This window comes from Dermochelys coriacea, chromosome 5 (assembly GCF_009764565.3).
Source record: "Dermochelys coriacea isolate rDerCor1 chromosome 5, rDerCor1.pri.v4, whole genome shotgun sequence".
NCBI classification, from domain to species: domain Eukaryota; kingdom Metazoa; phylum Chordata; order Testudines; family Dermochelyidae; genus Dermochelys; species Dermochelys coriacea.
Genome location: NC_050072.1, coordinates 1169204 through 1238221, shown reverse-complemented (window position 1 = coordinate 1238221; position 69018 = coordinate 1169204). Strand labels below are relative to the sequence as shown.

At 57.7% G+C, this 69018-nt stretch overlaps 2 protein-coding genes across 5 annotated transcripts; one reads left to right on the top strand and one right to left on the bottom strand.

Moving 5' to 3' along the window:
- The first annotated feature begins 29551 nt into the window (after positions 1–29551).
- Positions 29552–37807, top strand: GGT6 (gamma-glutamyltransferase 6). The gene is made up of 4 exons (XM_043515199.1): positions 29552–29834; positions 32159–32415; positions 33911–34024; positions 35594–37807. The coding sequence occupies exons 1-4, from the start codon at positions 29734–29736 to the stop codon at positions 36790–36792; spliced, it is 1671 nt and encodes a 556-aa protein (XP_043371134.1). The 5' UTR covers positions 29552–29733; the 3' UTR covers positions 36793–37807.
- A 1664-nt stretch (positions 37808–39471) lies between these two features.
- Positions 39472–65538, bottom strand: TMEM8B (transmembrane protein 8B). 4 transcript variants are annotated; one of them, XM_038402726.2, is made up of 13 exons: positions 65435–65538; positions 60718–60907; positions 59994–60201; positions 54585–54718; positions 53832–54103; positions 52931–53277; positions 52464–52560; positions 51878–52001; positions 42265–42407; positions 41568–41746; positions 41160–41306; positions 40472–40588; positions 39472–40181 (listed from the first exon to the last, which is right to left on the bottom strand). In XM_038402726.2, the coding sequence occupies exons 1-13, from the start codon at positions 65517–65519 to the stop codon at positions 39846–39848; spliced, it is 2379 nt and encodes a 792-aa protein (XP_038258654.2). In that variant the 5' UTR covers positions 65520–65538; the 3' UTR covers positions 39472–39845. The 4 variants fall into 4 exon arrangements, with proteins under 4 accessions (XP_038258654.2, XP_043371132.1, XP_038258659.1 ...); XM_043515197.1 differs by having other exon boundaries at positions 41568–41690; positions 65435–65518; XM_038402731.1 differs by having other exon boundaries at positions 41568–41661; positions 65435–65518.
- Positions 65539–69018: the final 3480 nt, after the last annotated feature.

Below are 69018 nucleotides of genomic sequence, written 5' to 3'. Positions count from 1 at the left end.
TGATATCCTTGTCATCCATATCTTTTGAAAGTTCTCCTTCAATAGTTAGAAGGGAGAGTGTGTTTAATCGTTCTTGCACCATGGGTCTCGTCAAAGAGTTTTTAACTCTTCTTTGAGTGGAAAAGGATCACTCCCCGGAACAGGTCGTCGCTAGAGTTGGGAGAAAAATGTGAAGAGCAATGTAAACATTCGGATAAGTATCCTGCAAGTCCTTCTCATGCAACATACTGCACAACTGTGTCAATGGGATGGTTGTCTCCTTCAGTTGCCTGTTGAGGTGAATACATTTGTCTGTAAACGAATCCTCCAAGTCTTCATTGAACTCCGCTAACAAATTAGCAGCACCTGTCGAGATTTCCTATATAGTCAATGTCTTTAACTTTTCTAGAAAACTGAAGCATTCAAACAACATGTTGTAAGCCTCACTTTGTCACCAAAACTCTTCACATAGTCTATCCATCACTACATTCAACGTATTAATACAATAGTTGTCTCGGCCTGTTTTCTGTAATTCGTCTTCTTTGTTATCATCAAACCTGGGTTATGTTTCTTCTGCTGCTTATGGTCATACTCATATTCATTAAGTCTGGATACTGATTTAGCGAGGTGTTCATAATGATCAAAATTGTCTCTCATGCTTGTCACAAATTTGGAAAGAGAACTGTACAGCTGAACAATTGTTCCCAAATCAATGTAGACACTCTGCAACTTTACATTGACTGCTTTGAATGGCTGAAGTAGGGTTCCCCAGACGTTCGTCATTATTGCAGCCTCCAGGCCTTTGAGTTTATCGAGAATATTCCTTGATTCATTTTGTGTCATTGCCTTTTCAGTGGCATTGTCTGAGATATGTATAAGAACATAAGAACGGCCAGACTGAATCAGACCAAAGGTCCATCTAGCCCAGTATCCTGTCTGCCAACAGTGGCCCATGCCAGGTGCCCCAGAGGGAATGAACAGAACAGGGAATCATCAAGTGATCCATCCCCTGTCACCCATTCCCAGCTTCTGGCAAACAGAGGCTAGGGACACGATTCCTGCCCATCCTGGCTAATAGCCATTGATGGACCTATCCTCTATGAACTTATCTAGTTCTTTGTTGAACCCTGTTATGGTTTTGGCCTTCACAACATCCTCTGGCAAGGAGTTCCACAGGTTGACTGTGCGTTGTGTGAAGAAATATTCTCAAGGGCATTAATATCAGTCCAGCCACCTCAAAGAGTCTGGCATGCATCTTGTTTCACTGACCAATATGTTTGAGAGAAACTTTTAATTACATGTATATCGGGTTTGATACAAGACATTAATATGCCCCAACGATGGGTGGAAGCAGTGAAAAAGTCATGCAGTTGCTGCAAAGTACAGAAATAAGATATTGTTTCGTTGCAGCACTCGGTGGCATATGATCCCATGAGGTTAAGTGAGTGAACTGCACATGGGACATACTGAGCTAAACCATTGACTTCCCTTATTCTAGCTTCTACTCCTGAGTACACACCAGACATATTGCTTGCATTATCGTAAGACTGACAACAGCAATCCCTAATGTCTAGCCCATAGTTGTCCAAAGTATTCAGTACAGTCTCTGCAAGCTGTTGAGATTTATGCCCTGCATTGGATATAAACCCCACAAATCATTCTATGGCTATGCCATCTTCTTTTACATATCTTATTCTGAACGTTAACTGGTCTGGAATTCCACATGTGAAATGTCTGGAATCTAATCAATGCTTATTCCACAATATTTTGAACACTCAACTTCATTCAGAATTTGTGTGGTTAGTTTATCACTCATTAGTTGAATAAATTCATAGCACACACTTTTAGAGAAGTACAAAGTATGCCCGCTATCCACTTCTCCATACAGTTGCAGCGTTCTGATAGAAACGGATCAAATTGTGTAGTGTCAAATTCACTGCTGCCAGAAGTGGCAAAACCCAATTCAGGAAACTGAGATGCAGAATGAATTTAGGAGACTGTAGCATGTCATAGATATTCTGGCAACTTGTTCTATAATTTAACTGCCCATTCCCAAATGACTCTCTCTCAAAGTATTGCACTAGAGAATCCTGCAGTAGCTCAAACTTCTCAACACAGGTAGCCAAACTTAACCAGAAAATTGTTTTGTAGCTAATCAGGTTTGAATATTCCTCTTCATTCAGCTCACAGATCTGTCTAAACTCCTTTTTTTCTCGCAACCCCACTGAAATGTCTAAGTGTCGCTTTGATCATATCGTCCACAAAGTCAGATATGACTGATTCAACATCTCTAGCCATTAAGGCTTGATGATGGTCATACAGTGCTGGATGAATAAATCACCATAGCGATCTTTCAGTCACTTTGAAATGCTTTCACGTTGGGCTAGCATTACAGATGCCACGTCAGAAGTAAATCCCACAATTTTCTCCACGGGGTAGTTGTTTTGGTCATTTTCCAAACAACCAACGATCGCTGCATTCAGATTTTCAGCATTATAGCGTTCAGCTATTTCAATTAAGCTCAAAAACTCAGAGCAAATTTCACTTGTGTCAACATTCACAAAGTGATGGTAAATAATAAGATGACTTGTCACTGTGGTCCGTACTCCTGTCACACATTAAGTTAACAAACGGAGCATTTACTGCTGCTTTACAGTTTCACTGTAAAGGTAGTCACCTGAATCCTTGGTGTTTCTTGCCACAGTTCTGGAACTGCAGTGCAGTCTTTGAAAAGGAGCAGATTTTGGGTCAATTTTTTCAGTGATTTATTTGAAGAAGACACCTGCTGTAAATAGTAATTTGCCTTTTGCTAAATTGTAGGCAAGGCAAAGATCATTCTGTGCATCTTTGACATCCCGGTTAAGAAAGTCGGTCATTGACTTTACCTGGCTTCCTCTTTTTGCTTTGGCCTCCTCGATGAATTTGTCCTTCTCTACACTCGACATGTTAGAAGTCTTGGACATTTTTTTGCACCACTTCTCAGCATGGTAATGAGCTACGGACGATTTGAGCTGTTTCATTACTTGGCCACATCTTGCATACTCCATAAAACAATCTGTGGGTTTTTTGAACATATTCTCTTTCCCAAGCTGGATTGGACAAGTTGGACATATGACCAGGGAAGAGTATAAAAATATTGCTCGGGCATGTAGGAAAGATATCAGGAGGGCCAAATCGCACCTGGAGCTGCAGCTAGCAAGAGATGTCAAGAGTAACAAGAAGGGTTTCTTCAGGTATGTTGGCAACAAGAAGAAAGCCAAGGAAAGTGTGGGCCCCTTACTGAATGAGGGAGGCAAGCTAGTGACAGAGGATGTGGAAAAAGCTAATGTACTCAATGCTTTTTTTGCCTCTGTTTTCACTAACAAGGTCAGCTCCCAGACTGCTGTGCTGGGCATCACAAAATGGGGAAGAGATGGCCAGCCCTCTGTAGAGATAGAGGTGGTTAGGGACTATTTAGAAAAGCTGGACGTGCACAAGTCCATGGGGCCGGACGAATTGCATCCGAGAGTGCTGAGGGAATTGGCGGCTGTGATTGCAGAGCCCTTGGCCATTATCTTTGAAAACTCGTGGCGAACGGGGGAAGTCCCGGATGACTGGAAAAAGGCTAATGTAGTGCCCATCTTTAAAAAAGGGAAGAAGGAGGATCCTGGGAACTACAGGCCGGTCAGCCTCACCTCAGTCCCTGGAAAAATCATGGAGCAGGTCCTCAAAGAATCAATCCTGAAGCACTTAGAGGAGAGGAAAGTGATCAGGAACAGTCAGCATGGATTCACCAAGGGAAGGTCATGCCTGACTAATCTAATCGCCTTTTATGATGAGATTACTGGTTCTGTGGATGAAGGGAAAGCAGTGGATGTATTGTTTCTTGACTTTAGCAAAGCTTTTGACACGGTCTCCCACAGCATTCTTGTCAGCAAGTTAAGGAAGTATGGGCTGGATGAATGCACTATAAGGTGGGTAGAAAGCTGGCTAGATTGTCGGGCTCAACGGGTAGTGATCAATGGCTCCATGTCTAGTTGGCAGCCGGTGTCAAGTGGAGTGCCCCAGGGGTCGGTCCTGGGGCCCGTTTTGTTCAATATCTTCATAAATGATCTGGAGGATGGTGTGGATTGCACTCTCAGCAAATTTGCGGATGATACTAAACTGGGAGGAGTGGTAGATACGCTGGAGGGGAGGGATAGGATACAGAAGGACCTAGACAAATTGGAAGATTGGGCCAAAAGAAATCTAATGAGGTTCAATAAGGATAAGTGCAGGGTCCTGCACTTAGGATGGAAGAATCCAATGCACCGCTACAGACTAGGGACCGAATGGCTCGGCAGCAGTTCTGCGGAAAAGGACCTAGGGGTGACAGTGGACGAGAAGCTGGATATGAGTCAGCAGTGTGCCCTTGTTGCCAAGAAGGCCAATGGCATTTTGGGATGTATAAGTAGGGGCATAGCGAGCAGATCGAGGGACGTGATCGTTCCCCTCTATTCGACACTGGTGAGGCCTCATCTGGAGTACTGTGTCCAGTTTTGGGCCCCACACTACAAGAAGGATGTGGATAAATTGGAAAGAGTACAGCGAAGGGCAACAAAAATGATTAGGGGTCTAGAGCACATGACTTACGAGGAGAGGCTGAGGGAGCTGGGATTGTTTAGTCTGCAGAAGAGAAGAATGAGGGGGGATTTGATAGCTGCTTTCAACTACCTGAAAGGGGGTTTCAAAGAGGATGGCTCTAGACTGTTCTCAATGGTAGCAGATGACAGAACGAGGAGTAATGGTCTCAAGTTGCAATGGGGGAGGTTTAGATTGGATATTAGGAAAAACTTTTTCACTAAGAGGGTGGTGAAACACTGGAATGCGTTACCTAGGGAGGTGGTAGAATCTCCTTCCTTAGAGGTTTTTAAGGTCAGGCTTGACAAAGCCCTGGCTAGGATGATTTAACTGGGACTTGGTCCTGCTTTGAGCAGGGGGTTGGACTAGATGACCTTCTGGGGTCCCTTCCAACCCTGATATTCTATGATTCTATGATTCTATGATTGAACAATCTTTCTTTTCAAATTCAGCACCTTGTGCACATTTCCCCCCCATCCCCCTGAATGAGGGGGGAAATGCACACAACATTGAATGTAGCTAACGCTTTGTCTGATTGGATAACAAAGCCTCTTTTGTTAAGTGTTATTAAGATTCTACAGTAACCATAGTGACTGTAGAATCTTGGCTTCACTGTCACTTTATGGAGAGCAGTAGATGCCAGTTCTGGCCCATTCGCATCGTAATTGTAAGATGTACATAGATAAATCATGTACTTTTTTTCAACAGAGCTTGTAATATGAATGTTTCTTGAAAATTACCATGGACCTCAAAATTTTTACCACCAGTTTTGGTTCCCGCTGTGTAGAAAGGATGTAGAGAAACTGGAAAGGATCCAGAGGCGAGTGACGAAGATGATCAAAGGGATGAAATGCCAGCTATACGAGCAAAGGCTGAAGGAACTGGGTATGTTTAGAAAAGAGGAGATTAAGGGGGGACATGATATCGGTCTTCAGATACTTGAAAGGCTGCCATAAGAAAGATGGAGAAAAGTTGTTCTCTCTTTCCATAGGGGGCAGGACAAGAGGCAATGGGTTCAAACTACAGCACAGCAGATTTAGATTAAATCTCAGGATACATTTCCTACCTGTAAGAATGGTAGGACAATGGAACAAACGCCTAGGGAGGCCTTGGAAGCTCCATTGCTGGAGGTTTTCAAGAGGAGCCTGGAGCCATCTGTCTGGGATGGTTTAGACACAACAAATCCTGCACCGGGGCAGGGGGTTAGACGAGATGATCCTTGTGGTCCCTTCTAGCCCCATGGCTCTGTGATTCTAGAAAAGCCCAGGAACACAGGCCCCAACAAAAAAGACCTGTGCAGCCCTGAACCTGAGGAGAGAGATTGCAGACCAGGGAGACCTTATTTTCAGTCTGGGCAGAGGAGACTTTAGTTATTACATTGTCCAGTGCTCAAAACATGCACATGCAGATCCCTGCTGCACACATGATGAGCACAGTCTGAGTGTGTTAATTGGTGCTTCTGTCCAGTGGTTAAAAGGGAAAACATCAGCATCTTGTCCTGAAATGACACACGGAGAAGATTCAGCTGCTTGAATGTGTTAGCCAGATGTGCCAACAAGGCAAGCCAGTGAGTGTTGCTGAAATGCTGTGCAAGTGGAAAGTTACAAGCAGCTATTAAAACACAGGCTTCCCTGTGCAGCTCACAGCCTTATTAGTACCTTTCCCCGCACAGGCAACAAGACTCAGCATAGAATAGCTGTGTGAAGTGTTCCCCCAAGACTTCGCATAACATGGCAAAACCTCTTGAAGGAGCCAGCTGCATCTTTATAAAACTCACAGTTTTCACTGCATCAGTGAGGACATTGCTGAGCCACTCTGGCGTTTTCTGTGGATCACGCAATGATTTCAGATTGGCCCCGTAGCTGCAAATTCCAAAACAAGGTCCCCAATCCAGGCCTGTGTCTTGGACAAAATGATGTAATAGTTTAAAAAGCTCTTGGGGAGTGGATGGCAAAACAGAAGTTCTTCCTTCAAGTGTAAACAAGGAGTACTTGTGGCACCTTAGAGACTAACAAATTTATTTGAGCATGAGCTTTTGTGGGCTAAAGCCCACTTCATCAAATGCATGTAATGGAATATACAGTAGGAAGATATTGGCATACTGTGGGGCCATACGGGTACCCATAGCAGTGCCGCTGATTTGAAGGTATACATTGTTCCCAAAAGTGAAATAGTTGTGCGTGCGGACAAAGTCATGAAGTTCAGCCACCAGGTTTGCTGTGACATTATTGGGGATACTGTTCCTGACATTATCTCGTCCCCTAACACCCCTACTCTACTCCCCCCATCAACCTCAGCCTGGACCATTCATAGAATCATAGAATATCAGGGTTGGAAGGGACCTCAGGAGGTCATTTAGTCCAAGCTCCTGCTCAAAGCAGGACCAATTCCCAACTAAATCATCCCAGCCAGGGCTTTGTCAAACCTGACCTTAAAAACTTCAAAGGAAGGAGATACCACCACCTCCCAAGGTAACGCATTCCAGTGCTTCATCACCCTCCTAGTGAAAAAGTTTTTCCTAATATCCAACCTAAACCTCCCCCATTGCAACTTGAGACCCTTACTCCTTGTTCTGTCATCTGCCACCACTGAGAACAGTCTAGATCCATCCTCTTTGGAACCCTCTTTCAGGTAGTTGAAAGCAGCTATCAAATCCCCTCTCATTCTTCTCTTCCACAGACAAAATAATCCCAGTTCCCTCAGCCTCTCCTCATAAGTCATGTGCTCCAGCCCCCTAATCATTTTTGTTGCCCTCCGCTGGACGTTTTCCAATTTTTCCACATCCTTCTTGTAGTGTGGGGCCCAAAACTGGAAACAGTACTCCAGATGAGGCCTCACCAATGTCAAATAGAAGGGAACAATCACGTCCCTCGATCTGCTGGCAATGTCCCTACTTATACATCCCAAAATGCCATTGGCCTTCTTGGCAACAAGGCCACACTGTTGACTCATATCCAGCTTCTCGTCCACTGTAACCCCGAGGTCCTTTTCTGCAGAACTGCTGCCCAACCACTCGGTCCCTAGTCTGTAGCAGTGCATGGGATTCTTCTGTCCTAAGTGCAGGACTCTGCACTTGTCCTCGCTGAACCTCATCAGATTTCTTTTGGCCCAATCCTCCAATTTGTCTAGGTCCTTCTGTATCCTATCCCTCCCCTCCAGCGTATCTACCACTCCTCACAGTTTAGTGTCATCTGCAAACTTGCTGAGGATGCAGTCCATGCCATCCTCCAGATAATTAATGAAGATATTGAACAAAACCAGCCCCAGGACTGACCCTTGGGGAACTCCGCTTGATACCGGCTGCCAGCTAGATATGGAGCCATTGATCACTACCTGTTGAGCCTGACAATCTAGCCAGCTTTCTGTCCACCTTATAGTCCATTCATCCAGCCCATACTTCTTTAAGTTACTGGCAAGAATACCATGGGAGACTGTGTCAAAAGCTTTGCTAAAGTCAAGGAATAACACGTCCACTGCTTTCCCCTCATCCACAGAGCCAGTTATCTCGTCATAGAAGGCAATTAGATTAGTCAGGCATGACTTGCCCTTGCTGAATCCATGCTGACTGTTCCTCATCACTTTCCTCTCCTCTAAGTGCTTCACAATTGATTCCTTGAGGACCTGCTCTATGATTTTTCCAGGGACTGAGGTGAGGCTGACTGGCCTGTAGTTCCCCTGATCCTCCTCCTTCCCTTCTTTAAAGATGGGCACTACATTAGCCTTTTTCCAGTCATCCGGGACCCCCTCCAATCGCCATGAGTTTTCAAAGATAATGGCCAATGGCTCTGCAATCACATCCACCAACTCCTTGAGCACCCTCGGATGCAGCGCATCCGGCCCTATGGACTTGTGCTTGTCCAGCTTTTCTAAATAGTCCCGAATCACTTCTTTCTCCACAGAGGGCTGGTCATCTCCTCCCCATACTGTGCTGCCCAGTGCAGTAGCCTGGGAGCTGACCTTGTTCATGAAGACAGAGGCAAAAAAAGCAGTGAGTACATTAGCTTTTTCCACATCCTCTGTCACTAGGTTGGCTCCCTCATTCAGTAAGGGGCCCACACTTTTCTTGACTTTCTTCTTGTTGCTAACATACTTGAGGAAACCCTTCTTGTTACTCTTAACATCTCTTGCTAGCCGCAACTCCAGGTGTTATTTGGCCTTCCTGATTTCACTCCTGCATGCCCGAGCAATATTTTTATACTTCTCCCTGGTCATTTGTCCAATCATCCACTTCTTGTGAGCTTCTTTTTTGTGTTTAAGTTCTGCAAGGATTTCACTGTTAAGCCAAGCTGGTCGCCTGGCATATTTACTATTCTTTCTACACATCGGGATGGTTTGTCCCTGTAACCTCAATAAGGATTCTTTAAAATACAGCCAGCTTTCCTGGACTCCTTTCCCCCTCATGTTATTCTCCCAGGGGATCCTGCCCATCAGTTCCCTGAGGGAGTCAGTCTGCTTTTCTGAAGTCCAGGGTCCATATTCTGCTGCTCTCCTTTCTTCCTTGTATCAGGATCCTGAACTCGACCATCTCATGGTCACTTCCTCCCAGGTTCCCATCCACTTTTGCTTCCCCTACTAATTTTTCCCGGTTTGTGAGCAGCAGGACCTACTTCATTTAAATCCCGAGTTTAAATACATTTCATGTTGTAGGCTTTTGTGTTTCACTGGAATCGTCCCTGCTGGCATCAGTTCATCTGGTGGGGTATGGTTCTCTCCCTTTGTTACAGAGCGGTCCCGTTCTGAAATAATCTGTTTCTCACTGTACGCACTGCTGATAATTTTCTCTTGAAGTTTATAATTTGTATGATTGTTCAGGGGAAAGTGTAAATCTGATGTGTAGCAGTTGCTAAGGAACACCACAACGCAAGATAAACAGAAGTTATTTGCAGTCAGAACCTGCTTTCCCCAAGAGAGATATTGCCAATTATATTGTTCTCTGGAAGCTGAAAAAATTGCGCTAGTGGCATAGTCCTTGAACTGGGCAATGTTGTTCTGACAACCTTTTTTTTTTTTGTATCATCAAATCTTTCTTTAAACCCCCCCCAAAAAACAGATAGCCAACAGAGGCAACTGGCACCTCCCCTGGCCCATACCTGTACCTCTCCACAGAGGCGCACCCCGGAACTTCTGGATTAGAGCAACGGATTTTTAAATGACTGTTTTCTGGAGCCCAGGTGTTTGCACCCATGTCAGCAGGCCGGGGGAGGAGGCTAATTGGGGAAACAATAGGGTGGGTGCAGACACTGCCTTGGACCCAGCTCCCAGGAGGAGATGGGGCTTGTGCTGATGGGCAGCCTTCTTTCTGTGTCAGGTAATAACATAGCCACTTGACTTGGCATGGTTTACACTGACTATGAAGTCCCCGGAATCGTGAGATTACTGATGCAGGAGACTTGACGAATATCTCTAAGTATGTTTGTGCCAAGTTCATCGCTGGAGCAATAAAAGCAGCATTCGGTATGGGCAGCACTGGTGCAGAACCCAGCCAAATGAAGGCAAATTGCAGAGTCCATAGAACAGCTGCTCCATCGGCGGCTGCTGTCGCACAAGGCATTGTAATGGTGGCTGAGGGGGTTGTGCCATGCCCCTGCTGTGATCACTTCTTGCCTTTCTGGTGGTGAACTGAATGTCAGGCCGTAGTTTTAACTCCTGTCCTGAAGGATTGATACATAGGCAAGGCCCTTCGTTCTCAGTCTGTAGTTTGTTTAAAATTTCCTGGGAATTCATCGGTGTTTATTACAAAAAAATTTAAATGGGGAAAATCGGTGCAAAAAGAGAACGTCACAGATTGCAGGGTAAATATTGGGTTTACTATTGGGGGATGGGAGGACAGGGGGAAAAAGCAACAAATGGAGAAAAGTAAGAGTAAGAGAAAGTAAAAACAGCGGGTTGCTGTGATTTATTTCATGAACCATATTTAGCTGCGTAATAGGTAGAGCCCCTCGATGGTACCCAAGTCTAGTGGAGCCCCAGATCCTGTGACAAACAGAATTTTATGTAGAACATAAATTGAACTCAGAACACTGTATGCCACCTCTGGGTTTGTAAAACCATTGTCTCTAATCCCCATTAAAAATAATCCTGTTCTTTTAAATAGATAGTTGACCATGGGTGACTTATGCTCCCTCAAAGGGGTTCGGTGTACATGCTGAAAGTCCAGTGTAACAGAGACCTACAGCAGTTTTCGAAGGCTCGTTCTCTGGCAGTCTTGGCCAAAGCTGAATTTAGGAAATATTCTCTCCACACCGGTTGGGATGCTGAGGATGTGACAAGCAGCACAGTTCAGTGCGGTGGATTTTCCACAATTCAGAGGGAGTGATGTCGCTGTTGTCTGGAAAAGGTATTGCCAAGTACGCATGGAATTCTCTTGCCAGTTTAGCCTTTTCTTCCTCAGAAGCCACAAAGGGGGAATTACACAAAAATAAATCTTTATCTTTCTCAGTAGAGGCCACACCTTTGTGATTGGGGTCAAACAGCACAGTGACTTCCAGAATGATGGCTTGCTCTTAAATGCTTATGGGAACATATTATGAGCGTCATTAGCGTCCCACTTCTTTGACAGCTCTTCGTGACAATGTGGAAAGCATTTCTGAGTGGATCCTGCCTGCTGACTGGGAAAATGGACATGAAAAGAGGTTGTTTTCCTGCAGTGTCTGCAGAAGTGCTTTTGTCCAAAGTTCTACACAGACAAGGTGGGTGAGGGACTATCTTTTAAGAGATCAACTTCTGCTGGTGAGAGAGACAAGCTTTCCAGCCACACGGAGCTCTTTCTCAGGTCTGGGAAATGTGCTCCCAGCATCACAGCGAAAGGCAAGGTGGCGTAAAACACATTGTTTAGCAGTATTCAGAGTAGCAGCCATGTTAGTCTGTATCCACAAAAAGAAAAGGAGTACTTGTGGCACCTTAGAGACTAGCAAATTTATTTGAGCATAATCTTTCGTGAGCTACAGCTCACTTCATCGAATGCATCCGATGGCCACAAGTCCTCCTTTTCTTTTTTTGTTTAGCAGTAGTTAGCACATATTGTAAGGGGCCATTCAGGATAGAGTGGCCTGTTAACACCTCTGCATTCATAGGACAAAACGGGGGTTAGTGGGTTACAGATTGTTGTAATAAGCCATAAAGCCAGGGTCTCTGTTCAGTCTGTGATTTTTAGGCTATGTCTACATTACAGCCTATGTTGGGAAAATTTGTGTCCCTCAGCGCTATATGTATAGACATGGGCAGAATGATGAATTTAAGCTCCCAGGCTCATCTTTTGAACGTGTTGTGCAGGTTTCCTTTGAGGATGAGGACTGAGAGGTCAGATATAGAGTGATCGCTGTGTGAAGACAGGTGACATGGTGTTTTTGTCTTTTAAGTGTGAGTTTCTTTGAGAGCGCAGTGATTGTCTCGTGTCACTCCCATAGTTATTGCTGGGGCACTTAGCGCACGGCATGAGGTACGTCACATGTTGTGATAGGCATGTGTAGGACCCATGGATCTTGAAAGGTGTGTTCTAAGTTCTGCAGAGACATTGTTGGTTAGAACACCACACACCTCTGGCCACAGAGTGCTGTGGCTGTTGACAAGCAGGATTCTACTTTTCGTCAGCGCTTTCTCCAATGGCTGAAGGGTTTCAATCAAAAAATCAAGTTTTGTGGGCAGGATTTGCCTAATTTTTTGAGTAGATGCTGAGTGTTCAGCTTTTGCACTGCTGAACTCTGTTGCCCTTCTCTGTACTTTTTCCAAATCTAATATATCTTTTCTGGGATGGGGTGAACAGAAATGAACACAGTATTCAAGAGGTGGGTGTAACATGGATTTATGTAGTGGCATGATGATATTTGCTGTCTTATTAAGAAAATCAAATTATTTTAAAAATAAGTGCAATTAATCACAAGATTTAAAAAAGTTGCAATTAATCTTGATTTTTAATCACACTGTTAAACAATAATAGAATACCAATTTACATTTATTGTAAACAGTTTTGGATGTTTTTCTATATTTTCAAATATATTGATTTCAATTACAACACAGAATACAAAGTATACATTGCTCACTTTATATTATTATTTTTAATTACAAATATTTGCACTGTAAAAAGACAAAAGAAATAGTATTTTTCAATTCATCTCATACAAGTACTGTAGTGCAATCTCTTTATCATGAAAAGTTTCAGAGTAGCAGCCGTGTTAGTCTGTATTCGCAAAAAGAAAAGGAGTACTTGTGGCATCTTAGAGACTAACAAATTTATTAGAGCATAAGCTTGAAGTGAGCTGCAGCTCACTTCATCTGAGCTGTAGCTCACGAAAGCTTATGCTCTAGTAAATTTGTTAGTCTCTAAGGTGCCACAAGTACTCCTTTTCTTTTATCATGAAAGTGCAACTTATAAATGTAGAATTTTTTTTACATAACTGTATTCAAATACAAAACAATGTAAAACTTTAGAGCCAGCAAATCCCCTCAGTCCTATTTCTTGTTCAGCCAATCACTAAGACATACAAATTTGTTTACATTTACATGAGGTAATGCTGCCCTCTTCTTATTTATAATGTCACCTGAAAGTGAGAACAGGCATTCACATGGCACTTTTGGAGATGGCATTGCATGGCATGCCAGATATGCTAAACCCTTCACGCTTCAACCACCATTCCAGAGGACATGTGTCCATGCTGATGACAGGTTCTGCTTGATAACGATCCAAAGCAGTGCAGACCGATGCATGTTCATTTTCATCGTCTGAGTCAGCTGCTACCAACAGAAGGTTGATTTTCTTTTTTGGTAGTTTGGATTCTGCAGTTTCTGCATCAGAGTGTTGCTCTTTTAAGACTTCTGACAGCATGTTCCATAGCTTGTCCCTCTCAGATTTTGGAAGGCACTTCAGATTCTTAAACCTTTGGTCAAGTGCTGTAGTTATCTTTAGAAATCTGATATTGGAACCTTCTTTGTGTTTTGTCAAATCTACAGTGAAAGTGTTCCTAAAATGAACAACATATGCTGGGTTGTCATCCAAGACTGCCATAACACAAAATATATATCAGTCCTCAGCCCAGGGACCCTATAGGTAGCGGCCGTCCGCCATGTCCCTTTAAATAAACCTCGTTGCTGCTAAAATTCCCTGGGCCACTTCCCTGTGGCTCCAACACATTCTTCACCCTTATCTCAGGGCCTTATCCTGGTGGAGTCCCAGCAGCCAGCCCAGAGCTCTTTCTTGCTCTCCCTGGCCTCTGGCAGCACTGCCCTGTCAGAGATCCTGCAGCTCCCTCAGCCAGCCAGCCAGCCAGCCAGCCAGCCAGCCCCCATCCATGCTCCTCCAGCTCCAGCAAGGAACTGATCTCACTCTGGTCCTGCAACCCTTCTTATACTAGCCTGCTGGGCCCTGATTAGCTGCTTGCCACACTGCTGCTCTAGGCAGTTTGGAGGTCCTCTCTACTGCCCTGTTCTGGGGTGAGGTGCGGCAGGGCCACCAGGCCTCCAGCAGGGGCCTCTGGACCTAGTCCACCCCATCACAGTGCACTGTCAGTACTAACTGTTGTTACCTTTACTTGAACAGTCCATTCTTTTGCAACATCCAAGAAAACACTCTGCACATGTTTCAGCATAACGTCTCTCTGCAGTACGTGTTACTGTTAAAGCAAATGACTGCAGTGTCCAAGCAGCATCAGTCAGGTGTGCCATGACTCCAGGAGGCCTGAGATCGCTCGAGGATGTCCAGTGATCACCAGTCAATGCAACAGCTAGTGCATTTTTCAGAAGCTCCAACTCTGTAGGCTTCTCATTGTGATATAGCTCATGTACCAATTGGAAGATGCAATCTGAATAACATCTGCTAGCCCTCTGTCGTTTACAATGTCGAGTGGTCTGCAGTCCATAGCTATCCACTTTGCAATAGCATTGGTTACACTGTTGTACTGTGTTTGATCCAGGGGCTTGTAGTGATCCTGAAGCTGTAAGCATTTCCTGGTGGTGGGGTGTCTGTAGCACAGTTTCTGGAAGTGAAAGCACAGAAGTGGTACTGCAGCCTTGAAGTACTTTAATGTTATTGGAGCTCAGCCTTGCAACAGTTACAGATAACAGTCTTTTTAGCCAGAGAACCATCCGGAAGTTTTTTAAAAATAAACTTCCCATTCAAAAGACCTGAACTTTTGCTGCTTTGATCCATTAACTTTTTCTGATATTTAATCACTCCAGATCATGAGAACACAGTAGAACTGTGCCAATGTCCACCAAGCAGTGAAGTACAGTAAGTGAAAAGGGTCAAAACAGAGGTATGTGATTAACGCTTGTTTAAAAAAATGTAATTTGTTTTGTGTTAATCACTTGCGTTAACTGCGATTAATTGACAGCCTTATTTATTATCCATCCCTTTCTATTCTCTTCGCTGTTTTGACTATCGCTGCACATTGAGTGGATGTTTTCAGAGAACTCTCCACAAGAACTCCAAGATCTCTTTGGTGAGTAGTAACAGCTCATATAGGGCCCATCACTGTGTGTGGATAATTGGGATGATGTGCCCTGGGTTTGGATGGAATGTAGGGTACTGAATACAATGTCCCCAAGGAGGGAGGGGAATTGGTGTCTCGTCTGCATTTGGTCTCAGTGCCGTGATGTCTGTGTCATTTGACCTCAGTAATACTTTATATACTGACAGTGCCAATGTGTAACAAAGAGACAGAACCCACTGGAGCCACAATCTGCCCTGGACAAGCCTTCACACTCAGTTTGATTTCCTTTCTCCATTCGTCTTTAGTCTGTTCTTGGTCCCATGGCATGGCAGCTTGCTACATCGCTGGACGCCACCTCTCCCCTGGAGGTAGGTCTGGTATCTATGGCACAGACATACTTGTCTATCTTCTGTGCTCCGGTTCTCCCCCTCCATGGTGCCCACATGTCCCAGCCTGTTCCCCCATGCTATGCCAGACTTCTTCCTCCCACCATGCACAAAGATGGAGCCGTTACCCCTGCTAACCACACATATCCCCTCTCTGTACTCTGGGCCTATCATGCACACCCCTGCCTGCCTGTGAGGTGTGTGCAGCCCAGAAAGGAACACACAGCTATCAGGTGCAAGCACTATATTTCCCACCACCACAAAGCCCCTTCAAAATGTAGTACATGGTGGGAAAATTGAAGAACATAAAGGAAACAAAAAAAGGGGGATGATTTGCTATCTGGCTGCTGCTGGTGGCACACACTCAAATTTCTGAAGTGCATGGTGAGCTGACTCTCAAGTGAGGACAAGTCAGGTTGGAACTGCCCCTTCTCCGCGGGAAGCGGGAATCTGGAAATGGGGCAAAAGAGTCTCCAGGCCCCTTTGCCCCTCAGAACTTCGGCCACTTCTTGCAATAGTACAGAGAGAAAAGCAGGAGAAAGCAATGCCCAGGTGTCACGGAGTCCCCGGGTAATGCTCTGGAACTGCTCCCTACGAAGGCAGGCAGGACTCTGGGGAAGTCTCCTCTCAGGGAGCAGATTGTCTGCAGGACAAAAAGCTCAAACAGCTTCCATCTTCCTGGGTCTGACCTCGGAGCATTCAGCATCCTCTGCCCCTCAGTCCGCTTCCCACAGCAAGTCCGCCCAGGCAGGGTCCTGGGGAAGCCAGAGGGTCGTGCCCCCCAACTCCGCAGTCAGATGTGACTCTTAGCCAGCCAATAAAACAGAGGTTTATTAGATGACAGGATGTGATGAAGTCGGACTGTTCTTAATATTTCCTCTGAATACTGTACGGGTGCCTCGGTTTCCCCTATGCATTTCCTAAGTCTCTAGGTGATGAGATAAGGGGGCGTAATTGTTGCAGATCAAAGGGCCAGGGTACATAAATGGCCGGACACTCTGTCTCCTGGCAACTGATGGCCTGGGCCCTTCCCCCTGCAAGGTGAGAGCTAAAGGGCTGGAGAACAAAGGAATCAGGTGCCCTCCTGGCCCGGGAAAGGGACAAAGCCCAGAGAAGGGGGGGCTGGAGGGGGAGTCAGTTTGGGGCTGGCTGGGGACATGGAGTGAAGTGCAGATGGGGTTGTCTGGCTCACTGCCCCCCCAAATGGACCCAGCTGAGGGGTCCTGTTCTCTGCACCTACAAGCTCTTGTTTAGACCATGTTCCTGTCGTCTAATAAACCTTCTGTTTTACTGGCTGGCTGAGAGTCACGTCTGACTGCGAAGTTGGGGGGCAGGACCCTCTGGCTTCCCCAGGACCCTGCCTGGGTGGACTCGCTGTGGGAAGCGCACGGAGGGGCAGAGGATGCTGGATGCTCCGAGGTCAGACCCAGGAAGGTGGAAGCTGTGTGAGCTTTTTGTCCTGAAGACTGTCTGCTCCCAGAGAGGAGACTCCCCCAGAGTCCTGCCTGGGTTCGTGAGGAGCAGCTCCAGAGCATCGCCCGGGGACTCCGTGACACAGGAACATGGTCTAAAACAGAGCTTGTAGGTGCAGAGAACAGGACCCCTCAGCTGGGTCCAATTGGGGGACAGTGAGCCAGACAACCACGGCTCTGCATTTCACTCCTCGTCCCCAGCCATCCCCAAACTGCCTCCCCCTCCAGCCCCTCCTCCTCTGGGCTTTGTCCCTTTCCCGGGCCAGGAGGTCACCGGATTCCTTTGTTCTCCAACACTTTAGCTCTCACCTTGCAGGGGGGAAGGGCCCAGGCCATCAGTTGCCAGGAAACAGGACGTCAGCCATTTTCTGTGTCCAGACCCCTGCACACACCTGCCCTGTAGGGCTCTGCAAGGATCCTACACCCGTATCCCACCACCTAAATACTTAAGAACTGCCTAGGGGAAACTGAGGCACCCCCACAATATTCAGAGAAAACATTAAGAACCGTCCCACTTCATCACACTGGGATCAATGGATGCCAGGGCCAGGTACAATAGCCAGCAACGATACTTCTGGGGCACCACCAGCTGCCTCCTGATTCCTCATGGTTCTGCTTCCCCTGGGGGAGCCCATTCCCAGTACAGGAATCCCTTTTCCCACAAGAATCTGTCCCTGCAGCCTTTCCCAAGGGGGTTTGCAGCGCTGTGGCCAGCAAGTTCCCTCAGCTTATCCACGGAGGGCTCCATCTGCGGCTCAGTCTGGAATTCAGCTGCTGGGGAAGGGAGTGGGACCTGTTCCATCTTGCTGGCTGGGCCTGGGGTCACAGCCCCGCTGAGCCCTGTCCCTGGTCGCTCCCTCCTTGCCATGCGATCACTTCCCAGCAGCATCTCTGGACCAGGCAAACCTGGTTGGCAGCCGACCTGCCCTGCCTGTGGGTCCCCCCTCAGCTGGGGTCTTATCTCCCCCCATGGTCAGCGCTGCCCTTGCTATCCCAGTGGGGAAGGCAGCGAGCTCTCTGCTCTCCGTACAGCACCAGAGCCAGCATGGGTCCCCTCTCTGGTGTGCAGGGGAGCAGGGAACATCTCTCTGTCCCACCCAGCCCCAGGGCTCTGGTTACAGGCAGGCAGGTACCCTGAGCCTAGCAGCTCCTCCCCGCTGCCAGCCAGGTCATCTGCATCTTCATTGACCATTTCCCTCTCCACCGATTGGTTCCCTGGATTCAAATTCAAACCTTGGCCGTTACAGGAGCAGGGCCTGGATCCTGTCCCAAAGAGACACAGTCACCACCCAACAGGGTCTCACAGCTGATATCCTGGAGAACCCCAAAAACCAGCCAGCCCCACCCCTCCTGGGTCTGCACAGGGATCTGGCCATAGGCAGGGTGAGGGGCTTCATCCCTGGGACCCTCACCCAGCTCACACAACCCCTCAGCATCTGAGGCTGCACCACCAGGGGCCTGACAACAGTTCTCTCTGTCCCAGGATCTCGCCACCCCAGGACTATCTCCCCATTGACCATCACCTTCCGCTCCCACCTGGGGCCCAAGGGGCCTGACCCCAGGAAACTCCACACAGACATATAGGTTGGGATCAGGAGTGGGAGCCTGTCCACCTCCCCATCCATCTGGCTGATGGCGTCTATGGCCTTGGGACCCAGCAAGGGAACTAGACACCAGGGCTTTTCCGCAGGGTCCCCCTGATTCAAATCGCCAGACTGCTCAAAGGCAGTGAGGTGGCCTCCACATCCTCCCTCTTCTTAACCAGGGGCAGCAATTTAGTATGGAGGTTCCCTGTGGAACTGGCACCCTGGGGTCTATCCCCGCTCACCCCTGGGAGGTCCCCTCTGCCTCTCCGCTCCACCATCGCCAGTTCATGCTGCTGCTGCTGCTGCTCCTGCAGCTCTTTCTCGGGCTCTCGCTGTCTCTCACAGTCCTCTTGCTCCCTCGGACTCAGCTCCAATCCCATCCGTCTCCGATCCCCCGATGGGGAACTCGATTGTGAAGACCCCCATCAGGTCGGGGACAGGAGTTTTGGGGATGCCTGGCCACCACTCCAGCTGCTCCCAGATCCTCCTGTAGCCCCATTTGGGTCAGGAATCTGCTCCTTAAAGCGGTCATCCTCCTCCAGCTACACGATTAACTGTGCTTTGATGAACTTTCAAATGTGTTTCAGAGTAGCAGCCGTGTTAGTCTGTATTCGCAAAAAGAAAAGGAGTATTTGTTAGTCTCTAAGGTGCCACAAGTACTCCTTTTCTTTTTTCAAATGTGTAACCCTCTCTTTTTGCACAGGGCTACAATGTCCTTCTTAAGGAGATGGTGACAGGCCCTCACTCCGCTGTTCCCGAGTTGTTGTGGACTTACAGGCCTGTGGGTTCTCAGCTCCCCACAGTTTCCAGGGAGAACCCCGAGTGTGCCAGCCCTTCTTGAGGTCACCACCTCTTTGCCAGGGTCGAGCTGCAAACTCCTCCATCCCTGGGACCACTCGCTGCAATCCCCAGGGGAACCCCGTTACTGCAAAAGTCCTTCTCTCTCCCAGGGCCAAGCCGCAGGCTTCTCCGCCCCTGAGACTGCTCCCCATTACTGCACTGTCCTTCTCGTTGGTCACACACTCCCAGCAGTTAACCGCTCCCTGAAACCGCTCCTCTCTGAACCTTCAGCATGCCTGGTCCTCGTTACTCCCCCTTCGTTCTACTGCTTCTCAGTCACTTACTTCAGGAAGTGCCATCCGCAGGGTGTAGTACATCCCACCTCTGCCACCAGTTTTCACGGAGTCCCCGGGCGATGCTCTGGAACTGCTCCCTATGAAGCCAGTCAGGACTCTGGGGGAGTCTCCTTTCTGTGAGCAGACTGCCTGCAGGGCAAAAAGCTCACAGCTTCCACCTTCCTGGGTCTGACCTCGGAGCATTCAGCATCCTCTGCCCCTCTGTGCGCTTCCCACAGCGAGTCCACCCAGGCAGGGTCCTGGGGAAGCCAGAGGGTCCTGCCCCCCAATGCCACAGTCAGACGGGACTCTCAGCCAGCCAGTAAAACAGAAGTTTATTAGACGACAGGAACATGGTCTAACACAGAGCTTGTAGGTGCAGAGAACAGGACCCCTCTGCTGGGTCCATTTTGGGGGGCAGTGAGCCAGACAACCCTGTCTGCACTTCACTCCATGTCCCCAGCCAGCCCCAAACTGACTCCCCCTCCAGCCCCTCCTCCTCTGGGCTTTGTCCCTTTCCTGGGCCAGGAGGTCACCGGATTCCTTTGTTCTCCAACCCTTTAGCTCTCACCTTGCAGGGGGAAGGGCCCAGGCCATCAGTTGCCAGGAAACAGAGTGTTGGCCATTTTTGTACCTGGCCCTTTGCTCTGCAACAATTACACTCCCTTATCCCACTACTTAGAGACTTAAGAACTGCCTAGGGGAAACTGAGGCATCCCTACAGTATTCAGAAGAAACATTAAGAACAGTCCCACTTTGTCACACACAGCTCCAGGAGTGGCTTTAATTACTTTGTGCACATTGGAAATGCTGCAGCCGTCTCACTGCGAGTACGTCTGCTGGCTCTGGGCTGCAGTTTAATACTCCCCCTGAGTTCCTGCTCACTCAGCACCAGTGGCTGCCTGCACCAGGCTGCTGCTGCTGGAGACTGTTCATTGCATTCACTGATTTTGTTCTTGATACATTTTCTAGGAAGAATGGCCTGGACGGTACATCCGCCGCCATGCCAGGTGCCCTGTGGGTCTAGCTAGGACAGCTAATGGCCAGTGGCCCAGCCAGCTCTGGAGGGTGGGCCTGGTAACCTAGCTGAGCGCTGGCCAGTGTCTGGGGCTTGCAGCCACAGGGGAAGAAGCCCAGGTCTTGGCACTTCGCTACCAGGGCTATAGCCTGCACACCATGGCCGCTGCCTGCTCCCAGACAAGGGCCTGCAAGCGCAGCACACAACCTGGGCACCATGGGCACAGCTCGGCCATGTGCTGACCCTCTGCCCAGGGACAATGTCATCCCATGGAGCCAACTGTCCACCAGCAGTGTGGCCACACAAGCAGCACCCCAGCTCCTGCCCTGGCCACCCCCCTCTGAAGTCTCACTGGGCCCCCAGCACGGTTTTAGGGTGTTAGGACTCAGGCTGGGAGCTCTTCATAGAGGAGCCAGCCCAGCCCATGTGCTTGTGCAGCACCCAATCTGCAGGATCACAACAGGAATTAAATTAACCTATGGGCGTGGCTGCCCCAATTACTGTACCTGGGCTCCCCGCTCCTCTCTGTGCTCTACCAGTGGGTATGTGCCAGCCTGCCCCAGTTACCGTACCTGGGCTCCCTGCCCCTCCCTGTGTGCTCTGTCAGCAGGTATGTGCCAGCCTGCCCTAGTTACCATAACTGGGCTCCCTGCCCCCTCCCTATGTGCTCTGCCAGCGGGCATGTGCCAGCCTGTCCCAGTTACCGTACCTGGGCTCCCCGCCCCTCCCCGTGTGCTGTGCCAGCGGGCATGTAGCCAGGCTTCCTGTTTACTGTCATTGTGATCTATGGGGAATGGCTGCTATGGGGATGTCAGTGCTGAAGATACACCTGGTTGTTATGGAGACTCTTGCAGTAGTTATCTGTTGCTTTGCCTGGAAGCTATGGGGATGTCAGTTTCATGATGACCTGCTTGCAGCGCAGCTGCCATTAGCTACCAGAAGGCCGGGTGCCTTAGAAATCCCAGGTGGCTGGGATCTCCTTCAGGGTGCGTCTGTGCGACACTCAGGCTAGACGTGCCCGAGCAGGAGTCGAAGTGTTTGCAGTAGCAGTGTCCAGCAGGGCCACCATCTGCCGTGAGCAGCCTTGTGCCTCTGTGCACGGGTGTAACAGGTGGGGAGGCTGCAACTCGCCCTTGGTTCCCTCTGTTCCCTGCAGCGGTGCCCGACTCCCTACCCCTTAGCATCTGCTGCTGCTTCTGCCTGACAGGCTCGGCCTCGCGGCTAGCACGTCTTTCTGCTTAGCCATTGGGTGCTGCCTCTTTAATGTCTATATTTCGGGGCACACCCCTGTGCCACATGGGCCAGGGCTCAGTTCTCCCCCTATGGTAGACTCAAAGCTGCAGGCTTTGCACCCAGCCCATCACACACCGGCCTGCACCCGCCCCCAGCAAAGCCACAAGCCAGACCGGTGCCTGGCATGGAGCTCCTTCTCCCTGCCCACTCATGAGTCGCGAGACACCCCCTGAAACCCCACATGTCAGAGCAATCCATGAGTCAGCTCCGGCCCTGGCGAACCGGGCACCCAGGCTGATCAGGGGGTGAGGAGCTCAGTCTCTCAGTGCCCTACCCATGGACACATCTCCGACCCTCTTTCTGTGCCAAGCCTGTGTGTAGCTTTCCTGGGGGTGAGCTGCACGGCGCTCCGATGCTGAGATTGGACCCACTGGCGTCAGCCCCCTTGTGTCTCTCCAGCCAATCCAGGGTCCCGGTTCGGGGTTTCCCCTCCAGGGAGCAGTGCAGCCAGCAAATGTCTGCAGTGACACAGCTCAGCCTTTTCAGACCTCAACAGCACTCACTAGCCAGCTGGAATGGAGCCTCTGAGCACAATAGAGCCCAAAGCCAGGGTGGCGCACGTCACCGTGCAGCAACCTGGCTGTGCACGGGTCTCCGCTCACACTCGTCGCCGGTCAATGTAAGCGTGTTCAAGCAACGCAGTAAAACCCCCTCCCTGAATGGCCTAGAGCCATGGCCAACTTACTGAGTCAACTCAGTGTGAGTGTAGACATTGCATGACCTGCGGCAACCCAGACAGTCCTTCAGCCACTGTCCCACAATGCTCCATTCCCTGCCACACACGGGAACGCCTCCCCCTTTAAAGACAGCTCACATTGTGCGCATCCACTGCCCGTGGCTCCATGTGTAACCCACACACACCCTGGGCGTGGTGCTCTCTCCCCTCTGGTGGCACCAAGACCACATAGAGATTAATGACAGGTTTCAGAGTAGCAGCCGTGTTAGTCTGTATTCGCAAAAAGAAAAGGAGTACCCGTGGCACCTTAGAGACTAACAAATTTATTAGAGCATAAGCTTTCATGAGCTACAGCTCACTTCATCGGATGCATCTGATGCTCTAATAAATTTGTTAGTCTCTAAGGTGCCACAAGTACTCCTTTTCTTTATAGAGATTAATGAGTCTGCTACAGCCTTAGCTAAAGGCCATGTGGCTTTTAGCTCATGCATATAGCTCCAGAGGTCCCAGGTTTGATCCCACCTTCTGGCAACTGGGGTCTGTCAGTGTTACACATGCACACAGAGCACAGTTGGACATGCTTCTGCCTGGATGAGACAGGAAGTATTGGCTCTCCAGGACCTGTGCAAGCCCAGCCATGGCCCAGTCATGCAGATGTGGGCACGCCCGAGCAGATGGCACGGGGGAAGCAAGAGAAGGGGTACGACAGGGATCAGCAGCAGTGCTCTATGAAAGGGAAGGGATTGGCAGGTGTATCACAATGCCCAGGAGAGCAACAGAAAATCTGGTGGTACCCCAGGGACATGCCACATTTACAGCAAGCTGCACACCATAGTTGCAGAAATCCCACAGACCACTGAGAAGCTCGAGATGGAGACCCCCTGCTGTCAACAGTAAGGGGGGAGGCAGAGACACAGCAGCAGTGGCAGATTGATGATTTTGTCACGACTAGGCCCAGAAATAATTGCTGCCCCCACCCCCAGCTCACCTCCGCTCCGCCTCCTCCCCTGAGCGCGCCACTGGGTCCTGCTTCTCCCCCCTCCCTGCCAGTGCTTTTGGGCAAAACAACTCAGCGAGGAGGGGGGAGGGGGGGGAACACGGTGCGCTCAGGAGAGGAGGCGGGGCCGGAGCGGGGATTTGGGGAAGGGGACCAATAGGGGCGGGGAAGGGGTGGAGTTGGGGCGGAGGGCGCGGACTGGTGCTGGCGGAAGCAGCCTCTGGCTGCTATTGTAATTTTGCTGCCCCTGGCCTAGGCCTTGTCGGCCGAGGCGTTAACAGGCTGCTGCACAGCAGGGGATTCCAACCAGGAGTGGTGGAAGTTCCCTAAAAGTGGGGGGAGCATGGGCGCCTGAATCATGGACCTGCCACCCCGAGGGCCTGCCCCTGCACTGCTGTGACATTGCACCCCATATTCCTCATAGTGATATTATTATGATACGGTTATCGCATCATTATGACTCATTTTATGTAAGACAGGTCATGTGAGACGTCATTGGAAAGGTTGGTTTGCTGAATATGATTATCCTATTTGTCTGCATGTATCTTTTCTGTATCTGAAGTTATAAATACTGACTATGTAGCTGTACTTCAAATGTAGTTACACCTGGGTAACGCCCACTAGGCAAGATGCTTTCCGTCTAAAAGGGCCTATTCACGGCAATGAGCCATTAGGGAAAACAATAGGTCTTATGAGAAGCTTGTTCCCCACCTGAGAATGCTACAGACAGTCTGTGAGTGATGGCTGCTATGACTCTACAGGGACATGTGACCAGACCACATGATGCTGGACTCCATCTTGGGATGTCACTGTTTTTCCACAGACTGATCTGGGAACCAAGCTTTGAAACAAAGAGTTCCTGCCATATGCAAAAGCTATATAAGGCAGGGGGTGACATCATCTGGTGTTCTTCACTCCCCACACAAGACTCCTGGGGAAATACCTGAGGAACAAAGACTGAAGGGGAGGAAGTGCTGGACCCAGGCTAAAGGGGTTTCTAGCCTGTGCATGAAACACCTGGGGATTCCATGCTGCAAAGCAAGTGCAGCTTATGCCTTAAGTATCTACAGTCTGCCTGTACCATCAGTTAGGGTGAGAATCTGCTATCCATATCCAATCTATTTAGTATATTAAGTTTAGTTTGTGTGTTTTGTTTATTTGCTAGGTAATCTGCTTTGATCTGTCTGGTGTCCCTTATAATCACTTTAAATCTATGTTTTGTAATTAATAAACTTGTTTTTGTTTTAATCTAAACACGTGAGCTTTGGAGTGCTTGGGGAAAAATTCTGCTTGGTTACCACAAGTGTACATGGTCCTTTTCACATCGAAGGAGAGGCGGACCAGGTGTTAAATCCACGTACTGGCCAGATTTGATGAGGGCAGGACAGTACTGCTCTGGGGTCCCAGGCTGGGAATCTGGTGGTTAGAGAAGCCTACATGTAACTGCAGCTGGGTGTGTCCCTACCTGTGTGAATGCTAGTGAAAGTGCAGGCTGGAGGGTTTTGCAGCTTGTCACAGCAGCACAGTGTGAGAGGGAGCCCAGGCTGGTAGGTTAGGGGGCTCAGTGGTACCCCAGTTCAAGATGGCACCTTGGGGGAACCCATCACAGCCACCTCTTCCCCTGAGACTCTGGCCTCTGTGATGAAGCAGGGGGGTTTCTTGTTGTTTTCAGTGGTTAGCATGCAGAGAGGGTGGGACTCAGTTTCCCTGGGGTGTTACTGGTTTATGAGGTGGTGGGAGAGGGAGGTTGTTGTTACAGAGGGCCAGTGAATGGCCTGGAGAATGGATATAGGAGTCCCGGCAGGAAGAGGAGAAGGAGAAGCACCAGGGCATAGTGGGTCTTCTCATGGAGCAAACCCAAGTGGTGCAGACCCTGGTTGACTCCCTACCCTTTGCAATACTTAAAGAGTCCATGGTGGCTGTTCCCTGCACCCTCCGGCATACCACGTGGCATCAGGGCTGCATCCTTATCCCTATCACTCCACGCTGGGGACAGCCAGGAGAGCCACAGCTTCACAGTTGCTGACCTGTGAGAGCCACAGACAGGTGTATGTGTTGCCACAATGGACTACATTGAACTACCCTTTTCTTTACACAAAGGGACATAAAATGTTTACTTACTTTTCAATAGGAAGTTTAACAGTTTACCCCCTTGTTTGACATCTGTGTGACATTGGATGTCTTTGTTTGCACTTTGATTTTGTGCACTGAATTTTTGCACTCAGTAAAGTTCTATTTTTTGAGAATCGAAGTGTTTGTATTAGTTCACAACAGATATTACTGAATGCACAGCACCAGTCACATAACCAAACAGTACAGCAAGTACCACAGAATTCAGAGCATCATGAAAACACCCAGCCATCTTTATAAACTTACAGCAAGCACCACACAATTCACAATTCGCAGGCAAAGCCCCAGACCAACAGTCTTTATAATTTGTAGAACTCCAGGATAAAGACCAGCAGAGAAAACCAAATACTACAAAATTTTAATTACACAAGACAGACTTTGTCTCAAGACAGAACACTACTGTGCCTGACTGTTACAACCGTTAAAGCTTCCCTCAATCGCATAGCTCCATGTTGGAGTCTTGTAATAGTCCTGACCTCTGGCTGCTCAAATTTCACAAATAGCCACTCCACTTTGCGGGCAGCTTTTCCCCCAGTGCCTCACCAATATTCTGCAGGTCACAATAGGCAGCTCTAACCATTGGGGTATTTTCTCACTAAGATCCAATCTTGTGAGTAAACACCACCAGCGTCCATACAACCTACCAGAAGCACATTCCACTGGCATTCTGCATCTGCTGAGATGGTAGATGAATCTTTCCTTGGTGCAGGTGAGATGGCCAGTGTGCGGCTTCATGAACCAGGGGAGCAAGGAGCAGGCTGGGTCCCCCAGAATTGCTATTGGCTTTTCAATATCACCAGTGGTAATCTGCTGGTCGGGAGAGAATGTCCCTGCTTGCAGCTTTCTAAACAGTCTTTATTCTTGAAGATGCGAGCGTCAGGCACCTTCTGTGACCAGCCCACAGTAGTATCAGTGAAGCAGCCCCAGTGATTCACCACTGTTCGCATAACCACAGAAAAGCAGCCCTTTCTGCTGATGTGCTCTGTGGCAAGGTGGGCTGGTGACAAACTCGGGATGTGTGTCCTGCCTATCGCGCCACCTCAGTTCGGGAACCCCATCGCTGCAAATCCATCCGCTATGTCCGGCACATTGCTGCGAGTCGCAGTCCTGAGTAGGAGGCCATGATTGACGGCCCTGACCGCTGGCATGACAACAGCCCCACTGTGGATTGGCCAGCTCCAGAATGATTTCCCACCGATCTGAACAGCACCTGGGCCATGAGACCTGGGTACCTACCCTCACCCCTCCCTGGTGTCTCACTTTCCTTCCCCACCTTATTCCTCCTCTTTCCTCTCTCTCTCTTCTGTCATCCATCTCGTAAGAGTCTGGCTGAGCCGCCAAGCTGATGCCATTGTTTGTAATGCTGTGTGGAGCGCTTGGCCAGCGAGGCAGCTAAAAGCTATGCCTCAAACAGCCCAGCACTGGGCCAAGATCACCAGCCTTGGAGTGGCCGATCAGGCTGTGCAGGGCCTGTGTCTCTCCGGCAGCGAGGCTGCATGTGACAGGCAGCACCAGTGTCACCAGCTGCATGCCCCCTTTTCTCTCCCCTTGCAGGTGCATCCCGTTTTGTGTTAGAGACAACAGGGTCAGACTTTAACAGCAGCAACCAGCCCCTCTCGGCTCACTTCTCTCCCCCCAGCAGGGCAGTTCCGAACCCATTTTGTGCCAGCGAAAAGACTGTCACGTGCACTGTCCACCAAACAGCCAAGGGTGCGAAGGGCATTGAACCACACCGCAGACTTCACATTGCAAAGGCTTTCACTGCTCTTTGTCTTTTTCTGCATCCTCAATGAAAGATGAAGGCAACGTTAGGTATCCAGTTGCCAGTCCGGGCTGCACCCTGTCCCGTGGCCCCAGTGCTCCTGTGCGGGCCGCACCCTGTCCCGCGGGTCCAGCGCCCTTGTGTGGGCCACACCCTGTCCCACGGGCCCAGCGCCCCTGTGCGGGCCGCACCCTGTCCTGCGGGCCCAGCGCCCCTGTGCGGGCTGCACCCTGTCCTGTGGCCCCAGCGCTCCTGTGTGGGGTGCACCCTGCCCCGCGGGCCCAGCACCCCTGTGCGGGCCGCACCCTGTCCCGTGGGCCCAGCGCCCAGACCCAGCTTCCCGCTTTCCCTTCTGCCAGGAGGCCTGCGTGCAGTTAGTCAATCATGCAAACTGCCTCCTGTTGGCCAAGATGCTGCACTACTGTCCCCCCCCCACACAAGAAGAGAAGCTGGGGGGATTTCCAGGCAGGAGCAGGGAGATCCTCAGGGAAGCAGGGCTAGAGCGCTCCAGAGGGGGGACAGATGTCTGCAGCACATTGTGGGTGCCAGCCCCAAGGACTGATGGAGGCTGGGAGCTCCACAGCAGCCACCTCCCCTTGCTGCCCCGCTGCTAAGCCGTGCCACAGCCAAGCTGTAGGGCCATGTGGCTAAAGAACGGCAGAGCAGGGCAGGCAGCTGCCAGGAGTGGCCCGGAGCCCATCAGAGTGGGGCTTCTGCCCCTTGCATAGCTTCTGCCCCTCGTGTGGCTGCACGCCCCCATTGCACACTGCCCCAGGCTCCTGCCCATGGCCAGGCTCAGCCCTAGGAATGACCCTAGGTGCAGCTTCCTCTCTGGAGCCCAGGGGTGGACGCAGAACTCAAAGCCAGGGGGAAGGGGTGACTGGCTCCCAGGCTGTAAGGGGAACAGCTATTCCGTACTGGGCTTGCCAGCCTTGCAGAGGAAAGGCTAACACTATCCCCTGGCTGGGAGCTGGGGCCCGGACATAAAGTGACGGTGACCCGTGACCCTTTGTGCCATTTGCACGAGGTCACACCAAAGGGGTGGGTGTGTGTGTCTCTGTGAACCAGCTGGTTGTCGTGGTCATTGTGAGACGCTTGTGGTGGGCGTCTGTGCCTGGCAGGCTGCTGTGTGCCACATCGGTCAGAGTGAAGCCCACGGTCTGGGAGGGGGAGGCAGAGCTGACCCCCCCCCAGGTGAGAACGATGGGCATCCCGCTCTGTGTCTGTGCTCACTGCCTGGGCCAGGAGCAGGCTCCAGCACTTCTAGAGCCAACGAACCCCAGGAAAGTCACTGGGCAGCACCTGTCACTGTGCGAGGGGGGGGACTCTGGCAGCGGGGCCGGGGGGGGGGGAATCTCATGAAAAGTGGATCCCAGTTCCTTGGACCGGACAGGTGCTGCAAGGAGCAACCAGTGGATGAGAAACGCCTTGTTGGGACAGGAACCTGTTCACACGGGCCGGCTCTGCGCTGCGTGGTTTCTTCTTTTGCCCATAACCTGGTGATTCCAGATCCTCTGACTTGCTTCTGTTTGACTCTTTACCTCGAGCTCTGGTAAAGAAACGTCCCCTTGGTTTTACTGTGACATGCCTACGAGCCTGGTGCTCGGGAGAGCGGGCCAGAGGGGAGAGCGGTGACCTGAGGGGCACTGCTTCCCGGAGGCAGGGGATCTGTGCATGGCAGGTGTGCGGAAGACAAGGGGCTGGGCACTGGTGTGACAAAGGAGTGTGCAAACCGCTAGCCTGGAGAGGGCGTGAGCTGAGCGGGGCTCCCAGACCAGGAGAGCAGAGCGTCTGTGCCACCGGCAGCTGGCACCTGGGCACTGCCCGTACACAGCCAGGGCTGCCTCCCCCCGAGCAGGTGGTAGCGAGTCATCCGGACACCCCGGTACCCCAAGCTGTGTCAGCCCCCTCCAGGCCCAGCACCCGCCTAGCATGCAGGGCCAGGGCAGGGGCCAGGCAGGATTTAGGGCTAATAGCCACGGGGCCTTTAATGCCAGCCCTGCTCTGCCCCCCTCGCCAGCTCCAGCCCCCATGCTGTGGCTGAGGCCCTGATCCCTCCCCCCGGAAAATCCCCTCTCTGCCCTGGGGTGGCGGCTGCTGCTCCCCCTGCCCCGGGTCCCCAGGCGCGGGCACCTCCGGCAGCCCGGGCCGCCCCCGTCACCGAGGCATCGGGGCGGCTGATGGGGGCGGGAGGTCCCCGCTCCCCGACGGGCCCGGCTCGGCCCTGGCGCTTCCCCGGGCGGGGCGGGGCGGGGGCGGACCCGGAAGGCCGCGGCAGGTGCTGGTCCCGGCCGGCATGGAGGCGGCCCCGGCCCGGTACCAGGCCCGGTACCAGCGGCTGCGGGGCAGCGACAGCGACGGGGAGGAGGCGGTGGAGCTGCGGGGCGGGCCGGGCCGGACCGGACTGAAGCAGAGACCGGCCCCGCCCGCAGATCCCCCGGCAGGTGCCGCCCCCCCCACCCCGTCCAGCCCCCGCGTGGCCCCATAACCACCGCGTAGCTCCCCCGGATGCCCCCCGGCCCCGGGCAGGGCTGTGCACGTGCCAGCTGCAGTGGGGGGCTGCGCCCTACACAGGGCTGGGCATCTGGCGGGGGGCCAGGCTGGCTGGGCAGGGGGCCCCCCATTTGCAGGTTTCCCCCCACCCCCGTCAGAGATCAGCTCCGAGCCGGGTCAAGGCCACACGTCCCCCCGGGGAGCTGGTGGAGGGGCCCCCCTTGGCCAAGGAGGGTTGGGGGGAGCAGGGGGGGCAGCGCCAGCGTTAACAGGGGGCTGCTGCCACCCCAGCACTCAGCGATTGGCCATGTGCCAAAGACGAGTCAGCGATGGGGGCACCAGTGGGCACAGCCTGTGCCAGGCCCCTCTGCCCTGCCCCCCACGCCAGGCTTCTGGCTTGCCCGCATTGTCCCTCAGGGGCCCACACGGTCCTTGGACCCCCCTGGGGCTGGGGCTCCCCTCCAGCATGGGGACTCTGGGCCCCGGGTGTGCGGCTCGCACCAGCACGCACATGGCTCGCCAGACAGGGGTGGAGCCCAGGACCCGCCGTGGTGGGTGAGGTGCAGTGAGGGCTCAGATCTGAGGCCGGAGAGCTTGTGAAGAACGGCGAGCCCTTTGCCAGCTGGCACCAATGGGCCCACGTCCCAGACGGGCTACGAGGCTCTGCCTGAGGCCGGGCACTGCTGGGGAGGGACCAGACGGGCGGCCCAGGGAGTCTGCCCCAGTGAGGTGCCGGCTGCTGCTGGGAGCTCTCAGCCCCATGGCTGGGGAGGGGAACGTGTATCACACAACATCCCGGGCCCCCTTTGGATCAGGCCCTTGGCCTCAGGGGCGGGGCCTAGCCCGTGGGGGATGGGGACATTGGCTCAGCGGGCCCCTCCCCGGGCTGGCTGCCTGGCCTGCTACCTCATTGGTGCCAGGCCCGGGGGCGGTCGCAGCCCAGCTCCCCGCTTCCCAGACTGCACCAGGCGTGAGTCCAGAACGAGGCACCTGCGTGGGTCCGGGCACGGCTGGGTGCAGATCGAGTGGCCTGCTCCAGCCCCTGCCCCACCCCTTGTCTCTTCCTCCCTGCCCCTCTGGGCACCGGGAGTCCCTCCCGCTGAGCCCCTCTGAGCTCTGTAAGCCTCTGGCCTTGGCTGCAGCTCAGCTCCTGGTGGGGGGCCCAGACCCCAGCAGGCTGGTGAATTTGGCTGTAATCCTATTACGGGAGCTGAATGCGGCCTCACTAATCCCATTAGGCAGCAGCAAATCTCCCCCCTTCCTTCCAGCCCTCCTGGGGCTGGGGATCAGGCTGGTGGCTTTGCTGGTTACCGTCGGGAGCTGGGTGCCGGCAGCGGTGCCCTGGTCGGGTGTCCTCCAGCGCTAGTGACTTGTCGGGAGGGGCTGGGGTCCCTGTGCTGTACCAGGGACAGGCCCCTAGATGGGGGCAAGTGGAGGCCAGTGGAGTGTCCCCGCCGAGGTGACCTATGGCAGCGGGCACACGGCAAGGCCCCCCAGCCCAGGGTGCTGGGCCCTGGGCGCCTGGGGCATTGTGTGTGGCACTGAAGGTCTCACCAGCCTGGCCTCCCCGGGTGAGAGGGGTGCTGGACACCCCATCCTAGCCATGCTGGGTGGTGTTTGGAGCCACAGGGAGGCTCCTAACCTGCTGGGCTCCTGCCAGGCCAAGCCAGGGCCTCTCTCTGGTCAGCTGCATGCACCTGACCGTGAGCAGAGCATGGCTGGGCGGGGCCAGCGCTGGCCCCGGGGGGAGTGGAGCACGGCCTGGCCTGGGCTGAGTGGGGACAGCACCCTCGCCCCAACAGACCCCGGAGCCTCAGAGCCAGGCCATGTCGCTCTGGTGCCCAGAGAGAGCCCCAGGCTGAGGGGCTGGCAGTGGGTACTCTAGCCCCCAGGAAGTCTGCCAGCACCTCAGTCCCGTCCCATACCCCCAGCTCTGCCAGTGCCCCTCAGTCCTGACCCCCACCCCTGCTCCCCCAGCCTGGCACCTCTAGCTCTGCTGATGCCCCTGAGTCCTGACCCACAGCCCCCCGGGTTGTTCACCCCTGGACTCCTGCCCGTACACCCATAGTTCTGCTGCTGCCTCCTCCCTGCTCTCCAGTGCCCCCCACAGTCTGTGGGGAGCCTCCCTCCCGGGCGTGCTCCGGAGCACAGGCTGTGCACCTGGCTGGCTGGGGCTGCAGGGAGTTGCCGTGTGGGCTGATCTCTCTGTTCTCTCTGGCTCTCTGCAGATCCTCGCTGCAAGTGCTGCTTCACCAGCACCACTGGGAGACCTGCGCCCGCGTCTCCTCGGCTCTGGTGCTGCTGGCGCTGGCCTTGGCCTTGGCCTTTTCCCAGATGACCTCGCGACTGGGCAGCACCCAGGCTCACAGGCAGGGTGGTGGCGCTGGGCAGATGGGGGCTCAGGAGGAGCCTGGCGACATCCCATCTGCGGCTCACATGCATGCCCCGGGCATTTACCATCACGCCGCCCTCATCACCAGCTCAAGTGAGCATCGCGCAGCATGGGGTGCAGGCCCCAGCCCGGGCCCCCAGTGGGCACTGCTTCCTCCTGCCGTGTTCGGGCTGGGTACCCCTCGGGTCACTGTGACGGGCTCCCCGGAGTGGAACTGGAACTGGAACTGGGGTGGTGCTGAGCCCTCTGTCTTATCAAACCTGGGCTTCCTCTCACACTGGAATGCTGTGACAAGCTGCAGACGCCTCCAGGTCCTGCACTCACACAGCTATTTACAGACAGGGACACACCCAGCTGAGTTACATTAATACTTTCACCAGCCACTCATGAACCAGCAAGAGAGAAGCTCCAGCCAGCTCCCCCAGCCTAGGACCCCAGAGCTGAACCGTCTTGCCCAGGTCAGAAGCCTGACCAGTGTAAGTTATTACCCAGTCTGCCCTCCCACGGTGTGGAGAGGACAATTCACCAGCCCCTGTTCCTGAGCAGATTTCCCTTTGCACTTAAAACAACACACTGTTTTAGGTAAAAAATATCAAAAAGATTTATGAATTACAGAAAGAGAGATTGTAAGTGATTATAAGTAATAGCGAACAGATCAACAACAAGGCAATCTGGGTTCTATCCACTAGACAGGATTTGACTCCAGCAGTGTCTCGCCCTGATGGTGCAGGCACTTCACAGATCCTCCAGACGCAGGTTGGAAATCCTCCTTTCCAGCCTGGGACCCCCTCCCACGTTCCAAGTCTTTTGCCTCCAGCTGTGGTTCCAGGTGTTGAGTTGTGGGGGGAGTGAGGCCAAGTGATGATGTTGCTTCCCCCTTTTATAGCTTCTCCCATGTGGAGGGAAGGTCATTGTCCCAAACAAAAGCCCCCAGCCCAGTTTGTGGAAAGGTGCAGGCCCAAGTTGGAGTCCAGTGTCACATGATCTAGCCCTCCCATGGTTACAGCAGCCATTTTCCAGACACTGGCTGAAGCATCCCCCCCTACCCCCCGGGAAGGCCCCCCAGGTGGGGATAAGCTTCTTCTATTGCGTTTCTTAATGGCCCGTCACCTTGTATGGTTCATCCACAACCCGGCTGGGTGTGAACCACCGGGTGGGTGTTACCCCGGAGCAAACACCTCTGAAATATCGGCACATAGCCAATATTCACCACTTTAGATAGAAGAACGAGAGCTGCACACAACCAGGGTAATCATACTCGGCAAACCCAAACTTTTCCATTGATCCCTTCCATGACCTACTCTGTATGAAACACACCGTGCTCATATCACCCTGGTCAATGCCGGGGTGCCAGGGTGTTGCTTTGGGGTACAGAATGTCCCCGCTGCCCTGTGCAGGATCCTGGCTGGGCTGCAGAAGGGCCTGAGGGGCAGGGGGGCTGTGCACAGGGCAATGGGCCCATGCTGCCCCCTGCAGGAGGGCACTGCGAGTGCAGGGCTGGGGTTGGCACAAGCTCTGCCATGCCAGACTGGCCCCACGGTGCCCGCGTCACCTGTCCCTGACGCCGGGGCCTGTCGGTGCCTTGCAGAGACCTGCTCCCGCCTGGGGAAGGACCTGCTGGTGGCCGGAGGGAACGTCGTGGATGCTGGGATTGCAGCTGCGCTCTGCCTGGGGCTGGTCCACCCGCACGCCGGGGGGCTGGGTGAGTGTGGGGCTCGGGCGAAGGGGTGGAACTGCCCCAGGCCGGTGCAGCTAGGGTCACTGCTCCCTGCATTGGGAGCTGTCAGCCCCCGGGTCCCCCTCACTCCACCATAGCCAGAGCTGCGGGATGTGATGTCAGGCCAGGGAGTGGGGGGGGGGGGCTGGACATGGCCTGGGCGAGCTCTCAGAGAGGGGCCTGGGAAGGGCTGCCCCAGCCCCCCAGCCACAGCCAGTGGGTGCCAAACGGGACCTGCCTGTAATGCCCAGAACCCTCTGCCAGCCTGAAACTCACCCGTGCAGCCACAGCCTCCCCTTGCATGCTGGGGGGGGGTAGATTGTGGGGGGGGTCAGTGTGAAGGGAATGGGGGAAGGGAAGGCTGTGGTCCGTAGGGGGCCCTAATGGGGTCTGGGAGGGTACAGTGTCCAGGAGCCCTCATGGGGACTGGGAGGCAGTGTCTGGGGGGCCCTGACAGGATCTGAGGGGCTGCAGTGGGGGGGTATCTCGGAGGTGCTGGTGACGGTTCAGTGGCGGGGTGTCTCAGGAGGCACTGGTAGGGGTGCAATGGGGGGGTGTCTCAGAGACCGTTGGTGGGGGTGCAGTGGGGGGTGTCTCAGGAGGTGCTGGCGGGGGGGCACAGGGTGGGGGGTATATCGGAGGCACTGGTGGGGGGTACAGTGGGGGGTGTCTCGGGGGTGCTGGCAGGGGGTACAGTAGGGGGTGTCTTGGGTGCAGTGGGGAGGTGTATTGAGAGGTGCAGTGGGGGCGTGCTGGTGGGGGCTACAGTGGGGGGTGTCTCAGAGGCGCTGATGGGGGTACGGTAGGGGGGTGTCTCAGGGGTGCTGGTGCAGGTGCAGTGGGGGGTGTCTCGGGTGCTGGCGGGGGTATAGTGGGGGTATCTTGGGGTGTTGGTGGGCAGGTGCAGTGGGGCGTGTCTCGGGGTGCTGGTGGGGAGGTACAGTGGGGGGGTGTATCAGGGGTTTTGGTGGGGGTGCAGTGGGAGGTGTCTCAAGGGTGCTGGTGGGGCAGTACAGTGGGGGGTGTCTCGGAGGCACTGACGGGGGGTTACAGTGGGGGGTTATCTTTGGGTGTTGGTGGGCGGGTGCAGTGGGTGTGTCTCAGGAGTAGTGGGGGGGTGTTTTGGAGGTGCTGACGGGGGTACAGTGGGGGTACCTAGGGTGTTGGTGGGGGTGCAGTGGGGGGTGTCTCAGAGACACTGACGGGGGGTACAGTGGGGGGTTATCTTCGGGTGTTGGTGGGCGGGTGCAGTGGGGGTGTCTCGGGAGTCTTGGTGGGGGTGGAGTGGGGGGGTGTCTCAGGGTGCAGGAGGGGGGTGTTGGTGGGGGTGCAGTGCGGGGGTGTCTCGGGAGCGTTGGTGGGGGTGCACTGGGGGTGTCTCAGAGACACTGACGGGGGTACAGTGGGGGCGTTATCTTCGCGTGTTGGTGGGCGGGTGCAGTGGAGGTGTCTCGGGAGTCTTGGTGGGGGTGCAGTGCGGGGGTGTCTCGGGGGCGTTGGTGGGGGTGCACTGGGAGGGGTCTCGGAGGCGCTGACGGGGTCTGTCTCTTGCAGGCGGCGTGTTCTCAGCCCTGCTGCACAACGGCTCGTCGGGCCGCACCGTGGTGCTGAACGCCATCCCGCGCCGTGGCTTCTCCCAGCGCTACGGGCTGCCCGTGGCCCTGCCGGGCCTGCACCTGCTGCACCGGCACTACGGGCGCCTGGCCTGGCCGCGCCTGCTGGAGGGGCCGGCGGAGCTGGCGCAGCGAGGCGTCCGCGTGGGCCGGGAGCTGGCTGCGGCCCTGCGGGAGAGCGCGGGCGCGGTGAAGGCCTCAGGGCTCTGCAGCCTCTTCTGCGATGGGGCCGGCGAGCTGAAGGGCCAGGGCGCGCTGGTCACCCACCCCCGGCTGGCGGCCCTGCTCCGGGCGGTGGCATCGGGGGACGACGCCCTGCCCCGGGCCCTGGCCCCGGACCTGCCCCCGGCCGAGCGGGAGCCCTTCCTGCAGGCCATGGGGGACTTGGGCCTGGAGCTGCAGAACCCCCTGGCCATGCGGCTGGGCAACACCTGGCTCCACGGAGCCCCGGCTCCTGCCGCCGGCAGCCTGCTGGCCAGCGTCCTCGAGGAGGTGCGGGCAGCCGAGCCCGGGGATGCGCCTGATCCCTGCCTGAGGGCCCTGAGCGCGGCCCGGCGCGGCTTTTCCCGGGGGCTTGTGGGGGCTGTGGGTGGGGGCCCCTCACTCCGGCCCCCTCGCCCTGGCAGGGGCCCCTCGCCCGTGGGCAGCCACTTGGCCGTGGCAGACAGCCAAGGGAACCTCCTGCTGCTCTCAGCCTCTCTCAACAGCTCCTTCGGCTCCAAATTCCTGGCGCCCGCCTCGGGCATCGTGCTGAGTGACCTGACAGCGCCCGCGGGGCCCGGCCTGCTCTCCTGGGCCTGCCCCGTGGTGCTGAGCCTGGGGGAAGAGGGGACAGTGGTGGGGTTGGGGGCCACAGGGGGCAGTGCGGCCCCACTGGCTCTTGCCCAGGCCATTATAAACCAGGTGTACCTGGGGCAGTCCCTGCAGGAGGCGCTGGAGAGCCCGTGGCTGCAGCTCAGGGGCGGGGGGGATGGGGCCCCCCAGGGCTGTGGGCTGGGCACCCCGACAAATCTGTCCAGTGCTGAGTGGGCTGGGGGGGCCCCGCAGGCGGGCCCCTGGGTGCTGCAGGTGGCATCACAGGGTGAGCACGCACGTGCCCTCGCCGCCCCGGCTGCGTGCTGCCATCACGAGGGGTATTAGCCCCAGGGGCCTGGCTCAGAGCCCAGGGCGCTGGCGTGGGCAGGGCTGGTGTGCTCGGTGAGCCATGGGCCCCAAGCTGGCCCTGACCACTTAGTGCCGGCACAGGGTGAGTGGCTGGTTCTGGCAGCCCCGGTTGGACTCCCCTGCCCAGGGGCCGGTGCTGACCCCACTCCTGGCTGGCCCCCTTCCCCTCCTTGCCGGCATGGCAGGGCTATGTAGGGCCCCCCTGTCACGGAGGGGTCGGGCTACTGCCCTGTCCATCAGGCCAGCCCAGGTTCCCTGGGGCTTGGGGCACGCCAGGCTCTGGTTCCTCCCTGCTCTCCACTTTGGGGCCCCACTGCCGCCTGGCACCGCTCTGGAGATGGCCCCACTCCTGGCCCAGCCCCCTCCCCCCAGATCCCTGCCAGACACTCCTGGGTCCGGGCGTGACGGGAGCTGCAGCTCTGGCGGTGGGCACGACCCTCGCGCTGGCTGGTGCCCGCAGCCCCAGACGCACACAGGAGTTGGGCTGAGCGGAGCCTGGCTGGGGGGCCCCGGAGACTGACGGTGCATTGGCCCAGCCGGGACATTTCCGAAGGGCTGGGCGGGGGGCGGCAGGGCCCTGGGCTGGAGAGATGGGCTGCACTTGGGGAGAAGTGGCAGGAGAGGTGGGTTGGCTGCCGGGGCAGAGGCTCGGAGTGGGGGGCTTGTGGCCTCTCTGTTGTGTGTGTCTGTAAAGGGAGAAATAAACCCACTGGGTGCCGTGCAGCCTGGTGTGTCGCTCGTGGTGCGTCGGCCCTGGGCCACTGCTCCCAGCCCAGGGGCCCCTGGGGTGCGTCCCCCACCTGACCAGGAGCTCTTAGGCAGGTTGGAAAGGAGGCTCTTAGCCCGGGAGAGCCTGGGCCATCTCAGGGGTCCTTGGCCGGGGGGTTAATGTGAGGACACAAGGGAAGGAGCCAGCCCTGGTTGCCTGGCCACCCGCCCCCAAGCTGCTGTAACCCAAACCCCTCCCTGGCTGGGGCGGTGCCAGCTGCTCTGGGATTTAGACATGCCCGGGCAGGGAGCCCGGACTCCTGGGTTCCATTCCCACCAACTCTCTCTGAGACCTTTGGCAGGGTCCTTCCCTCTGCCTCAGTCTCCCCCACATGATGTTGCCAAGGGGACACTGGGGGACAGGGCTGCACTAGGCTCTTGGGCCAGCCCCTGCTGCTCCTTGGCACCTGAAGGCTCCTGCCCTGGCGCATGGCCGTCCCCATGAGCCCAGGGGGCCTGGGTGGGACGCAGGGTCTGGGTAGGAGGGCTGGGGACAGGTTGCTGGGGAAGGGGGGTTACCATGGCTGTGACTGAGGCCATGGGCTCCTCCCCACCAGTCTCTGGGCCCGCAGAGGGTGGGTGGCAGCAAGCCAGTTAGCCGTGGCTGAGTGTGAAAAACCTTGTGCTGCCCACGCTGCCAGGGCACAAGCCTGGGGGGCAGCATGGTGAGGGTGGGGGCACTGGGAGCTAAGAGCAGGCAGTGGTGTGAATTCAGGCCTGTGCCTAGTGCTAGGGCTCCCGGGCCCCCCTCAGACCCTGCGGCCCAGAGCCACAGACATACGTAGGGCCTGAGTCCGCAGAACTCCCGCCCCACACGCCGGTGCCATTGGCTTCAGGGTAAATGTGTCTGGGTGCCCGGTCCTGCCTTGGCATCAGGGCACCTCACGCCCGCCTTTGCCCCAGAGCATGCCCCGAAGCAGGGGGAGATGGTGTTTGGCCCCTGATGTGTGTGTGCAGGGCCCAGCAGCTGCCTGCCCCAGAGCAGGTGTCGCTCCAGCCGGAGTGAGAGGCACTGGGGTGGTGCTAGCCCAGGGGTAGAGCAGGCTGGGGGGAGCCCCAGGTTCAACCCCCGTCTCTGCTGGGGGGTGAGGCTTTGAGCGGGGATCATTGGGTCAGCAGGTGAGAGTGGCTCCCTGCAGCCTGGATTTGGGCTGGCTCGGGGTAGTGGGGCTGAGCCCCCGTCTGGGCGGCATCTCCCTTGGACTGGCTTCGTGGAATGCATTCGTAGGCGCCCATCTCTGCCCCATCATACGGGGGCCCAGATGGCCAGCACAGCTCTGTGTGCATCACAGCCTGGGCTTCTGATGGTCCAGCTGTCACAGCGCCCACCCTGGGCAAGGCATCACCCTCTCTGTGCCTCAGTTTCCCTCTGGCATGACCCCCTCGCAGGGCTACAAAACCCCTCTCACTGTGTTGAACTTTGGGAGCCCCTGCCTGGGGCCACCTGTGCCTGACGCAGACACAACTGGACCCCACGGGGGCCTGCCCAAGGCCTTTGGAAGCCCAAGGTCCCCGGGGCCCTGGCGTGCTGCCAGAGCAGGGTGATGGGGTTGCTTGTGGCTTGGTGCCACCCGGAGCCCAGCCTGGCAGGATCATCGGGCTGCTCGGTCGCTGTATCTGCCGGTCTCGTTCCATCTTCTGCCTTCGGCCTCCCAGCCCTGCCCGCGCCCAGGGGGCCCTCATGCAGCTGGGAGCCAACGCTCCACGCAGGAGCCGCACAGCCCCTCCCTCTGGCCCTTGGGGCCACGCTGCCTGCCTGTGGATCCAGTTTCCCAGCCCCTCCCGCCCCTCAGGCCCCGGCAGCGCCCCCCCCCCCGAGCAGCAGGCACCTCCCAGCGTCCTTGGCTGCCCTGCCTGGCGGAATGGAGCGGCACCGACACCATGGGCCCAAGTTCCACGGGGATGTAATTGCAGTTACACAGCAGAGCCGCCCGGCTGGGGAGGCAGGGGCCCTGGCACGGGAGGGAGCCAGGCTGGGCTGGGCTTGGCGTTGTGGCCCTGTGTTGCCCCGTGGCAGCCCCATATCTGCCCCAAGCAGGGAATTCGCAGCCCCGTCACCGTGAGCGGAGGGCTGAGCCAGTTCTTGGGGCAGCAGCAGGCAGAGACCACCCGGGGGTGCCACGGGGCTCAAGCCCACCCAGGAGGCTGGTGTCTATGGCTGTGGGTGGGGAATGCCCCTCGTTGTGGGTCCATTGCCCTGGGGCTGCTCTGTCCCTCGCCTCCAGCATGGTGCCCGCAAAGGCCAGGCAGGTGTGGTGCTGTCAGCTGGCACAGACGCTGCTGATGGAGGCCGTGGCGGGGCCCACCAGCCCCAGCTCCTCCTGCTCGTTGACGCAGAGCTGGTAGCCGCAGCCCTTGTGGCGGGGCAGGGGGCCCAGGTGCCCGGCGGGCTTGGGGCGTGGCGGCAGCAGGAAGCCCACGCTGCCCGCGATCAGCATGTGCCAGATGCTGTGGATGTAGAAGTAGTTCTCCTCCGTCTCCACGCAGGCGTAGAGCAGCACCGCGCCCGCCGCGATCAGCGCACCCGGGCACAGGTAGAAGGCCCAGCGTTGCCACGTGGGGGGGTAGCAGTGACGCCGGCGGATGCTGCGCGCCGTCTGGGGGGGCAAGAGACAGGGTGAGACGCTGCAGGGCACAGACCCCAGGGGGTGGGGGAGGGCCACAGGATGGATGGGGGGAGAAATAGGGGGGATGCGGCAGGGCAGGGACCCGAGGACTGGGGGGATGGTGGGGGAGACACCCCAGGAAAGGCGCTGAGCTGGAAGAGTGGAGCTGCAGGTGAGGCTCACAGCAGGGGAAGCTGAGGGGGGCAGGGGACACGGGGGTGGGGGGACAGCAGCCCCTTTAGCTCCCATGTGCCTCCCCAGCTCCACCTCAGGGGCCTCACCCAGGCGATGGCCATGATCCCCACGGCAAAGAGACTGGGCCCGAGGAGGTTCCAGAGCCCGTGGCGGTCCAGCTGCAGGGCCATGGAGAGCAGCATGGCACCCAGAAGGTACAGCACCTGGCGCGGAGAACAGGCAGGGTTAGTGCAGGGGGCCAGCGCCATATGAACCCCCCCCGATGCAGGCTCTGGGGTGGGGCGGGGGGGACTGAGGCCGAGCGGTCTGGGTCACGCAGCCCCGGCTGGCTGGGCTGGAATGGAAGAGTCAGGGCTGCCCAGCCCGCCAGTGCCCGCAGGGCAGAGCCTGAGGCTGTAGTGCACCGGCCAGGGTGTCAGCACCAGGGTCCTAGGGCTGTGGCTGGGGACAGAGGGATGAGGGGAAATGGGGGGCTATGGAGAGCAGGGATTGGAGGGCCGGCTCCCACCACCTGGCCCTGTGTCTGGGGTTCACCCGCTCCCCCAGCTGAGCTAAGCCCCATCTGACGCTGGCTTCCAGGGGCCAGGCCCTCCTGCGTCTCCCCAGGGCTGCAGGAGGTGCTGGCTCCTCCCCCTGAGCGAACAACCAGCCTGCAGCGGGTGTCATGAGGGTGCCCTGGAGGAGGGCAGGGGTCCTAGGAGAAGGGCAGGGGTCCCGGGGGACAGGGGTCAGGGGGGGCAGCGTGCCCTGGGGGCAGAGCTGCGCCCTGTTCACCTGCTTGGCGAGGGGCTGGAGCCGCGCCATGGCGATGACGGTGACCCAGACGGACATGAGGGAGCCCAGGAAGTCGCAGAACTGCAGCACGTCGTACTCCATGATGCAGAACACGGCGATGCCCGGCTGGTCGCAGGCGTGATAGAACTGGGGAGAGATCACGGCTCAGCCCCATGGCGGGCAGCCCCCCCATTGCCTCCCCCTGGCCATCCCCCCGGCGCGCAGCCCCCCATTGCCTCCCCCTGCTCAGCCCCCCAGTGCACCGCCTCCACCCCCCCGTGCCCCTGCCCGGCTCTGGCTGCAGCCCGTCCCCCGCGCCCATGCCCGGCTCTGGCTGCAGCCCGTCCCCCGCGCCCATGCCCGGCTCTCCCCACGCAGGGGAGCCGGCGCAGCGCTGCCCCGACTCACGGTGGAGAAGAACATGGTGAAGACGTAGACTGAGGCCTCGAGCAGGTAGCGGCTGCGCAGGGCAATGGCCACGGGCGGCAGGAACATGAGGTTGCTGAGGCACAGAAGCAGCGTGGCCAGGAGCTGGAAGCCGTAGGAGGAGGCCTCCGCGCTGTCCGTGCAGCCCCAGCCGTTCCAGCCTGCAGCGAGGGCCCGTCAGCCGGGCAGGGCTGGCAGTGCCCAGGGAGCCCGGGGCCGGCAGGGGGAAGAGGGGGGAGCGTGCGGGGGGCTGGGGGCCAGGCCGAATGCGGCAGCACTGGGGGTTAGGGAAAGGGGCTGCCAGGCCGCGGGGTTCTGGGGCCACATGGGGGTAGCGGGGCCGGATGCGACGGACGCTCCAGCCACATGGCTCTGTCTAGGGGGGCAAGGAGCGGCCCCGTCCTGGCTTCCAGGAGATGGCCCAGAGGGGGCTTTGCCAGCCGTAATGTGAGCGGGCACAGGAGGCAACGTGCTGCCGGGGGCCGATTCCAGACTCTGTGGAGCTGCCCCGGGGGGCTGCCCCCTCACCCGCCCCCCCCCGTCACCTGCCCCCACCTCCCTCACCCACCCCCCTCCTCCCTCACCTGCCCCCTCCTCCCTCACCAACCCCACCCCCTCATCTGCCCTCACCCGTCCTACCACCTCACCTGCCCCCCTCCTCCCTCACCCGCCCCCTCACCTGCTTTGCACTCGCAGGCCGCGTACAGGTAGTTGTTGGTGCGCAGGAGCTTGCACTGGCCGTAGGAGCCGCAGTCCTCGATGCAGGGGGAGAGGTAGGTCCGTAAATACACCTCCGCTGTCACGTTAGCGCAGGGCTCAAACCTGCCACACACAGCCTGGCATCAGCACGGGGGAAGGGACAGGAGCAGTACAGGGGGTGCGAGACCCAAGCAACAGATGCTGTCATTCGCCTGCCCCCTCCATGCCCAGCCCCCCAGCCTGCCACATAGCGGGCGCCAGTGCAGCGCCAGGCCACACACACATAGCCAGGGCCAGGCTATGGGCAACGCGCCAGCACCCAGCACATGCTGGAGATGCCGAGTCAACGAGTCACCCATCACCAGCCAGGGAGCCCTGACCCCATGCTGACGCTGCCTGGCTCCGGCACTGCCAGTTAGACAGAAACATGGGGACAGATGGACCCAGGGACCTACACTCAGAGGTCTTGTCTTTCCTGGAAGGAAAGGATATCTCCAGCCCTGTGTGACATTATTAATATGAACTGGGACGTATAGATCATTGTTGCAACCAAGGTCCTGTAGTGGCACCAAATCTTGTATAAAGGGGGGTCAAATAAGATGTCTAAGACACAGTTATGGTTTGCTGGTTACAATTATGCTGTCTATCTGTGTATCATTTTTGTATTTCACGATATAAGTATTAGCTCTACACTGTCTGTATTTCAAACTCATGCTGTGCTTCTGGGGGACACCCCAGCCAAGTTGGTGTCAGCTCTGCCCAGCCTGCTGGATGGCCCATTAAGGACCATCAGCTACACACCTGACCCACTGAGAGAAGGCAGACATGCCTTGGGACTCAGCCAGGTCTACAGGGACCTGCCTATGGACAGAACTCGGAGGTGTTTCCAGGCCAGGTGATGGGCAGCTTGTCTTTGGGCCAAAGAAAGACAGACGACATGGCAAGAGACTATAACAAGCTGCGGCAGCTCCTCCATCTTGTCTTCAGTCCTGCTTCCTACCTCTGTAGGGACTTTGCTACAAACAGAAGCTCTGAACCAAGGACTGAATGACCCATCCCAGCTGGGGATGTTCTCCAGAGACTTGATTTGTGCCTAAAGCTTATTCCATCCCCGCTACAAGCCTGAACCAAGAACTTTGCCATTACTGTCTGTCATTGATTCCATTGAACCAATTCTAGTTCTCATCTATATCTTTTTCTTTTTATGAATAAACCTTTAGCTTTTAGATTCTAAAGGATTGGCAACAGCATGATTTGTGGATAAGATCTGACTTATATATTGACCTGCGTCTAGGGCTTGGTCCTTTGGGATCGAGGGAACCTCTTTTCTTTTACCGGGGTATTGGTTTTCATAACCATTAATCCCCATAACGAGTGGCACTGGTGGAGATACTGGGAAACTGGAGTGTCTAAGGGAATTGTTTGTGTGACTTGTGGTTAGGCAGTGGGGTGAGACCAAAGTCTTCTCTGTCTGGCTGGTTCCGTTTGCCTTAGAGGTGGAAAAAACCCAGCCTTGGGCTGTAACTGCCCTGCTTTAAACAATTTGGTCTTAATTGGTGTGACGCAGCAGGGAGTGGGGGAGTGGTGACCTGGGAATGTGGCAGGGGAGTTTCACTGGGGATGGGAGACCTGAGAGCCTGTAACCTGAGCCAGGAGGGGGGTGGGACGAAGTGGGACTGTTCTTAATGTTTCCGCTGAATATTGTGGGGGTGCCTCAGTTTCCCCTAGGCAGTTCTTAAGTGTCTAGGTGGTGGGATAAGGGTGTATGATCGTTGCAGAGCCCTAGAGGGCAGGTGTGTGCAGGGGTCTGGACACAGAGAATGGCCGACACCCTGTTTCCTGGCAACTGATGGCCTGGCCCTTCCCCCCTGCAAGGTGAGAGCTAAAGGGTTGGAGAACAAAGGAATCCGGTGCCCTCCTGGCCCGGGAAAGGGACAAAGCCCAGAGGAGGAGGGGGCTGGAGAGTGTTTCAGTTTGGGGCTGGCTGGGGACATGGAGTGAAGTGCAGACGGGGTTGTCTGGCTCACTGCCCCCCAAAATGGACCCGACTGAGGGGTCCTGTTCTCTGCACCTACAAGTTCTGGTTTAGACCATGTTCCTGTCGTCTAATAAACCTTCTGTTTTACTGGCTGGCTGAGAGTCCCGGCTGACTGCGGAGTTGGGGGGCAGGACCCTCTGGCTTCCCCAGGACCCCGCCTGGGCGGACTGGCTGTGGGAAGCGCATGGGGGGCAGAGGATGCTGGATGCTCCGAGGTCAGACCCAGGAAGGGGGGAGCCGGGGGAGCTGTGTGTCCTGCAGACAGGCTGCTCCCAGAAGGGAGACTTCCCCAGAGTCCTGCCTGGCTTCGTGGGGAGCAGTTCCAGAGCATCGCCCGGGGACTCCGTGACAGGTGACACCTTTACCAGGGAAACTGGACAAAGGCTGGAGGGGGAGCTGAAGAGAGGCTGGTTGGGACACTGGAAGGTTTTTCTTTCAGTTTGGACTGGGCTAAGGAAGAGGGGAGAGCCCCAGAGTAGGGGTCTAAGGTCTCTACCTCCAAGAAGGGCCTGACTAAGGGATCCTGTTTATGACTGCAAGCTCTGGTTTGAACTGTGTTCCTGTCATCTCTAATAAACCTGCTATACTACTGGCTGGCTGAGAGTCACGGTGAATGTGAATTGCAGGAAACAAGGGTACAGGACCCTGACTCCCCCACTCTTTCTAATAACTGGTGATAGCCGTGGGATCTATTGCACCCCACAGTCAGCGCTTCCTGTAGTAAGTGACTGGGGAGCAGTAAAACGAAGGTGGGGGTTAACGAGGACCAGGAGTGCTGAAGAGTCAGAGAGGAGCAGTTTCGGGGGGTGGAGCAGCTACGCTTAACCCCTGGGAGTGTGTGACCAGTGAGAAGGACAGTTGCAATAATGGGGTCCCCCTGGGGACTGCGGCGAGCAAGCTCAGGGGTGGAGGAGTCTGCGGCTTGACCCTGGGAGAGAGGTGGTGACCAGGAAAAGGGCTGGCACAGTAGGGGGTCCTCCTGGAAACCGTGGGGAGCTGTGAGCACACAGGCCTGTGAGTGGCCAGCAGGAGGATGTATAATAAGTGCCTTAAGAGCGACCTGGTGGAGCTGTGCAAGCAGAGGGGGCTGCGCAGTGGGAAGAGCACCAAAGAACAGCTGATTGCCCAGCTGGAGGAGGAGGATCGCACGGATGGACCGATCCCTATCTCTGAGGGAAGCAGCCCAGCAGATGCAAGGCGGGCCCCCGGAGCCTTACCCGGATGGGAGGGGTCAGACTGCTGCCGAGGGCATTTCAGGACCCTTCCTACCTATGCCTAGGGGAGGGGCTGGGAGGAGCCCAGCAAATACCGAGGGCACCCTGACCCCGGCAGCCAGCAGGGGATCCTCCCGGCGGAGCTCCCCATCCCTGGAGCTGAGGCAGATGGAATAGGAGAGGGAGATGAAAATGAGAGAATTGGAAGATCAAGAGAAGGAGCAACAGGATCGCAAAAGACAGCATCAGCATGAGGAAAAGCAGCGTCAGCACGAGCTGGAACTGGCCAAGCTGAGGACCAGCGAGCCTCCGGCTGCAATGAGTGAGGGGGGACCCAAGACTGCAAGGAGCTTTGATAAGTGCTTCCTGGCCCACCAAAAGGAGCAGGGGGGACATAGATAGCTTCCTGACGGCCTTGAGAACGCGTGCTAGATGCACAGGGTTGACCCTGCCGACAGGCTCCAGTTTCTCACCCCTTTACTGGACCCCAAAGCCATGGAGGTGTACAGCCGAATGAAAGGGGTGGAGGCAGGGGACTATGAACTATTCAAAAAGGCCCTGCTCCGTGAGTTTGGGCTGACCCCCGAGATGTACCGGAGAAGGTTCCGGAATCAGTGTAAAACCCCTGAGGGCACATATCTACAACTGACCCTCCGGATGCAGGGATATGCCCTCAAGTGGGTGAATGTGGCCCAAACTGAGGAGGACCTGCTCGACCTAATCGTACTGGAACAACTGTATGAACAGTGCCCTTCCGACCTGAGGCCATGGTTGGTGGACAAAAATCTAGAGAACCCACAGCATACAGGGCAGCTGGCCAATGAGTTTCTGAACAGCTGGTTAGGAGGTGGCAGGGAGGAGTCCCAAAAGAATAGGCCCGCCATGATGCAGAGAGAGAGTCACCCTGGGACCTCCCATTGGGGAAATATGGAGAACCGCCTCCCAAGGGGAACATCTGGCATCAGGTTCAACCGCCCGACTCGAGGGGACCAACGTGACATGAGCTGCTATCACTGTGGCCAGAGAGGCCACATACGGACCCAGTGCCACAAGCTCAGGGACAGACTGAGCAGATCGAACCTGCACAGTGTTAATTGGGTAGGGACCCAGCTGGAGGAGGGGCAGGCTCCCAGGTAAGGGGGGCAGGCAGCTTATCAACTGCTCAGGAGGGAGGAGTTTCCCAGGCCAGCTCCTCTTGGGGGCTGGATGCTCCGGACTCAAGGTTCTCAGTTTACAGGGTGGGCGCAGGGCTGTCCCTGCGGAGCGAGTGCCTTGTTCCCCTGGAAGTTGATGGGAGGAAGGTGAATGGATACTGGGACACAGGCATGGAGGTGACGCTGGCCCGGCCCGAGGTGGTGGCCCCAGATCATGTGGTGCCCAACACCTACCTCACCCTGACGGGGTTGGGCGGGACCCCATTCAAGGTGCCAGTGGTGAGGGTACATCTGAAATGGGGGGCCAAGGAGGGGCCCAAGGATGTGGGGGTGCACTTCCATTTGCCCACTGAGGTGTTGGTGGGGGGGACCTAGAGGACTGGCCAAGCAACCCCCAGGGTGCCCTGGTCATGACCCATAGCCAGAACCGGGGAGGGGCATTGTGCCCTGACCTCGGAGAGGGTACCTTGCCAGAGGCATGGGACCCTTCCCTGGAGGAGAGGGAGCGCCGAGGGGCATGACTCAGAGAGGCTGTGGCCTCAGACCCAGCCACTGAGAGGGAACCGGGCCCCATCCCCTCCCCAGCCGCTGAGTTCCAGGTTGAGTTGCAGAACGATCCCTCCTTGCGGAAGCTCAGGGACCTGGCCGACCTCAGCGTGGGACGGACCATGAGGAGAGGTTGCCAGGAGAGGTTCCTGTGGGAGAAGGGGTTCCTGTCCCGAGAATGGGCTCCCCCAGGGGAAGTGGAGTCCTGAGGGGTCAGGAGGCAGCTGATGGTACCCCAGAAGTATCGCCACAAGCTCCTGTACCTGGCCCATGACATCCCCCTCTCAGGGCACCAGGGAATCCGGCGCACCCGGCAGAGGCTGCTACAGAACTTACTGGCCTGGGGTCTTTACCACTGTCCGGCAGTATTGCTGATCCTGCAACCCCTGTCAGAGGGTGGGGAAGGCCTGGGACAAGGGGAAAGCGGCTTTGAGACCTTTGCCCATCATAGAGGAACCTTTCCAGAAGGTGGCCATGGACATAGTGGGGCCTCTCAGCAAGACGACCCAGTCGGGGAAGAAATACATTCTGGTGGTCGTAGATTTCGCCACCTGCTACCCCGAGGCAGTGCCCTGAGCTTCCACTGAAGCAGACACCGTGGCAGATGCGCTGCTGACCATTTTCAGCCGAGCGGGGTTCCCCAAGGAAGTCTTGACAGACCAAAAATCCAACTTCATGTCGGCCCTGCTCCATTGTTTGTGGGAGAAATGTGGGGTCCGGCACAACTGGGCCTCAGCTTATCACCCCCAGTCCAGTGGGCTGGTGGAGAGGTTCAATGGGACGCTAAAGATGATGCTGAAAACCTTTATGAACCAGCACCCGCAGGATTGGGACAAGTACTTACCGCACCCGCTGTTCGCGTACAGGGAGGTACCCCAGGAGCTACCGGATTTTCACCTTTTGAACTGTTATATGGAAGGAGGGTAAGGGGCCCCCTGGACCTGATGAGAGACGAATGGGAGGGGAAGGCCACTCCCGATGGAGAGTCAGTGGTGGAGTATGTCCTGATCTTCTGAGAGAGACTTGCTGAACTCATGGGCCTGGCCAGGGAGAATCTGGCCAAAGCCCAGAGGAAGCAGAAGGTCTGGTATGACCGCACGGCGTGGGCCCGCGCCTACACCACCGGGGATCCGGTGATGGTTCTCATCCCCGTGAGAAAGAACAAACTACAGGCCACCTGGGAAGGCCCGTTCGAAGTTGTCAAGCAGCTAAATGAGGTAAACTATGTGGTGGAGCTGTCGAACCGGGCGCACCACCGCCGGGTGTACGATGTGAATATGATGAAGCCATATTATGCCAGGGGGACTGTGGTGTTGGCCGTGTGTGGACATTGGGAGGAGCAGGGAGATGACCCTTTAGTAGATCTATTCCCTGAGACAGGACCTGGCTCTTCCCAGGAAAAAATTCCCCTCTCAGATCAGCTCACCCCTGCCCAGCAAGCTGAGATCAGGGGGGTGCTGCATCCGTACCGACAGCTGTTTTCCAACCAGTCTGGACACGCTAATCTGACTGTCCACCGGTACAGTCAGGATCGCACCCGCCGATAAGATGCTCCCCCTTCCGAGTCACAGGGAAAACGGCTCAGGGCCTGGAAAGAGAGGTCCGGGACATGCTGGCTTTGGGGATGATCCAGCCATCTGCCAGCCCTTGGGCCTCGCCAGTGGTGCTGGTTCCCAAAAAGGACAGGTCGATCCGGTTCTGTGTGGACTATCGGAAGCTCAATGCCATCACTGTATCTGATGCCTACCCCATGCCCAGGCCTGACGAGCTCCTACACAAATTGGGAGGAGCTCGATACCTCACCACCATGGACCTTACAAAGGGCTACTGGCAAGTGTCGCTGGATGCAGATGCCCGGCTGAAATCGGCCTTTATCACCCCTCTGGGGCTCTATGAGTTCCTGACTCTGCCTTTCGGCCTCAAGGAAGCACCGGCCACCTTCCAGCGCCTGGTGGATCAGCTACTGAGGGGGATGGAGAGTTTTGCCGTGGCGTATATCGATGACATCTGTGTCTTTAGCCAGACCTGGGAGGACCATGTGTCCCAGGTTAGACAAGTGCTGGACCAACTCCAGGAAGCTGGGCTGACTGTAAAAGCGGAGAAGTACAAGGTGGGGATGGCTGAAGTATCTTACCTGGGCCATCGGGTGGGGAGCAGCCGCCTAAAGCCGGAACCAGCTAAGGTGGAGGTGATCAGAGACTGGCCTGCTCCCCACACCAAAAAGCAGGTCCAAGCCTTTACTGGGTTGGCAGGATACTACCGAAGGTTTGTACCCTGCTTTAGCGCCATAGCCACCCCCATCACTGAGCTATGCAAGAAGGGGAAGCCAGACAAGGTGGTCTGGACTGAGCAGTGCCAGGAGGCTTTCCAGGCGCTGAAGAAGGCTCTGGTCAGTGGCCCAGTTCTGGCAAACCCAGACTTTGACAAGCCCTTTATGGTGAGGCACAGACGCCTCAGACACGGGACTGGGGGCAGTGTCAATACAGGAGGATGAAAAGGGGGAGAGACACCCCATCATGTACCTGAGCAAGAAGTTGCTACCCCGGGAGCAACACTACGCGGCCATCAAGAAGGAATGTCTGGCCATGGTGTGGGCCCTTAAGAAACTCCAGCCCTATCTCTTTGGGTGACACTTCACCACGTACACCGACCACTGTCCCCTGACCTGGCTGCACCAGATGAAAGGAGCCAATGCCAAACTCTTGAGGTGGAGCCTGCTCCTGCAGGATTATGACATGGACGTGGTCCATGTGAAGAGAAGTGCCAACATGATAGCGGACGCGTTGTCCCTGACTCCCCCACGCTTTGTAACAATTGGCACTCTCAGTTGGGTCCCAGCAGAACCATCATCGTTACAACTTCTGGTTAGCCAGCGGGGTGGGACCAAACTTCTCTCTGTTTGGCTGGTTTGGTGCCTTAGCAATGAAGGACCCCAGCCTTGGGCTGTGACTGCCCGGCTCTGAGCAATTTGTCCTGAATTGATACTCTCAGTTGGGTCCTGCCAAAGGCCGCTTTGTTACATACACCCTGCCACGTGCCCAGTGCCCCGCACTGTGTGTCCGAGTCAGCGGAGCTCTGGCCTGGGTTAGCTGCAGGGTGATCCCTGGCCCTCCAGGTCCCCAGGCGACACACACAGGCTGGCTGTGAAGTTGCTCTGCAGTGATGGCTGTGTGGACCCGTCACTCTAGCTGGAGGGGACTCCAAGGAACAGCAGGCATCAAGTGGGATAACGAAGCCAAGAGATGCCCTGACCCAGGGGCAGGGGTTACCAGAGTGGAGAGGAGGAGTTGCCCTCTTGGGGGGGCCTGTCGGGGCAGGGGGACAACCCTGGGAGCCTGCACTCAGGACTCCAGCCAGAGGGGACTCCTGCAGAGGGGGGCCTGTTGGGGGTGTGACATTCTGAGTGTAATATAATATCTCATTGAAAGGTGACAGGGCCAGGAAGAGTTAATTACCTCACAGACCGACCTGACCCATGGCCGGACTTTAGAGACTGGTTAGGGAGAGATGGAAATGAAGAGAGCTGTGAAATGTAGCCGGCATTGGTAGAGAGAGAAGGGGAGCTGTGAGCTCAGGTCTTGTGATGTCAGCAAACAAGTCTTGTCTATGGCTATAGTTTTGATTCAAAGATCAAAAAAGGAATATTAACATCTTTTAACCAACACTCTCTCTTTTCTTTTTAAATAAATTTTAGTTTAGTTAATAAGAATGGACTGTAAGCATATATTTGGGGTAAGATCTGAGTTATCATTTGACCTGGGTCTGGGGCTTGGTCCTTTGGGATCAGAAGAACCTTTTCTTTTATATGATGAAATAAGATTTTCAGAGTTTATCATCCTATGTTTGACGTGTGTGTCTGGATGGAGGCCTGAGGCTGGTACTTTAAGGAAACTGCGTTGTTTGGACGTCTGAGTACCCACGGAGGTGCTATAGAAGCTGTTTTGGGCTGGCTGGGTAAATCTAAGTATTGGAATATCCACCAGCGTGTGGGGTTTGTCTGCCCCGGTCTGTTTGCAGATCACCCTGATTGAGTGACCTCAGCTGGCTCCCACGGGCAGCACCATCACAGGGGGGCTGCTTGGGGATCCAGCCTGGCAGAGGCCCCAGGATGTTGCAGAAGCCAGACTGGGCTGGTGCCCTTTGGGGCGGCCGGGAAGTCACTGGCAGACCCAGCTGTTTTCTCCATTGTTCAGAGTAAGCAGCACTGTGGGGTCGGGCAGCCAGGCAGCGCATCCCCATCTCCCAGCCCATGACGGGGAACCGCGGACCCAGCCCTGTCAGACTTGCAGGTTCAGCACCGCGCCTGGAGCCTGGGCCCACCCTGGCAGAGAGAGAGGGGCAGGGCTCGCCACGGGGCGGTCTGACATGGGAAGGGGTGCACTGGATGCAGGCATAGCCAGTTCTGAGCTGCCACTCGGCTCCATTGGCCAGGTACAAAATGGTCCAGGGAGCCCCCAGCCCCCCCTCCTGCCAGGGCTGCCCCCCAAATGCCCCCTCCACATGGGCCATCCCCCGCTGTGAGCCAAGGGGCAGCAGGTCCCACCCCGCCCTCAGCCGCAGCTCACACCCCTGAGCTCCACCCCCTGCCCCTCTGCATGCACCAGCCGCCCCCGGTGCGGCCCCGGCCTGGCGCTCCCTTACCCGCGCTCCGTGGCGCAGAGCGAGCGCAAGCTCAGGTACCAGCTGCCCGTCAGGGGGTATGGGATCCGTAAGCGGGCCAGGCTGGCCGTGCCATTGACAGACAGCAGGAACCCAGCCAGGGACCCTGCGGGGAGGCAAGCGGCAGTGAGCGGGGGCCAGGCTGCAGGACCTCCCCACTCTGTGCTGGCCGCCCCATGGGGCCATGGGGGCAATGCTGTCTGGGGGGAGAGTCCCCCGCTCCCTGTTATGGTCGCGTCTCCCATCCCCAGGGTCCTGCTGCATCGCGCCAGGGCACCCCATGCTGCAGTGATGGGACCCAGAGCCGCTCTGAGCTCTCAGCTTGCAGCGGTCGGGTCACGCAGCCGGCTGGGAACAGCTTTCACTGAACCCAGAGCCTCTGGCTGCAGCTGGATCTGCGTCCACATGGGGCTGCTCCGGGTTAGCCGGCCTGGTCTAAGCCAGTGACCCCCCCCTGCTCCAGCCCCCTCGCCTGCAGCGCCCCCTGCTGGGCGCGCCGACAGCCCCAGGTCCCCGCCTCTGGCGCCCCTACTGGGGAGCGCGGAGGTGGGCGCAGGCCAGCCCTCACCTGTCTCACAGGTGACAGACGCATTGTCTCCTGCCGTCAGCGGGACCTCGTGGGTCAGACACCCGAAGACCGTCACGTTCTCCCCCCGCAGGGACGACTGAAAGGGACAGAGCCCAACACTGACACTCCAGCCTGGACCCCCACAGCTCTGCCGCTGTCCCCCCCAACCCTGAGCTGCAGTCCCCCCCATCCCAGCCCTGGGGTCCCCACAGCCCAACAGCTCTGCTGGTGCCCCCTGACCCGCAGCCCCCCCATCCCAGCACTGGGCACCCACCGACCCCCACAGCTCTGCTGGTGCCCCCCAATCTGCAGACCCCCCCATCCCAGCCCTGGGCTCCCCACAACCCCACAGCTCTGCCAGTGCCCCGCAGCCCCCCCCAGTCCCAGCCCCGGTCTCCCCACAGCCCTGCCAGTGCCCCAGCCCCTGAGCCATGGTGCCCTGCCCTCGCCATGGGGGGGTCATTCACCACATTGAGTTTGAGCTCCAGGTTGAGCACCCCCCCGCTGTCCAGCACCGGCAGCAGGCTAATGCCGAAGACCGCGGGCCGGTTGGGCGGCACTGAGACATTGGGCCCAAAGAAGATGTAGAAGTGGACAGAGAAGGTGTCGAGCTCGTTGCGCAGCGTGGGCCGGATGGGCCAGCAGCACTCGCCAGGGGGTGGCACAGCTGGAGGCGGCTGGGTGCCCTTCGGCGCCGCGGGGGGCAGGCTCTCCCCCAGGGACAGGCTGACCAAGGCACCGAAGGACTGAGGCATGTTCATGGCAGCAGCGGGGAGCAGGACAGGCGCCCGGGACAGACCGGGCCTGGAGCAGTCTGCAGGGGACGAGAGCAGTGCCGTCATCGGGCTTCCGGGCTGCCCAGCACCCTGGCCCCAGCCCTGCCCCTTGGCGGGTCTCTCTTCCCAGAGAGGTGCCGCTGTGACCAGTCTCCCCCAGCATCACCCAGGCCAGGGACCCACCCCGCCCCCCGTGCTAACCCCTGGGCAGATCTCTTGGAAACCAGACAATCTGGATTTCACAACTGCCATGGATGGAGACACCACCCCAGCCCTTGTGAAGCGGGTTCTGCTGCCAGCAAAGACAGGCCTGGTGCTGCCCACAGCATCTCAGAGGCATGGCCTGCCCTTCCCAAGTTTGCTGCGGCTCTGCCGCTGAGCTGTGCAGAGAACCCAGGCGTCCTGGCTTTCAGCCCCCACCCCCACACCCTCCCAGAGCTCGGATGGGGCCATCTGTGCGCAGGGGCCCAACCCCTGCCCCCCGGACTCCAGTGGGAACTGCAAAGAGGCAGGTCCTGGGGGTCTGGGGTGGTTACCCTGCCAGCCCAAGGTCCCCGCCAGTCACTCCACGGCCCAGCCCCACGGCTCTCACCTGTGAGCTGCACAGTGAGCTGGAAGTGGATGGGGCCTGGCACGCCCAGGGCCTTCTCCAGCAGCACATAGTACCAGTGCTGCCAGAGGGGCAGCTCCAGCACCAGCTGGCAGGGCGCCTGATCCCGGCAGTCCAGCGCGGTGGAGTTGTGCAGCGGGGGGGCCTTGGCTCGCACCTTCAGCCAGAGTGGACAGCCCACAGCACTGCGATTCCCTGCCCGGCAGCCCAGCACCTTCACCAGCACCCGCGACGTGTGGCTGGGCACAAAGACCCTGCTGAGGAGGGGAAGTGTGAGCCCCACGGGGACCCCCATGGCAAGGCTGGCGCTGCCCCCACCCCAAGACCATGTGCCCCATGCCAGGAGCCAGGCCCCATCCTGTGGGCCACACACAACCCAGGATGCTCCCCCACCCTTGGTCATGGGGAGCCGGTGCCCTGTGACCCTGGGGTCAGCAGGAGCTTAGACTCAGTCTGCCCGCAGGAGAACCGGCTCGGGGGACAGGCATCCCCCTGAGAACGGGGAAGGGGGGCTGAATGATCTACTGCTGCCATCCCCCCAAAAAGGGGGGCCACATTCACCCCTGGCTAGACTCAGTTATTGGGGTGGACAGGAAGTGGGGAGATCCCCTGCCACTGAAGGGGACCCCAGCCCCGAGAAGGGAGCTCATTCCCACCACTGAGCTGGGAGAGCCCCCCAGCAGAGCCCCCTGGCACAGAGCAGTGATCCCCCCGAGCAGGGACCCCCCCACTCACTTGTAGAGGCTGGAGCGGTTGTGGGGTGCGATGCTCTGGGCGCTGACGTAGCCGGGGTACAGCACGGCGATCCCCACGAGGCGCTGCACAATGAGCTGGGGCTGGAACAGGTACTGGCACTCCTCGTACAGACCCTGCGGGGTGGGGGCAGTCAGAGCGGGGCCGGGCACCGAGCCTTCCCACCCCCTCACGGCCTGATCTGGGCACCCCCACCCCTCCCCCACCGGCCTCCCCACTCCCTTACAGCCAGATCTTGGCACACCCCCAACCTGCCCCCCAGAGTCCCCCCACACCCTCACAGCAAGATCTGGACTCCCCCAACCCTTCCCCCACTGGCCTTCCCACCTGCTCATGGGCATATCCTGGCACCCCCCCCCTCCCCCTGCCCCAAAAAGCCACCCCACACCCTCACGGCCAGATCTGGGCACCTCCAACCCCTCCCACACAGAGCCCCTCACACCCTCACAGCCAGATCTGGGCACCAAGCTTCCCACCTCATCACAGCCAGATCCAGGCACCCCCCCAACCCCTCCCCCACCAGCCTCTCAACCCCATCACAGCCAGATCCGGGCACCCCTCGACTCCTTCCCCAACAGCTCCTCCACCCCTTCACAGCCAGAGCCGGACACCAAGCACCCACACACACACACAATAGCCAGATCCAGGCACCCCTCCCCCTTCCCCACTGGCCTCCCCACCCCCCACAACCAGATCCGGGCACTGAGCACCCCCACCACATAACAGCCAGCTTTGGGCACCGAGTGCCCCCCCCCGCCCCGCAGCCAGAGGAGCCCCAGGCTGCCAGATTGCCACTAGCCCTGGGCTGCCAGCCCCAGCCCTGGGTCACCAGCCAGGTCGACTGCTGGCCCAGCGCCAAGCTGCCCTGTGCCCTGTGCTCAATGGCCCCAGCTACCACCTGGCCTCCAGCCGGAGCTGAGCTGCCCCTTGGCCCCTCCTGGTCTCTGCCTGTGACACATTACTGCCTGGTCTCCTGCTCCCAGTCCGGCTGGGGGGCTAGTGGGCGGGTGCCAGGCTGGTGAGTCTGTGCTGTACAGCAGGTGGGACTGGGTGATCTGGGGGCCCTACTGCCCATGCATTCTGACTCTACTCACCCCGCCCCCCGGTGCACATGAGCGCCCTGCCCTGCAGCCTGCTGTAACGAAGAAAGGGAAGAAAGGAGAGCAGCAGAATATGGACCCTGGACTTCAGAAAAGCAGACTTTGACTCCCTCAGGGAACTGATGGGCAGGATCCCCTGGGAGAATAACATGAGGGGAAAGGAGTCCAGGAGAGCTGGCGGTATTTTAAAGAATCCTTATTGAGGTTACAGGGACAAACCATCCCGATGTGTAGAAAGAATAGTAAATATGGCAGGCGACCAGCTTGGCTTAACAGTGAAATCCTTGCAGAACTTAAACACAAAAAAGAAGCTCACAAGAAGTGGAAGCTTGGACAAATGACCAGGGAGAAGTATAAAAATATTGCTCGGGCATGCAGGAGTGAAATCAAGAAGGCCAAATAACACCTGGAGTTGCAGCTAGCAAGAGATGTTAAGAGTAACAAGAAGGGTTTCCTCAAGTATGTTAGCAACAAGAAGAAAGTCAAGAAAAGTGTGGGCCCCTTACTGAATGCGGGAGGCAACCTAGTGACCGAGGATGTGGAAAAAGCTAATGTACTCAATGCTTTTTTTGCCTCTGTCTTCACGAACAAGGTCAGCTCCCAGACTACTGCACTGGGCAGCACAGCATGGGGAGGAGGTGACCAGCCCTCTGTGGAGAAAGAAGTGGTTTGGGACTATTTAAAAAGCTGGACGGGCACAAGTCCATGGGGCTGGACGCGCTGCATCCGAGAGTGCTAAAGGAGTTGGTGGATGTGATTGCAGAGCCATTGGCCATTATCTTTGAAAACTCATGGCAATCGGGGACGACTGGAAAAAGGCTAATGTCGTGCCCATCTTTAAAAAAGGGAAGGAGGAGGATCCTGGGAACTACAGGCCAGTCAGCCTCACCTCAGTCCCTGGAAAAATCATGGAGCAGGTCCTCAAGGAATCAATTCTGAAGCACTTAGAGGAGAGAAAAGTGATCAGGAACAGTCAGCATGGATTCACCAAGGGCAAGTCATGCCTGACTAATCTAATTGCCTTCTACGACGAGATAACTGGCTCTGTGGATGAGGGGAAAGCAGTGGACGTGTTATTCCTTGACTTTAGCAAAGCTTTTGACACAGTCTCCCACGGTATTTTTGCCAGTAACTTAAAGAAGTATGGGCTGGATGAATGGACTATAAAGTGGATAGAAAGCTGGCTAGATTGTTGGGCTCAACGGGTAGTGATCAATGGCTCCATGTCTAGCTGGCAGCCAGTATCAAGTGGAGTGCCCCAAGGGTCAGTCCTGGGGCCGGTTTTGTTCAATATCTTCATTAATGGTCTGGAGGATGGTGTGGATTGCACCCTCAGCAAGTTTGCAAATGACACTAAACTGGGAGGAGAGGTAGATACGCCGGAGGGTAGGGATAGGATACAGAGGGCCCTAGACAAATTGGAAGATTGGGCGAAAAGAAATCTGATGAGGTTCAACAAGGACAAGTGCAGAGTCCTGCACTTAGGATGGAAGAATCCCATGCACCGCTACAGACTAGGGACCGAATGGCTCAGCAGCAGTTCTGCAGAAAAGGACCTAGGGGTTACAGTGGACGAGAAGCTGGATATGAGTCAGCAGTGTGCCCTTGTTGCCAAGAAGGCTAACAGCATTTTGGGCTGTATAAGTAGGGGCATTGCCAGCAGATCGAGGGACGTGGTCGTTCCCCTCTATTCGACATTGGTGAGGCCTCATCTGGAGTACTGTGTCCAGTTTTGGGCCCCACACTACAAGAAGGATGTGGAAAAACTGGAAAACCTCCAGAGGAGGGCAACAAAAATGATTAGGGGACTGGAACACATGACTTATGAGGAGAGGCTGAGGGAACTGGGATTATTTAGTCTGCGGAAGAGAAGAATGAGGAGGGATTTGATAGCTGCTGTCAACTACCTGAAAGGGGGTTCCAAAGAGGATGGATCTAGACCGTTCTCAGCGGTAGCAGATGACAGAACAAGGAGTAATGGTCTCAAGTTGCAGTGGGGGAGGTCTAGGTTGGATATTAGGAAACACTATTTCACTAGGAGGGTGGCGAAGCACTGGAATGGGTTACCTAGGGAGGTGGTGGAATCTCCTTCGTCAGAGGTTTTTAAGGCCCGGCTTGACAAAGCCCTGGTTGGGATGGTTTAGTTGGGTTTGGTCCTGCTTTGAGCAGGGGGTGGGACTAGAACTTCCTGAGGTCCCTTCCCACCCTGCTCGTCTATGATTCTGTGATAAGTGGGTGCTGTGCATGAATACAGGTGTGCCTCAGTTTCCCCTCTGTGCTGCATGTGTCACTAGGTGGTGGCAAAAGGTGGTTTATTCTTGGCAGAGGCCCAGGTGTGGCTACCGCCTGGCTCAGACAATGGCCTGGACATTTTGTAACCTAGCCACTGCTGGCCCTGGGGCCCACCCTCTGCAAGAGGCCAGGCGCCTGCAACCAGCTGGAGAACAAAGAACTGAGGGGGAAGCCGGGTGACCCGATACACCCAGAAAAGAGACCAAGGGACGGCGGAGAGGCCCGGTGGGGATCAGTGCTTGGGCCGCGGGAAGCAGGACTCACACTCCTGCCTGGGGACTTGAGGGGGGTCAAGAGAGCTTGGGGCTCAGCACGGTCTGTGCATGTCCCAGACAGCCAGGAACCCTTCTGCTGCTGCCCCGCTGGCTGGGAGTCACTCAGAGTCAGGAACTCAGGGGGCACCGCTCCCTTTGGGGGTGCAGCCTCTCCGAGGGGTCTGGTCGAGGGGACTCACTGCAGGGAACTCCCGGCTTGACCCAGGCGTGCTGGAGGCTTCGAGGGTTGGTCCCAGGAGGCGGGGAAGCTGAGGGGCTGACCCCAGTGAGAGTGTGACCCTCAGGGGGCTGACACACAGAGAGGTCTCCCTAGGACTGTTCCATAGCCTGCGGCTCCTTGACCCCTGGCCTTTCTATGGGGTCCTTCCCATGGGGCTTGCCTGCTCTCACCAGGCCTCCGGCCGCATCCCCAGGCCACCAGCATCTGGGCTCCACAGAGCTCCTGGACCCACAAGTCAGCCCCTTGGTTCTGGGGCTCCAGCCCCCCACCTAGGGCTGTGACTAAGGCAGGCCACCCCAGCCCAGGGAGCCTCTCTGAAGGCTTGCTGCTCCCTCGGCTGGCCACCCTCCTGGAGGTACCCCTGCAGCTGGCTTTATCCTGTTGAGGAGGTGGCTCCAGATTTACACCTGGCCCCATTTCCCCAGCAGATCTGCTGCTCCCCATAACACCTGTTTCCTTAAAGGGGCCATGTTCCAGATCAGGGGTTGGCTGGCCCCAGGGCCCACTACCCCTGAAAGGAGACAGACCTCGGTACAGCAGTCCTCTGCCAACAAGCTCATGTGCCACAGCTTGGCATCCTCTGCCATAGAAAATGATGGGGAACCCCCTGCCCCTCCCCTAGACACAGCAATGGGGAATCCCCCTCCCCTCCCCCAGACAGAACAATGAGGGATCCCCTGCCCCTCCCCTAGACACAGCCATGGGGAATCCTCCTCCCCTCCCCCAGACAGAACAATGGGGGAATCCCCCTTCTGTCCCCGTCAGAACAATGGGGAACCCCCTGCCCCTCCCCTAGACACAGCAATGAGGAATGCCCCCCTCCCCTCCCCCAGACAGAGCCATGGGGAACCCCCCTCTCCCCTCCTTCAGACAGAACAATGGGAAACCCCCATCTCCTCTCCCAGACACAGCAATGGGGAATCCTCCCTCCTGTCCCTCCCTCCCCCAGACAGAACAATGAGGGATCCCCTGCCCCTCCCCTAGACACAGCCATGGGGAATCCTCCTCCCCTCCCCCAGACAGAGCAATGGGGGAATCCCCCTTCTGTCCCCCGTCAGAACAATGGGGAACCCCCTGCCCCTCCCCTAGACACAGCAATGGGGAATGCCCCCCTCCCCTCCCCCAGACAGAGCCATGGGGAACCCCCCTCTCCCCTCCTTCAGACAGAACAATGGGAAACCCCCATCTCCTCTCCCAGACACAGCAATGGGGAATCCTCCCTCCTGTCCTCCAGATAGAACAAGGAGGAACCCCTCTCCCCTCCCCCAGACAGAACAATGGGGACTCCCCCTTCTGTCCCCCCACAGAACAATGGGGAACCCTCCTCTCCTCCCCCAGACACAGCCATGGGGAATCCCCCTCCCTCAGTCAGAGCAATAGGGGCCTTGCCCTGCACCAGCCCAGCCTGGGGCAGCTCTAGCGCCCCGCAGGGCATTGGCTTGTCCCTGCCTCTGGTGTCGGGGGTGGGGGCATGGCCATTAACCTTCCCCTGCTGGCCCCTCACCTTGACGGAGATCTTGCCCTCGTCCTTGGGCAGGTGGGCAGCCAGGAACCAGTCTCCGGGCAGCGGGCTGGTGATGTTGAACACCCCGGTGGTGCGGTTCGGCAGGCTCCAGGTGAGGGTGAGCGTGAAGGAGCTGGGGACGGCAGTGTCCCGGGGGAAGTGGGTGTGGAGGGGGGCGATGATGGGGGGAGCCCCGGAGCGGAAATACCTGCAGAGCAGAGAGTGCATGAGCGGGGGGAGGGCGGGCAGAGAGCAGCCCAGCAACCGGGCGGGGAGGGGGGGGCCGGCAGCAGGAACCTGGCACCAGGGACACTGCGCCCAGACAGATACATCCCTTCACTAGCACAGGCCCACCCTCGCTGTGCCGAGGCCCTGCAATCCCGACCAACGGCGCCCTGGGAAGGGCGATCCCGGAAGGTGGCAGGGAGAGACTTTGTGGTCCCAGCGTGGGGCAAGGCCCCCCTCGCCGTGTGCTGTGTCACCCCTGGCAGGCGGGTTCAGGGAGCTGGCCCTGCCGGGCACAGCCCAGGCTCCTTTGCCCTAAGGGCAGGTGGGAGCGAGGGGCCTCGCAGCCCTTGGGGAGAGTCACGTGTCCCCAGAAGGGGGCCAGCACCAGCACAACACTCCCTATGTGCCAGCCCAGCTGGCCCCGCCCCAGAGAAATCCAGGCACCGGAGTCCTGGGCCCGCACCAAGCCCCCAGCACCCCACAGCCCAACACCCACACGGTGACGCTGCGGTCCGGGCACCGGTCCCCGAAGGTGCCGCCCTGCTCCTTGAAGGTGATGAGGTTCCAGACGGCAACCAGGGTGTCCTCAGGGATGCGGAAGTGGAAGAGCTCGATGCTGGCAAAGGAGCGGAAGGGGCTCAGCTTGCGCGGCGTGCGGGTGAAGTAATCCGTCACAAAGAGCCCGTCTGCAAGAGGGCATGGAGGAGGGAGGGGAAGGAAGAGGGGCCATGAGCCAGAATGGCCTGGGATGTAGGAATTCCCAGCCAGCTGCCCATGGGCCCATCAAGCCCGGTCTCCTGGCGCTGACAAGGCCCAGCACCAGCTGCCTCAGAGGGAGGGGCAGGAAACTCCCTGCTGGCCAGTTGCAGAACAGCTTGTCCATGGGGGAATTCCCCCAATCCCCTCAGCTGCAGTTGGCTCATCCTGTGTCCCTTCCATTCTCCTCTTCTCTGATGTGCCTGGCTGCCCTCCTGCTCCCCGGGAGTGGCCGATCCTTGCCTGAGCCCTGCTGAGCTGGGGGCTGCAGAGATATCTTGTGGAGGTGAGTTCCGCAGGCCCATGGTGCACCATGTGCAGAAAGCTTTCCCGTTGCCCCTTATTAATTTGCTGCCCTTTAGTTCCTGGAGCGCACCCTCGCCTGGTGTCAGGAGGGCGGGTGAAGGGCAGCCCCAGCCTCCTGTCTCTAACCACTTGCTACCCTGGGGTTCTCTTGGCCCCACTCTGAGCCTGTCTCTGAGCCCCTTGAATTTCCAGCATCCTTGATAGAGGTGACCCACACTCGGGTCCATCACGCCCCTGTGACTCCATCAGCACTAGAACGCTCCCCCTGACCCCATCCCGCCCCGTGTACACCTCAGCATCGCTCATGTCCCTGTCCCTTGCCCAGCTGCTGCGTCACACCCTGTCCTGCCCCAATCTCTCCACCCATCGACCCAGCTCCCCCAGGTTTCTGAGCTGCTCCCCCACAAGCCAGGACAACGGCCCCATCCCCCGCACAGCTGGCTCAGTGCTTCGAACTGACATGGGTTTGGAAAGTCCAGATCAACAGAGTCAGAGGGGTCTCTCCCCCCGCCATCCCCCGGTGCTGAGCAAGCAGGTACAGGGCTTGCCTGGGGCTCAGCACTGGCCGGACCCCAGCCTGGCGGGGCCATCTGTCTGACTGCTTTCAGGCTCCCAGTTCTGCCCTCCTCTGGGTCGCCCTTGGGGGTGCCTGTCCCGGCACTCTGGGACTGATCCCCTTTGTATCTAGTGTCTCCCAAAGGGAGTGGGGGCAGGGCAAGCCACGCAGGGAGCACGGCCTGACGGCAGGTGGGAAACACTAACGCACAGGGTACGGCAACACCAGCCAGGTACGTGCACCCTACACCCACAGCAGCCCTAGGGCGAACAGGGGCTGGGCACCAAACCCTTCTGTGCCCCTGCATGGAGTCAGGGCAGACCTCTGAGCCGGGCCAGGATCGCTGTGGCCCCTACAACAGCTCTGGCGTCAGATTCTGAGGAAGGGGACATGTGCGTGCCATGTACCCTGTGCCATGCAAGGCCGTGAACGCTGTGTGCCATGTGCCAGGCCAGGCCATGCATGCCCTGTGCCCTGTGCCATGCGGGGACATGCACGCCATGCTATCCAGGCATGCAGAGCCACGCTGGACTGTGTTGGGCCAAGAAGGCCAAGCTCCTGGTAGCTGGGGCAAGCATGCTCCTTTGAACGTTTCAGGGGGCCCCTGGGGGCCTCATGCTGGGCCCCTGCAAGGCCAATTCTGCCCTGCAATTCTGTTGAAAAGACAGCCTTGTCCTCACTGCCCCATAGGAGCACATGCTGCCAGGTACCCACAGGGCCTCTGTCCCACAGCACCCACGTGGGAGCCCTCTGACAGCTCCATGCCATCTGCTGCACCATGGAGTGACCTGGAGAGCCCCCGTGTTCAACACACGCCACGCTCATGGTGACCTCCTGCTCCCACCACCTCAGGCTGGGTCTGGTCCCAGCTCTGGCTGGCCCAGGGGCAAGCTCGCCTTTCCCCAAGCACCAGTCCCTTTCTGGGGCAGCGGGCACAGGCCTGCCGGGGCTGCTTTGCCACAGCGCAGAGAAGAGGAATGAGACCATGATAAAGTGGAAGCAGAGGCAAGGGAGGTACCTCGGTGCCCAGCCCCATCCAGAGGCAGAGCCGGCCTGGTGCCGGACGAGCACAGGGCAAACCGCACAGGCCACGTTTTCTGGGGTGGGTGAGAAACAGACAGTCACACGTGGGGGTGTTTGGTGGCCGGGGAGCCGATCTCTCCGTATTCCCCCCTCTCGGCAGCGGGACTGGGCTGTGCCTCGCCGGCTCAGCTGACCTGCGCTGGGAATATTGCTGTAGCAAGCCCAGGAGTTCTCCGCCAGTCAGGGCAGAGGCTGCTCTGCCAGTGGCTCTGCGGCACCGGCTCTGCCAGCCCCTGGCCCGGATGATGCTGCCTGGGGAGCAGACGCTTTGTGTCTCCTGCTCTCGGTCTGGGGGAGGTGGGATCTAGCTCCCAGAACTGGCTGCATTGCCATGGGCCTGGCAGCGATCACATCAAAGCAGGAGGCTGGTGATGGGAGCTGAGCTGAGCGTCACTGTCCCTGGTGGGACAGAGCTTCCTGTGCAACCATCACAAGAGCCGGAATGATTGTGGCCAAATGTTCCTCCCCGGGAACTCGCCAGGCAATTGCCAAGCATCCCTGGCAGCTCTCACGCCCGGGCGTGTGCACTCGGGCTCCAGGGGAGACAAACAGGAGAGACATTAATTACAGCCCCTGCCAGCAAGCCTGCGAGCCATGGTGACGGGAAACCCCAGCAGGAGCCATTCCTGGGCAGGGACCTCAGGCCTGGTGCTGGGGCTGTCGCCTAGGTGCCTGCCCAGCACAATTCATCTCCGAGGGAGCAGGGTGGACCGAGCAGCATCTGGCACTGAACCCACCACTCCTCGTGTGTGTGCATGCATCTGTGTGCGTGTGCACATGTGGGCTGGGGTGCATGTGTAGATATGTGTGTGCAGCCACAGCCAGCCGTACCCTGACATACATACCCCTTTGCCTGTAGCAAAGGCTGTGCCTCCAATTGCCCTCACCATCAGTACAAGTGCTGTCAACCTGAGCCATAGTTCAAGGGAGCACATCCAATCTCCCCCTCCACCGCCCCTTCCCACGGAAACGCGCCTGCCATGTGCCCAAAGCCAGCCATTCTGCAGTAACCCCATGCCCTGGGTGCTGGTGGAAATATCTCTACTTCCACCCTGAGAAAAACCCAGCTCCTGCTGCATGGCAGCTGCCCCCTGCCCAGGTGAGTCAGTGACCTTCGCAGGTGAGGTCAGTGATCCCACACAGCCAGACAGGGCGACTCCCCAGCCCTGAGTCTCACCCTCCCCATCACAGGGCTGGCTGGGGGCACTGGAACCTGGCCCAGACCCCCACAGGTGGGGATCCCCAATGAATGGAGATTGAGCAACTCCCCAGGCAGGAGCACGGGGCCAGGCAGGGACTTAGTTGCCAGCAAGGGCCATGAGGCTCGGTGGTGACACCACCCAGGGAGCAGGTGGGGTGCAGGGGGTGTCACTACGGGAGGGTGGCAGGGAGTGTGGGGATGACAAGGGGTCAGAGCGGGATAGGGTGGCATGGTGGGGGTAGGTACTGGGGAATACTGGGGGCACAATGGGGGATCTAATGGGAAGAAGGGGTTCTCAGAATAGGGGAGGGGAGATGGCAGAGCCCAGCCCAGACCATGGAGAGCGATTGCTTTGAAGCCTGAGTGATTTGGGACTGTGGTGAACCACTCTGCACAATTCCTCTGATAGCTGTGCCCATCACCCCAGCGTCTGACCACCCAGTGCCAGCTCACGAGCACCCAGCACTGGCACACCATGGGGCTCAGCACCCCGGGCAGAGACAGCTCCCCCCGGCCCCACCGGGGATCGGCACCGGGACAGGGACAGCTCCCCCCGACCCCCCCGGGGATCAGCACCGGGACAGGGACAGCTCCCCCCGGTCCCCCGGGGATCGGCACCGGGACAGGGACAGCTCCCCCCAAGCCCCCCGGGATCGGCACCGGGGCAGGGACAGCTGCCCCCAACCCCCCCGGGATCGGCACCGGGGCAGGGACAGCTGCCCCCAACCCACCCGGGATCGGCACCGGGGCAGGGACAGCTCCCCCCAACCCCCCCGGGATCGGCACCGGGGCAGGGACAGCTCCCCCCGGCCCCCTCGGGATCAGCACCGGGGCAGGGACAGCTCCCCCCAACCCCCCCGAGATCGGCACCGGGGCAGGGACAGCTCCCCCCGGTCCCCCGGGGATCGGCACCGGGACAGGGACAGCTCCCCCCAAACCCCCCGGGATCGGCACCGGGGCAGGGACAGCTGCCCCCAACCCCCCCGGGATCGGCACCGGGGCAGGGTCAGCTCCCCCCGGCCCCCGGGGATCCGCACCGGGGCAGGGACAGCTCCCCCCGGCCCCCTCGGGATCAGCACCGGGGCAGGGACAGCTCCCCCCAACCCCCCCGGGATCGGCACCGGGGCAGGGACCGCTCCCCCCGGCCCCCCGGGGATCCGCACCGGGGCAGGGACAGCTCCCCCCAACCCCCCCGGGGATCAGCACCGGGACAGGGACAGCTCCCCCCGGCCCCCGGGGATCCGCACCGGGGCAGGGACAGCTCCCCCCGGCCCCCCCCGGGCCCCCGCCGACCCCCAGGGCCCCACTCACCGGCCAGGGGCCCCGCGCCGAGCAGCAGCAGAAACAGCAGCCGCCGGGCCATGCCTCGCCCCGCGCTCCCCCGGCCCCGCACCATCCCCGCAGCCGCCCGCAGCCATGACGTCAGGCCCAGCGCCTGCCCATTGGCCCGCCGCACGCCGATCGCCCTGGGAACCGCCGCCGATTGGCCCAGCCGCTGCCACTCACCGCGCCGGCCCGCCCCTGCTGCTCCTGCTGCTCCAGGGGCTGAGGCTTCCCCGCTGCCCGGCGGCGGGGGCGGGGGGTGGAGGGAATGGGGCGGAGGTGGGGCGGAGCAGGGGAATGGGGGGGTTGGGGTGGGAGGGGCAGGGGTTGGAGGGAATGGGGCGGAGGTGGGGCGGAGCAGGGGAATGGGGGGGGCTGGGGTGGGAGGGGCAGGGGTTGGAGGGAATGGGGCGGAGGTGGGGCGGAGCAGGGGAATGGGGGGGTTGGGGTGGGAGGGGCAGGGGTTGGAGGGATTGGGGTGGAGGTGGGGCGGAGCAGGGGAATGGGGGGGCTGGGGTGGGAGGGGCAGGGGTTGGAGGGAATGGGGCGGAGGTGGGGCGGAGCAGGGGAATGGGGGGGTTGGGGTGGGAGGGACAGGGGTTGGAGGGATTGGGGTGGAGGTGGGGCGGAGCAGGGGAATGGGGGGGTTGGGGTGGGAGGGGCAGGGGTTGGAGGGAATGGGGCGGAGGTGGGGCGGAGCAGGGGAATGGGGGGGTTGGGGGGGAGGGCAGGGGTTGGAGGGATTGGGGCAGAGGTGGGGCGGAGCAGGGGAATGGGGGGGTTGGGGTGGGAGGGGCAGGGGTTGGAGGGATTGGGGTGGAGGTGGGGCGGAGCAGGGGAATGGGGGGGCTGGGGTGGGAGGGGCAGGGGTTGGAGGGAATGGGGCGGAGGTGGGGCGGAGCAGGGGAATGGGGGGGTTGGGGTGGGAGGGGCAGGGGTTGGAGGGATGGGCGGAGGTGGGGCGGAGCAGGGGAATGGGGGGGTTGGGGGGGAGGGCAGGGGTTGGAGGGATTGGGGCGGAGGTGGGGCGGAGCAGGGGAATGGGGGGGTTGGGGTGGGAGGGGCAGGGGTTGGAGGGATTGGGGCGGAGGTGGGGCGGAGCAGGGGAATGGGGGGGTTGGGGTGGGAGGGGCAGGGGTTGGAGGGATTGGGGCGGAGGTGGGGTGGAGCAGGGGAATGGGGGGGTTGGGGTGGGACGGAAGGGGTGGGGGTGGAGGGAATGGGGTGCTATGGGGTGGAGGTGGGGTGGAGCAGGGGAATGGAGGCAGGCTGGGTGACACCTGGCACCTTACGTGGCATCAGGGCACATCGCAGCCCTGGGGAACGCGCCGGGCACCGGGCCTCGTGCTGCTGCCGGGAGATTTGCTGTTTCTTCGGGACGATCCGTGCCGGGAGCTGAGCGGGTCTGGAAGGGGAGGCTGCAGCACACGGTTCTCAACTGCTGGGATCTTGGCACAACGATGTCCCCAGAGCTCCCACAATGGAGGCAGCCGGGGGTGCATCTGGGCTCCTGCGGTAGTGTCAGATCGTGGACTTGAGTGTTCAGCCTCCATTCACACTCAGCCCATGGAGGGAGGTTACGGCTCTGATGTTACTGGGAGAGGCCCAGTGGTGGGACCTAGCTGGGACCCCCGAAGCCTGGGTTCTATCCCCTGCGCTGCCCCAGAGCCCAGCCTGCTCCCCTTAAAGTCAGTGGGAGAGAAAGGAGGAGTTGAAGGGTGAGTGTGAGGGCCTGGGCCCTGGGCTGATGTCATAGAGCCCGGGGGTGAGGTCATGGGGCCCTGGGGTGAGGTCATAGTGCCTTGGGGCGATGCCCTGGGGCCCTGGGTGTGAGCACAATGAGCGTGTTTGTCCCTGTGTCTGTAATGTCCATCAGTCTGGCTGGCCCAGGGGCTAACCCCTCTAGGCTCCCCCACCATTACGCTGGCACTGGCCCCAGTGGAAGCTGTGCTGGCTGGCACATGGAATGACCCTGCGGCTCTGGGCGCTTGAGGAGATGCCCTCCCTCGCCAGCCCTTCTCACTGCTCTCGGGCAGTGCCCACGGAGCCGGCTGCACAGGCTCTGGGCCCATGAGTGTCCGTCTGGCTCCGCAGGGTGGTGCTGAAGTCGGGGAACACACAGCTGCCCACGGCCTGCCCCGAGGCCCTTCCTCAGCACAGCTGCAGTCTCTGGAGTGGGGGCCTGGGGGGGTGGCCCGTGTCCTTGGGATTTCACAGCAGCCCTTACTGGAGCGGGGGCTCGGGTGGCCAGGCCCGGCAGGGGAGGTGCCCGCCAGGCCCTGCTGGGCAGCCAGAGGGGCTGAAGAGCAGGGGCAGTTCAAGAGGCTGGCACAGGGCATGCTGCAAACAGGCCGCAGAGTGCTGGGCCAGAGCGGGGCATCGGCACTCGGGGGCATAATGGGCCCGATCGCTGTGGAAGAAGGTCCTTGGGCATGTGCAGTGGGCCCCATGGAGCTGGGCCCGGGGTCACAAAGTCACTGTCAGAGACTGGAGACCCTGCTCCATGGGGACACTTACCCCTGTCTGGCCATTGATGGTTTGCAGCCCCTGCTCCATCAGCCCGGGACCCTTCCTATTGGCCCCAGTCCCAATAGCCCCATTCCCGCCAACCCCATGAGCCCCAGCCCTGGGGCCCTGATCCCAGTCGGGGTCTGTGAGGCACCCAGCATGATGGGCCCCAATCCCTCTTGCGCTGTGTAGGGCACCAGGCCCGATGGGGCCCTTATCCCAGCTGGGAATCTAGCAGCAATACTAAGGATGATGGCTAATGCCCTGGTTTCGCTCTGGTAACCCTGTCATTGGTTAGCCACACTGGTCGCCAGCGGGCCCTACAGCTCGCAGGGGGTGGGGAGGCTGTGGGGGTTCAGCTGCAGTGCAGGGAGGGAGGTGTGGGGCAGGGGTATGCAGATCCCACGGTCCCTGGTTAGCTGTAGCCCACGGTTGGTTTGTCTGGAATTTCCCCCAGAGACCCGGCCCCATGGTCGAGCGCTGGATCCCCGGGCAGGTAGCGCCCCTGGTGGAGAAACAGCCCAGAGCTGACCAGGATGCACCGACCTCTTCTGCCGGCAGCGAAACAGACGGTCCCTCTCACCGGAAATCACTGCACTATTCCAGTTACTGCCAGGGCCAAAGGCCGTGTCACGGCCTCCAGGTCAATTGCACCACAGAACGGGGACATGTGACCTCGTTAGAACCCCCGAGAGCCCGGTGTAACGAGGGAGTGTGACCTCGTTAGATCCCCGAGAACCCGGTGGAATGGGGGAGTGTGACCTCATTAGAGCCCCAGAGAGCCCGGTGTAACGAGGGAGTGTGACCTCGTTAGAGCCCCAGAGAGCCCGGTGGAATGGGGGAGTGTGACCTTGTTAGAGCCCCTGAGAGCCCGATGTAACGAGGGAGTGTGACCTCGTTAGTGCTGTCAAGCTGTCCTGCATTTGGAGCCATCACTAGGCACAAGCACACTAAGCAATTGCTTAGGGCCCCAAGCTCAAGGGGGCCCATATGCTATCTGGGTGGGGGGACCCCACCAAAATATTCCTGCATTGCGAACATGGAACAAGCCTCAGGGCAGCCCA

What these genes read in the sequence shown, in the direction of transcription:
- TMEM8B (XM_043515197.1), bottom strand. Translation starts at nt 65,486, where the DNA reads ATGGCCCGGCGGCTGCTGTTTCTGCTGCTGCTCGGCGCGGGGCCCCTG. An exon ending in GCTCACTGTGCAGCTCACAG is followed by an intron (nt 53,278 to 53,831) that starts GTGAGAGCCGTG and finishes CGTCCCCTGCAG; the next exon opens with ACTGCTCCAGGCCCGGTCTG. An exon ending in GGCCTGCGAGTGCAAAGCAG is followed by an intron (nt 41,691 to 42,264) that starts GTGAGGGGGCGG and finishes TACGGCTTCCAG; the next exon opens with CTCCTGGCCACGCTGCTTCT.
- GGT6 (XM_043515199.1), top strand. Translation starts at nt 29,734, where the DNA reads ATGGAGGCGGCCCCGGCCCGGTACCAGGCCCGGTACCAGCGGCTGCGG. An exon ending in CTGCGGGGCGGGCCGGGCCG is followed by an intron (nt 29,835 to 32,158) that starts GACCGGACTGAA and finishes GGCTCTCTGCAG; the next exon opens with ATCCTCGCTGCAAGTGCTGC. An exon ending in CGCCCTCATCACCAGCTCAA is followed by an intron (nt 32,416 to 33,910) that starts GTGAGCATCGCG and finishes GGTGCCTTGCAG; the next exon opens with AGACCTGCTCCCGCCTGGGG.